The sequence below is a fragment of the Manis pentadactyla genome, chromosome 16 (genome assembly GCF_030020395.1).
Source record: "Manis pentadactyla isolate mManPen7 chromosome 16, mManPen7.hap1, whole genome shotgun sequence".
NCBI classification, from domain to species: Eukaryota; Metazoa; Chordata; class Mammalia; order Pholidota; family Manidae; genus Manis; species Manis pentadactyla.
Window position 1 is genome coordinate 4,019,616 of NC_080034.1, and position 72,089 is coordinate 4,091,704.

General features: G+C 39.1%; 1 protein-coding gene across 3 annotated transcripts; it reads left to right on the forward strand.

The window, feature by feature from the left end:
- Positions 1–16,021: 16,021 nt before the first annotated feature.
- LCA5 (lebercilin LCA5) lies at positions 16,022–55,082 on the forward strand. 3 transcript variants are annotated; one of them, XM_036886485.2, is made up of 8 exons: positions 16,022–16,341; positions 24,427–24,816; positions 28,948–29,477; positions 46,154–46,291; positions 47,237–47,333; positions 48,060–48,202; positions 50,280–50,412; positions 52,290–55,082. In XM_036886485.2, the coding sequence occupies exons 2-8, from the start codon at positions 24,618–24,620 to the stop codon at positions 53,153–53,155; spliced, it is 2,106 nt and encodes a 701-aa protein (XP_036742380.2). In that variant the 5' UTR covers positions 16,022–16,341; positions 24,427–24,617; the 3' UTR covers positions 53,156–55,082. The 3 variants fall into 3 exon arrangements, with proteins under 3 accessions (XP_036742380.2, XP_036742371.2, XP_057349647.1); XM_036886476.2 differs by lacking the exon at positions 16,022–16,341 and having other exon boundaries at positions 21,825–24,816; XM_057493664.1 differs by lacking the exons at positions 16,022–16,341; positions 47,237–47,333; positions 48,060–48,202 and having other exon boundaries at positions 21,826–24,816.
- The last annotated feature ends 17,007 nt before the right edge of the window (positions 55,083–72,089 follow it).

Consider the following 72,089-nt stretch of genomic DNA (forward strand, 5'->3'; position numbering starts at 1 on the left):
GACAGCTGCAGAAAACTATAATTCATGTAGTTGACCCAACGTGCCCATCAAACTTCAGATTATCACCACTTTCTAAATATGATGAAATTTCAAGAGTTACTAACGAGCAACAAATAATAAAATGAATCATTATTTTTTCACTCAAAGACAATTCAAATAGGGTGTGACAGTGGGCAGTTCATGAAAACAAGCGCATCGGTGGAATTCCTTGAGAAAACAGACTGGCTAAGTCAGATTTTATAGCCAAAGCCAGAAGGAAGGGGAACCAGTCGCTAAGGGAAGTTTGCTGGTGACAGTGAGCTCTGTGCAGAAAGTGGTTCAGCTAGTGGTCCCATACCTGCTCCGTGCTTAAGGGATATCACAACCCTCCGTATTCTACTGTTCCCACTTGACAGAAACATCTGCATTTAGACACATTTCATATTTAGATACAAGGGCCAGACAATTGTGCTGCCAGATCTGTTCTGTGCTAATGGCAAGGTGTCTGTCAGCATTTTACCTCTGTGGTCTAGATGCTGAAAATTATTATGCACAGCAGTTGTAACCCAACTTCATGCCTGGCTCCCTCATGACCTATGTGGCACAATAAGTTTTCAGAAGAAGAATGCCATACACTTCAAAATCAGTGAATTACTAAGCTGTTACATCTGGAGTCTTGCAAAATTATAATTAATTTTTCAGCAAAGGTGTGTGAAGATTAACCTTAGAGTATTAGAGTTGAATTGGAAATTGAACATATGGTTATATCTTTCGTTTTAGCTCTACCCAGAGAGCTGAAAGAAGTCATCATGGCCACAAAGCTGCAGAGTGGGGGCCCCACCCCAGAGCACCCGTCAGGCTGGTGTTCTTTTTCCCACACCATCCTGCCTCTGATCCAAATAAACTTTGTGGTACACATCAATGTTGCATAAATATTTCAATACGTTACTTAAATAGTGATATGAGCCCAAGCTCTGGGTGCATAAGATGGAACAATGAACAATATAGTGCCTGCCTTCATTAAGCTATAGCCTAGTTGGAATAATCACACAGCTGATGATTTTGATATTTTGTAACTGTTTGTCCCTGAATTCATTCATTCAACAAATATTTCATAACACCTGATGTATATCATCACTTTTCTAGGCATTGAGTAAATGTCAATGAATCTGAAAATAATTTCTGCTCTCATGGAGCTTTTAATATTCATTTAAAAATATTTTTTCTTTATAAATATAATTTAAATACAAAACATTAAATTAATTAAACATAAAACATAAAATATTAAAATAAATATTATATAAATATATACACACGCATATAAATATATGGCCTAGTGCAAAAGCAATTTTCTAGTAATCAGAAGATGTGACTTTTAATTTTGATTTTTGCCTGTAAATAACTCTATGACTTAAGAAAAGTTGTGTAGCTTTCCTGGGTCTCATTTTATACTAGTCTAAAAAACAAGGGAAATAGACTAACCCCACAGCATCCGATATGGCAGCCACCCTATGGCCCTGACACCCACAGTCCTCCAGGAGCCCCAGATCCTTCCTGCAAGGAACGACCTAGGTGCCAGGATCTGGGCCTTCCAATGCTGTTTCCTCCCCTTCTGCGGGGAGCTCGTCTCTCTCCTCAGCAGCACCTGTCTTCTCCCAATCTTCCCAGTCACGCCTGCTGCTTCTATTCTTCCACCTGGTTTACCTGCTCCCGGCATCTGCGATCCACCGTTATTCCACCAGGCAGCCCTCATCCGCCTCGCCCTTTTTTTCCAGAGCCAAATAGACACATGTTAATCTTATTCTTTTCTTTTCTCCTTCTGGGCCCTGAAAAAGGGTCCTCTACTTTGTATGTGTGTGGTGAGCGGGGGTAGGGGTAAGACGGGAGTGATTTATTTCATTTCACACTTTTATGTTACCAGTTCTGACATCAAATCAGTCTACCAGCTGGAGTGCGATATTCTTCCAAAGGCTCCCTTAGCCCCTTTTTCTTGTCACTAGTTTCTGGACTAAATCTTTTTATTTCCCTTTAACTTGAAGTGTATTCATCAAATCATCCGTGGGCGTCGTGCCTGCTTGACCCCGATGATAAGGGGGCGGTCAGGAATCAGCATGCAGGAGCCCCGATCGGAGGTGCCACCAGAGCAGTGTGCCTGCTTTCGCTCAGTGACAGACGCAGGGACACTCAGGACAACGGCTTCTCTTTTTCCACTTATGTTTGGACATTTTCATGATAAAAAGTTAAACCGAAAAACACCCAAAATGCCAAGAAGCCATTTCATAGGTTCACCTCAGTTTGTTATCAGCATCTTTTGCTGAGCAACACTGGTCTCACCATTAGTCAGAAGGTCAATTAAATATGTTTCTTACTTCACAGAGAACATCTATAGGATTCTGTGTCTTAAATACCCACAAATAAATTGTTTCCTCCTTTCAAAAGGGATTTTAAATATCACCTTTATATATTATGTAGCCATGGAAGGCTGGTCTTGACTGCAGGATGTACTGCTCCCCTATGTGTGAAACACCCCAAATCATGGCCTACCCTACAGGGCCTATCGCCCCTTCTTTGTATAGTGCCATGTGCCCAAGCCGCCCTGATCCCACAGCCTGTCCATCCCCAGAGCCACGCTGTCCAAGGAGTCACAGCACTAGCCTCTGCACAGACCCCCCACTGACTGCGGCTCATTCCCACCTTCCTCATTGCATGTGTCCCTCCTTCAAGCGAAACTGATTTGACCCTCATAGCAAAACAATGTCCTGATGTATGTAAATTTGTTTCTCCCTTAGGAAATTCTCATTAATGATATTAATTTGCATTGTAAACATTTTCTTCCTTGATGATTCCAAGGAAAATAAGAGCATAGTAAGACTTGAATGCTTGTAAGTCTCAAATCAGCCAGGTTCAAAATAATAAACGGAAATGTGCATAACAGTCTGTCCATTCCAGCCTGATTAATTCCAAATTCCCTGCAATCAGAGTAACTTTTCTCTTGGAAGAACTCTGGAAAAGAGTTGTGCATACCAAGTGAGACATATAAATGAATAATTGTCTCATGAAGCATTGAAATTTACTTAGAAGACATTCTCTGGACAGCTCATGTTTGCTGGCTTAAGCCAGGTTGTTCCAGTAGGTTCTACTAATTACAGTGCTTCCCCCCGATGCAGGGCACATTTAGTCCAAACGTGAATATTCTAAACATAATTATCCTTGGAAGGCTATTGCATAGTAATGGTTGAAACAACCTGGGAACATTCCCAGTGGAATAGCTCCAGGTTTCTCATTTACCTGCTCAGAGTTCCATACTTTGCTTTTCCTTTTACAGATGTTCTTTGAAAACCCATGCTGGAATGCTTTTTGTTGCTCAATAAGAATTTAAATATTTTATATTTTAATATGAATTTGTCATGAAAATAAATTACAGATAGGTCTTAATTTTAATAAAAGTTTAAACATGACCCATAATTATAATTCTGTTTCTTTTCCCAATCATCTTATTTATCATGTTAGTTTTGAAATGATCTAAAATATTACTTTAAAAACATATAAATTCCAGATATTCTTTATATCTACTGATTGAAATTAAAAATGTTTCATTTTTTAAAATCTAAGTTTGTTGAAAGGTATATAATGGGGAGGTTCTTCAGGTTGTGAAGTATAGTCCAGTTTTAAAACTCCAGTCTTATTCCTAATTTAGAAATAAGAAATTTCCTCTACCCTTTGAGCTTCTTCTAGCTAGTCTAATTATCAAATTGACATGAGACAGATTAGTGGAGAAAAAACCCAAAGTTTAATCACATAGGTACATACTAGGAAGCCATAGACATGGGTCCCAAAGACGGCTGAGGAGAGTGAGGTGTGTGTCATTTGGAACCCAGCAGAAAGGGCACGGTTCCCAGACTTCAAATGAGAAGAGAAGCAATTCACAGAAGTTTCATGAAAGAGTAAATGCTTTGTAAATGAAATACTTGATGGGCCACCAAGGCAAAATGGGGCCCAGAGGGGAATTTTAACAGACTTAGCCACATTCCTCCCACTGTACCAGCCCTAGTTTACACTATAGCATAGCTGCTGTGGTCAGAGCTCTCTTCCTGGAGCACATCCTCCATCTAAATTCTTTCTGTTCAGTTGCTTGTGGGGGACTTGAGGGTGGGCTGGGGGTGAGGGTTGTCGGGGGAGAGGTCCAAATTTCTTTCTAACTCTTTTGGGCCTTGACTGTTCTCAGCATGTCACAAGGGCACATGTTGGGGCAGCCTACCGTAGGTCCCTGCGATATCTTCATCTGGATCTGACTTCTGTAGATGCTGCCTCTGGACATGGAATTTCCCAGGGCCTCCTTCAGAACGGAGTCCTTCTGCCTGTGACGGTTTGGGCTGCAGTGTTTCCCTCCTCTGTTTGCTTCTTCAGTTTGGTCTGATTTAGTTTCTGTCTTCCAGAATTTTTTCAAACCTTTGGTCAACTGCTATCTCCATTCCATGCCCCCTTCCCTTAATAGTATGTTTTTAAGTCTAAAAGTTTTTACAATTTATTTAATGGCTTTTCTGTTATTTCACTGGGACTGAGGGAGGCAGGGAGTTAGACATGTGAGTTCAGTCCACCACTCACCACAACTAGGATAATTTCTCCTATTTGGCCATTGCTTGATTTCAGTCAAGCAATTTATTATGAGCCTGATGTTTTACTAACTGGATTAGTTAGTTTAGATGTTAATAAAAAGAAAGATGCAGGATCATGTCAATATTTGTTCAGATGCTAGGACCTGAGCCTCATTCTTACTCTTTGTCTCTGTCCTGTACTATACACCTGCCTCCTCATCATTTCTTCTGTTACATCCACTCTTGCCCTAATCACCTATTATGGGCTTCCAGAAACCCACTCTGCAAAAATTGAAGAGAAATTGAGGAGTCATTATGTCCTGCTCTTACTTAAATTACATTTGTGAAGTATTTTTCAGTGCGTACCTGTGATGGCCTGTCCAGGTGCTAGGCAGACAGCAGAAGATGAAACAGATGTACCCCTACCGTGGTGGTGTTTCTACCCCAGAAGGCGGGGTCCTGCGGTAGCTGTGGGATCACAGCCATTGGCTCAGCACAGATGGAAAACCCTAATGCTGCCAGCTTAGAAAACAGAGCATCAAATCTCCCGGCTGGCTTATTAACACACCAAACTTCTAACCACTTATTAGGGAGTCAGAATCTCTCTGTCGATAAATCAGGGGATATTTAATAATGACAATAATTACACTTAAAGGAACAAACAAATACTATAATTCAATTCTTAAAGTTTGAAACACCAAAGTCCTATAACAGAGCAAAAATGGTTTAAATAAACTATGACATACATGTAAAATGGAATTATGAGACTATCATAAATATTTCTGAAGATTTTTTGAGATGAGAAAACTATTACTTAGTGAAAAATCACAATATAAAATTACATATATAGTTGGCTCTATGTTAACTGAATTGTCTCAGCTCAGGGAGATGTTAATGAAAATAGCATTATATATTTTTTTCCCATCACTGATTCCAATGGAGCTCTGCTGAATTCCAGATTAACACCTTGGACACATTCCATAATATTCTCTTTATCTTCAGGTTGTGAAGTATAGTCCAGTTTTAAAACTCCAGTCTTATTTCTAATTCAGTCTCTTTCCTTCCCCCAAAAAAGCAGAATCTAGAACTCTGAGAATGACAGAAAGGGGCGGCCTCCCGGTCTCACCTGGACACCTGGAGGGAGGGGTGGCCTCCCACTTCTGAGATAACGGGTCTCTGGGTTGGTGGGGGCACTGTCGTCTGTGGTTCCCCCTGTTCTGTCTGTCACCCATGCCCCAGAGCAGGAGCTGGTGTCCAAGCAGGTGCGTCTGTTCCAGGTGGCAGTGTGCCTCTCCCAGGACCCCTTGTCACTGAGGAGAGCTGCTGACTACACTGTACTGCGTCCCCCGTGGCTCCCAGGCTCTCCTGTGAGCTGTATCCTCCATCCGCAGCCTGTGCACAACCCCCTGGTCTCTGCTGCTCCTCCAAATCCTCCTTCACCTGACCACAAAAGGTGGGTGTCCTTGCCGTGTCCTCCAAGGTCATGGCAATCCACACCGTGGCAGTACCCTCATCTTCTCAGATACCCTGTGTCTTTGAGCCCACTGGCAGCAGCTTCTCTATTCCCACTCAGAAATGCCTGCAGTAGAAATGGAGTTCACCCCCACAGATGCCCCAGGAAGGGAAAGCTCTCCTAAGATCTTTCTCAGATGCTTTTCCCACAGCAGCACAAAGTTACAAAGGAGCTGCGACTTAACAGCACTGGTCAGGGACAGCAGCCAGGCCCCTTTTCCCAGGCGCCTTGTATGTCTCCATCAATTATTCTCTGGGATGCCCCCTTTGGTGACATGAAGGTGAAGAGAGGAATTGCCTAGGTTGTTGATTGATGGTGGTGAGGTTGGTTCTGCATTTTTTAATAAGCCCTGGTGGAAGGTTTTGAGCCCTAATCATTGGTGGCTCTTTAGAGAATGACCTCAGCTTTAGGCAGTAGCTACAATTCTGGGACATCAAAAGAAATCCCATGCAATATTCCACTTAGCAGGAAGTGGGAAGGGGAAGACTAGAGACACTATCAAATTTAACATTTTTTCACTCCACTATTTGTACCATTTAATGAGTATTGTCTGAAAAAATGAGTCTTCTTAATTCATCCAACTATCCCACTTTTCCTAAATATCTTGGGTTATGCCACAGTGTAGGAGTCAACCTGGCCCCTGATCCCATTTATTAACTTTGGTGTTAGAAACTGGACCCAGGGATGTGAAATTGCCACTCTGTTCTTCCGTCCTTCTACCCAGTCCATATGCCACGACCTCAGCCCCACTCTGGTCCTGCAGCCGTGCCCTGGAGAAGCAGAGCTCGGTGGCTCCAAACGGGATAAAGGCTCATGCTTCTTGCTGTCTTATTCCTTGCTGGAGCCTGCACAAGGTAGCCCTGTTCTTGTCTCAGCATCCATACACTGAATTGCAAGGCTGATACCCACCCACAGCTCCGACTTATGGCAGGTCCTGCTTTGCCTCACCTGTTAGGAGGGCAGCCTAGGCGTGTCAGCTTCACTACACTCTACTGTCACCCATCACTAGCTTCCAACTCTGTCAATTGCTAAACTTATTTCACCAAAGATAATAGCAGCCATAAACTGCAATATTTTTAAAATTGTGGTAAATTAGGTATATATAAAATTTACTGTTTTAACTGTTTTTAGATGCACAATTCAGTGGCATTAAGTACATTCAAAATAATTGTATAACCATCACCACTGTCCACCTCCAGAATGTTTTTGTCATCCCAAACAAAAATTCTGTATCCATTGGGCAATAACTTGTATCCCACTCTCCCCCCTCCCTGTTGCCTGTGTTTTATTTCCTATGAGTCTGCCTATTCTGGATGTTTCATGTAATATGAACTTATTTTCCCAAGGTTTATTTGCCTCTGGATACATTGATCATTAAGTAACCAGAATTTGAAGCAGGACAATGAGAGGTATTAGTTAACTCAAAGTTTGCAAATACATGTTTCCCCTCTCAGCCAGATAAAGGACAGGACGTGGCTGTTGGCCACAGCATCACTTAGAGTACTGAGTTTCCCACGACTACTATTTTCACGGTTTTGCTGTTTGTATTATTATAATATTGACCATATCACCTTTTTAATATAAGGAAGCTTTGCATCATTGGAAAGTCAGGATCACTTATAAATGAAACTATGAAGACAGAAAGAATTTAAAGAAAGTTATTTTAGCTAGAAACTATTGCAATCTAAGTTTTTTGCATGCAAAAAGCCTGCTTGGTTGTTTTGTTAAAAAATGATTTGCAAGTATTGTCAAGGTGCTAAACATTATCACCAGGCTGAGATGCTTTCTTTCCTTAATTCAGAAAGATTTGAAGACAGTTGTTGATATCTATAGGCCACTAAAGGGACTTTAAGTACCAGAGGGTTAGGTGGTCAAACTTTGGGCAGCACCACTGTGTAAATGTTTGACAGTCTCTGTCGTGTTTTCCCTTGTGGTGTATGGGTCCCTCACTCACTGCTTGGCCTGATACAAGTTACTGCTATGCATGTAGTGAGAAGGAACTCTAATTTCATTATTTGTTTTCCTTTGGAATAATATTTCTGAAACTTTCCTATTGATTTAATTACCAAGAGAAGTTTTCAAGTGCTGAGATCCAAGAAGATTGTTTGAATTTACAAAGGTGTAAGAGGACAATAAATAAGAAAGAAAAAAAAAGCATATTAATTCCTCTTTAGTAATTCAAGATTATTGAATCTGAAAGTATAGGTGAGGGAGTCACCTGAGTAGTAAAGCATGCATCGTTCGAGAGGATTAAAGTTTAAGTCTCTGCAAAGCAGCTTATTTTGTCCATCACTGTGGACACAAAAGGACAGCTGAAGTGCAGGCACATGACATCACAAACAGGAGGGACACAGTGAGAGGGAAAACAGGGGTGAGGATGGGGGGAGGCAGGGCCTTAAAGAGGAGGAATCAGAAGTGCAGTTGGGAGGGTTGAATAGAGGTACAAGGCCGACTGGGAAGCGTTGAGACTGCAGTGGTTCACAGCGACCTTCTAATACCTCCTTAGCCAGAGACAGAACCTGAGGAGGATGAGAAGGTCCCTCAGGTCAGGCTGCTCAGATGGCAGTTTGGATATTTCTGTATGTTCTCCTTTGTCTATGGTTAGGCTTTCATTGTAATTAATGTTCTAAAGCTTTGACCTGCCTGGTTCACCTAATATCAATACCACTCACCAGAGTAACTGGTTGCCAGATAACAGCTTCAAAGACTCAATGGGACTAGTGCCCACAGGACAATGGAAAGTGATAAACATTGATAAAAACTGCTGTTAGATACTAAGTTCTTCAGGAACAGACACAATTTTACTTTAGTTTATTTAAATTGTTTTTATCAATGTAAGGTTTTGTTTCTCAAAAGGCAGTACATCCATTCTCAGTGTATGAAGACCTGGACAGGGGACCTGGCAACTGTGTAAAGCTGGCTCTCTGGGGAAAGTCCTGATTTGCAGCATTTGCTGATTTCTGTCTTGCACATGCTTTCATCATGGCTGATTTCCAGGCACCAAGGTGAAATTGGTGCTGACTGGCTTGCAAATTTCTGAAAATGTGGCAACTGGCCCTTGTGAGGCAGTGCGACTGAGCTGTAGCAGATCAGTGCCGGCTGTGGCACCACCTCGCTGTGGGACTCAGTGCCTCACCAGCCTCGGTTTCCACTTCAGATGAAGTGGTTGGAGACCTGCTGAAATGTGGCTGTGGAAGTGCTGTATGGGTTGCCCTGGTGGTTTGAGAGCAGATTCTTGGGGGCTTCTGGACGGGGTACTGGAGATGCTGAACCACTGAGGTTCTGCCTCCTCGCATGTCCTGCACCTCTGCAGGGCCAGCGGTTTAGATTTCTGTGTCAGGTACTGTTTGAAGAGAAGCTTCTGCTACCAAGGGAAAAAGTCAGAAAGCCTCCTGAATAAATGATCTAAAGACCCCTATCATTTACAAAAAGTGATGAACCTAGGAAACTAAAAATGTGAGTCAGACACCAATATGCTGATGTCTGGGGATAGCAGTGGATGCACAATAGTGCTTTTTGTTTCTTGGTTAAATTTTAAATGCTGGCTGAAAGAGTCAATCACACCTGAGTGGATTTGTGTCCATGGAATCACAGACTCCTTAAAATTCTAAGAGTCTTTGAGATGATTACCTCCAAAGGTTTTCAGATATACTCAAAGGGTTCATTAGAATCCCATCAGATGATGCCTGTGTGTGTGCACATGTGTGCTTGAACACATGTGCACATGAGACAGGTTGTGACCCACTTTGCCCCTCCTGTCTGCTGCCATGCCCCTTTCAACAGAGAAGTATCCCCTATGTTTTAAATGTCCTTCCTGTGTTTTAATGTTGGGCTTCCATACAAGATTTCTTTTGAGGAAAGGGCTCACTGAGGGAGAGGAGGGAAAGACGTAAAGATAACTAATCAATGCAGTTTGCTTTGTTTAACAAACTAGAAACCAAGCTTTAAGGAAGAGAGTGCCCTGTCCACATCTCCACAACCAGTAAGAGGCAGAGCCATGTCCACAATTCAGGCCTCTAGCTTTCCCTTCTCAGAAGCTGGCTATTCCTGTAATATGCCTATAGGGTGGGTAAATGATCTAACCCTATATTGTCCAATATGGTAGCCACAACCCACATGGCTATTGGGTACTTGAAATGTGGCAGGTCTGAACTGAGATGTGTTGTAACTGTAAAGTATACACTAAGTGTCAAATTCTTGGTACAAAAAAAGTGAAATATCTCATTGATAATTTTAAAATGCTGATTACATATTAAAGTGATAATATTTTTGATATATTACATGAAATGAAATATAATTTCACTTTTTAAAACTTACTTTTATGTGACTACTAGACAACTGAACATAAAATATGTGGTTCGTGTTACGTTGCTATTGGACAGATGTGATTTACCTGACCTCATCTAGCATAGGTGGGAAGTACCTGTCCTTCCCATTCTCAGGGGTGTTGCAAGTCAGTGAGGTGATCTGAGAAAGTGCTGCACAAAATGCTGTGCAAGATCGGATCATACCCAGGCAGTTAGTGCTTCTTTGGTTGCCTACTGTGTCAGCTCAGCAGCAGCTTTGGGGGAATGGTCGTTCCTTATGGGGCAGTTGGGGAAAGATGTAGGGTGGCTGTGCAGGCTGCACACAGAGCAAGGAGCACAGCACACAGCTTCTCCCTCTGCGTGCACTGACGCAGCAGCTCCCTGGCCTCAGCACCAACAGGTTGCAGAGCTACATGCAGTGGGGATCGCAGTTTGAGCTGTGGACTTCAAAACCCTCCTGTGAAAGAACTTTTCCAAGAGGGAGAGTCAAATGCAGCTATCTCTTACCTAGAGCTGTCAGAGGAGGTGGGGTCTGACTACCGCTGTGACCATGTTTGTGTCTCGAGGCAAGAGGAGTGGAAGCAGTTTCACCAAATCATTTAACACATCTGGGCATGACAGGCACCCTGTCAGTTCTTGCTGCCATCCACTGGCGCTTAAACAACGGACATTTATTTTTGCAGTTCTGGAGGGTGGAGTCCAAGGTCAAGGTGCCAGCAGATCTGGTATCTGGTGAAGACCCATTCCTGTGTGCAAATGCCCCTGCAGAGCAGAGAGCTGAGAGCTGAGAGCAAGCTTTCAGGCCTCTTATAGGGGCACTAATGCCGCTCATGAAGCCTCCACCCTCATGACCTAATTACCTCCCCAAGGCTCCCCTTCCTAATGCCGTCAAGCTGGGGATCGATTTAAAAATTAAATTCTGGGGGAACCCAGACAGTGAGTCTATCACAGAAGTAACACTTACTAGGGGCCATCTAACAGTAACACGGAGGGAAGGGATGTCATTTGTGCACCAAAACTTGGCTCTTGAGCACTAGATGGGACAGAGTTCTGTCAGAAGAACAGAAACCACATTCAGCTGAACAGAGGGTGTTTAATAGGTATGGAAAGGTCTAGATCACAAAGGGAACACTGAGATAACCCAGACACGTGTGTGTAACTGCAGAGGCAGTTAATCTGGGTGTTCAAGTGGACAAAAGAATGGTGGTAGAGTGACTGGAACCGAACTCAAAGACCCAAAGAGCTGGTATCTACACCCTTAGGGAAGCCCCAGTGTCAGTCTACAAACAGCAAAAGACATGTTAGGCTAGAGCCAAATGCTGCGAGAGTCACACTGGCAGAAACAGGGACATTAAGAAGGGACTTTTCTCCCTAATGCCCCCCTGTCAACTCTTTTCTATTGCTCCTATTGGCAGATGATACCCAGCATCCCATGACAGAACAGCAGCTGAACTGATCAGGAAATGCAGTTTGCTTAGTTCCAGACCCAGCATCATGGAGCAGAATTCAGGAAGGTGGGCTGAGGTCTGAGAAACAGCAGCAGGAAACAGGCACTATTCCAGTCCGACTTTGGCATCGACATAAGTGGTGGAACTCTGCAGATCAGAGGCACCCATGTGGAAAATGATGGGATCTGGAGAGAGGGGGGCAGGCTGTTGTACAGCAGAGCAGTGAGCCTGTGTTCTTTCACAGCAAGGATCACCATGAAGGTAGCATGACTGTCAGTATGAGACCCTCTCATGGATCCCTGACACCAGGGACTATTGATGGGGAGTACAGGTACCATAAAACAGAAGGGGCCAAAAGACAACAAAATTTGGTTGATTTCATGTGTATTTAGAGACTGGGAAACTTAGAATTACATGTGTTTTTAAAAAATGAATCTAAAAAATAAGTGCACCAGACTGTTCTACGAGCCTGTCTGAATAAAACCATCACCATCACTTCTGGGGACATCTATTGGCTTGTCCAGAATTCCTTCTTCTAGAACCAGCATCCATCTTCCTTTGGAGAACCACTCAGCTCTTCTGGGAGAAGATGAAAGTTCAGGTCACCTATCAAACCTTTTCCATCACCCACACCTCAAACTGCTCAGTCACAGCACTCAGTTCATGTTCAGGTACAAGCATCAAAGTCAATGCCAGGACCTCTGTGGGACCGGCCAGAAAGGAGGCACAGTTGCTCCAGGGGGACTGCCAGTTGGGGCGTGCAAGTTTGGAGCCTCTGTGCTCAAGTCAGCCTGGCATAAAACCAACACAGGAAAGTACATGTAAGAGGGAGACAACATTTTAATGACATTGAACCATGGATTCAGCCATATCTGGAGCCAGGTCTGCTTCTAGATTTTTCTACTTTGTATGTCAATATATATTTTTTCAACTAAGCCATTTTTTTAAATTGAGGCAAAGTTCACATATATGTGGGAAATTTACAAATATATGACTCATCTGCTAAGGGGTTAATACCCAAATTATATAAAGAGCTCACAAACCTCAACACCCAAAAATAACCTGATTAAAAAATGAGTGGAGGACCTGAACAGACATTTCTCCCAAGAAGAAATACAAATGGCCAATAGGCACATGAAAAGATACTCCACATCACTAATCATCAGGGAAATGCAAATTAAAACCACAATGAGGTATCACCTCAAACCAGTTAGGCCACTATCCAAAAGACAAGAAACAACAAATGCTGGTGAGGATGTAGAGAAATAGGAACTCTCCTACACTGTTGGTGGGAAGGTAAATTGGTACAACCACTGTGGAAATCAGTATGGAGGTTCCTCAAAAAAACTAAAAATAGAAATACCATACAACCTAGTAATTCCACTTCTAGGAATTTACCCAAAGGAAACAAAGTCCCTGATTTGAAAAGATATATACACCCCTATGTTTATCACCACACGATTTGCAATAGTCAAGATATGGAAGCAACCTAAGTGTCCATCAGTAGATGAATGGATAAAGAGGATGTGGTACATACACACAATGGAATATTATTCAGCCACAAGAAGAAAACAAATCCTACCATTTGCAACAATATGGATGGAGCTAGATGGTATTATACTCAGTGAAATAAGCCAGGCAGAGAAAGACAAGTACCAACTAATCTCCCTCATTTATGGAGTATAACAACAAAGCAAAATTGAAGGAACAAAACAGCAGCAGACTCCCAGACTCCCAGAAGGGACTAGTGGTTACCAAAGGGAAGGGAGTGGAAAGGGTGGGTAGGGAGGGAGGGAGGGAGAAGGGGATTAAGGGGCATTATGATCAACATATAATGTAGGGGGGGTCATGGGGAAGGCAGCATAGCACAGCAAAGACTAGTGACTCTATAGCATCTTACTACTCCAATGGACAGTGACTGCAATGGGGTGTTGGGGGGGACTTAATAATATCACAGTGTTGCTCATGTGAAACCTTCATAAAATTGTATACCAATGATACTTTAATAATAACCTATTATGCAGTTCCTGCAATTAGAGAAACTTTCTTGCTCATTAGACAGTGAGCAGCTAGAAGACAAGGACTTCCTTTTTCATCTCTGTATTCCCCAAAGATACCTGATAAGCACTCAATATGTATTTAATGATTGATGAAGGTTTCTAAGTTAGAAATTTTTACTGTAAGTCTCCTATGCCATTTTCCTGTTTTCACTGGAGAAATAGCTGATTTTACTCTGCTAGAACTACAAAGTAGTAAACATACTTCTTTCTTTACCAAGTATATTTATTGTCAATTAAAAATATGGTCATTAATCTCAATAGACTCTCCCATAGATTATTTTCAGTTGTGAACAGGTAATTGTCTACTAAGAAAATTGTATTGAATTCTCCCTTCCAAATCTACCACTGAATACAGATAGAATTATGGGTTCCTTCAAAGCTACTCCTCCTACTGTGGAGATAGCATTTGATCTGTAGATCAATTTACTTATCATTGTAAGTGTGGAGTGACAAAATCTGAAAATGTATTAAAAACTAGCTTTACCCAAGTTCTGGGTTAGTTCTTTTTATGCAAAACAAACTAAAAAACCCTCCAAATTCAAATAAACTCCACAAAACTGAGAAAATATTGATTTATTTGCCAATTATGACAAGAGAAAAATACTAGTAAATATCTCATGGTTTTCTTTCTCCACTAACAAATAATAACAATCAATGAGACTTTGTTTTTATAAAAGCAGATCACTTTCTGTGTACCCAATTTTACTGTTCTTTACACCCAACTCGTTTTCCTTCAATTTGTTTGAAACACCTAGCATATTACTTTTAAAAAGTTAGTATTATATGTGGACAACCTACTATTTACATGGGATTTAGTAAAAAAATTTATCTAGCAATATAGATACCACAAAGTTAGATTTAAAGTTTTTGAGTTTTGTGTTACTTACCACACATATCTAGGTAAGATACATAGAATCATGATAGTACTTTTTTTTTAGATTAGCATTAAATAGACAACTGAACTTCAGCTAAAGATAATTATACTCATGTGTTTTTCAGGATATGATTCCTTACAGTATGCTCCTTTTAAATTATAGTCATTGTGCTTTCTGGATTGCCTACACTTGGAGAGTCTACCCCTTAATTTTATGAAACTTTTAACGAATTGTTCAAACTCTAGTTTTCACATATGAAAAATGGGAATAATTCTACTGGGAAGCATTTCTAGGAAGATTTTAATTACTATTATCTGTATCATCACCACATAGCATTAAACAAAGCAGTCAAAGTCCTAAGAAAATGAACATTCAGCTAGCAACAAAACAAATCTGGAGATACTGCAGAAACAATGTAAGCCCAGGAACATCAAAAATACAACTCCAAAATGCTTAATGATCACTAATATAATTTCTTTCATAAATATGATCTTTAAAAATAAGCCCGATTCCTGTTGAATATGCTTTCAAGTGGCAGAAATATAAAAATGTAGTTTAGCTGTTCCCTTTTATCTGAAGAGCAGAATCCTCAGTAGTATATAGTGGCATGAAATGGTAAATGGTGTAATCTTAGAAAATTCTAATCCTATCAAACTGATCATATCAAAACCATGCAAAATCATACGAAAACTTTTGAAATTATACTTTGGACTAATATTTTAAAAAATTAGTTCAATAAGCTGGCTTTTACTTCTGGAGGCTTACCAATTCTTTTGGTATTTTTTAAGGTCAGATTGGTAGTCATTATTATTTCAAATGTGATAGAGTGAATAAAGCTGCACTGAAAATATGTTACATACAGTTAGACAATTTCTTGGAGCCTCCCGACTGTTCACATTCTTGCTTTCCAGCGCCCCCATTAACCTGTAGGGGAAATGCCGACAGGGCAAATCCAAACCCGAAAATTGGCAGACCCAGGCTGGGAGCAGCCCTGCCACGCACGACTTCAGTTTCCTGGTGGACCCTCCCCTTCTCATCTCCTCCCAGAGGCGTGGGGTGGACGCCCACCAGGCATAGGTCCTGTCGCGACTGTCCCCTGGCAGTCCCCAGCCGTCGCCCTGGCTGTCCCTCCGCTGTCTCCTGCTGTCCTGGCTGTCCCCCCTGCTGTCCCCCCGGTTGTCCTGAGCGCCGGTGACCTTCGTGTGGCTCTGGGAAGCGACGTTCATTTCTTCACCTCAACCCAGAGAGGTTCTCGAGGCTCTACTGACCCACCGCTGTGGGTATTGAGCGACGCATCACTAACACTCCGCGTCAAGGAGGCCAGCCAGCTGCTCTGAGGCGTCCGCAGGTTTGAGCCTCCAGTCGCTGGGTGCCGCTCGAGCGGCTAGCCAATGGCTGCTTTCCCCCGCACTCATCGTCCCGCCTTCCGGTTTTACTGAAGCCAATAGAAAGGGCCATCTGGCGACAGAGACCAATGAGAGGCCGGGGCTGGGATCCTCGGTCGCGTCGTGAAGCTGCGCAGGCAGGGCCTCCGGCTCCGTTACCCGGTTACCTTGGAGCCGAGGTCGCCGCCCGCCCGTCACCGCCCTACCCCCGCCCCGCGCCCAACTTCCGCACCTCGCGCCTCCGCGCGCCCCGCAGCCCCTGCTCCTCTGGCGGCCGGACGCCGAGCCCTGGGGTCGTTTGGTCCGCGGAGGGAAGGCAAGGAGGCGGCCGCCGTGCGGGTCCTGAGAGGCGTCGGGACGGCTTAGCGCTGGGCTCCGGGGCGGGCGTGGGGTCAGCGAGGCGCTTGGGGGGCCGAGGGGCGCACGGGATGCGGGGATTAGCGAAGGGGCTCGGGGACGTGAGAAGACGACAATCCTGGGAAAATAAACCCAGGGCCGAGTAGCTGCTGGTACCGGGGCAGGGGAGGTGGGCCGACAGGTGGGCGACGGGACCTGAGGGCTCGGGGTGCGGCCGGTCTCGTTGGGGTTGGGGAGACAAGGCAGCGCCCCCAGGAGCCTAAGGGAGGGGAAGGCCGGAGCGGTCCGGAGCCCGCGGGGCCGTGAGACTGAAGGCGAGGAAGCAGAGCAGGGCCGCCGCGGGGGCTGGGCCTCGAGGCCGATGTAGTAAGTAGGAATGTCGGGAAGCTTTACCTGTCCAGGCTGTGAACTTTTCACACAACCTTCAGGAGCAGGATGAACGGAGGAAAGAGGGCGGGCGAAAATCGTGTCGGTGGCAGAGAAGGGTGGCGCGGGCGCCGGGGCTTGCGTGGGCGGACGGCCGGGAGGGTGAGCAGGGGCTCAGGTGGTGCGCCGGGGTTTGAACCCCAACTGCGCGTGGTGATGCCGACGGGGCAAAGTACTTACATCAATGCGTGACAGACGACTACTGTCGTTTTTTTTCCGTTTGGGAATGGGAATACTGGATGTTATTGTGAGGATTCATTTTATTGAGATGTTTGTACCTATGCTTAGGTAAATGGAAAAAATTGTATAGTTTTGTTAAAGTGCATTTGTTACTGGAATTTGGATGGGCTGCACTGATGGGAGATTTTCTTAATCTTCTGTCTGGACTCCCCCTTCTGAAAGTCCGAAGAGAGCTTTGGCTCTTCTCCCTAGGAAAGTATACTTGGACACACATGTTTATGCTGGTCCTTTACCTTTAGGTTAAGAACTTGCATTTGATATTTCTTCTGTCATCATTTAATAAAAGGCATCATTTAATTTTTGTGTGTGTGGTGAGGCTACATACAGTTTGGAAAACAGCAAAACTGAAGAAAGGGTGTAGTTCTGGATATTCTTTCTCTCTTTCCTCATTTGTATGGTTATTTTAATCAGTATTTTTTTCAGGTGTAGTTTCACATTTGAATTTCATATTACTCTTCTGAATAGTTCACTTTAGGATTTTGTCTCATATTGATTTGTATGTTTATTCAAACACATAATAGGGAACAATCGTTTGTTTAGATTGTCTAAGCTGACAGTGTCATTTCAAATATCAAAAAGTGATTGGTGACTTTGGACAAGGAATTTTTCTTCGTCAGTCATCTCTCTTCCCTTAAACAATCATGGGACTATAATTCTATATAGGACATGGTATAAGTCCATTAGGATAAAATGCTGCACTCCACCTGGTTCTTCTCCTGGCTGTAAGTCTTCATCTTCTTTGTGGGACCCTCCTCTGCCCACCATTTAATTACTGTGTTTCTTCAGAATTCAGTCTCAGCTTGCTCTTCACTCTGTGTTCTTGGCTAAGTTCATCCTCCAGCTTTTGCTAGTCTTGGCTTCCACCATGACTATAATGTACTCTCAATGTTTTTATCTCTATTTTGGAACTCTTGAATTAGCTAAATTTATATAGCTAATTTTTTATATTTCCACAAAGATATCCCACAGACATACTAAACTCAGTATGCCTGATAGGAACCCCCATCACTTTTCCCCAACACAGCCTGTGCTATTGAATGGTACCACATTAACCCAGTTTTACAAGTCAAAAATGTTGGAATTCATTTAGGTTCCTCCCATATTCCACATACCACTTGCAAAGTCCAGCCTATTTTACTTGATAAACATTTCTCAATGAATTCTACCCTCTGTATCTCTAGTTAGCCTACCTTAGTTCAAGCCACTATCATTTGCCACATGATTTCAGGACCAGCTTTTTTCCCCTTCAGCCTTGGGTTTCCCTCCAATTCCTAGGTTAGAGATGGATCTTTGTTATATCTGATTATTTTAATCCTGCTGAAGGTCATCTGTTTGTTTCCAGCCAACTTGTCAATCTGACATAAAGATCCCCATGTAATGGTCTCTCCTTATCCTGCTTCACTTACTGCCTTATCACTGCCCCTCAGCCAGTGCAGTCATTCCAAACCAGCGCTGTCCAATAGAAGTATAACGTGAAGCATACACAAAATTTGTTTTTTGCAGTGGCCACACAAAAAATACAAACAGGTGAAACTAATTTTAATAGTATATTTTATTTAATGCAATAGATCCAAAATACTATTCAACATATAATGAATATTAAAAAGGTTATTAAAGATGTATTTTATGTTCTTTTTAATGCAGTAAGTTTTCAAAATCCTGTCTGTATTTTACACTTTCAGCCTTTCTCGGTTCTTATGAGCTGCATTTCAAGTACTCAGAAGCCACTGTATTGGATAGATAGCTGTAAGCAGTTCGCAGTCTGATGACAAGCCACAGCGATCTCCTGCCTTTTATGTTCTCCTGCTTTATATGCCGCTTCCTCACGGTGAAATACTGTCTTCCCTCACCAACTGCCTTCTTTTACTAACCTCATCTACAATCATTACCCCCAACACAAATACACATACTTTGCTTAACCTCTGTTACTACCTAAAGATTCACTTTAGGCATCTCCTCTGGGAACCTTGCCAAACTGCCTTCTGTCTTCTACTCTTAGGTTTTTTATGGTATTTTTATGTACAATTACATGAGCAACATTATGGTTACTACACTCCCCCTATTATCAAGTCCCCACCACATGCCCCATTACAGTCACTGTCCATCAGCTCTTCTACTCTTAGTTTTCAGTTTACTTTGCCTCCTTCATCATATTACTTCTACTCTTGCATTATCCTTCTCTTCTTGGATTCTGCTCCAAAGTGAAGTTTCTTAATGGTAGCGGATCAGTTGTGTCTTACTTATTTTCATATCTAGCTGCGTCCATAGTTTGGTCCTGACACTTAGTAGATTTCAGCAAATGCCTTACAAATGGATGAATGGATGAATGGATGGATGGATGGATGGATGGATGGATGGATGGATGGATGGAAAGAAATTCTATGATATTTTCATTTGACAGACTAAACTTTGGAAATACATAACATAGTTAAGATGCTTTAATTTGACCTATTGTTTCAAAATGCTGTTTAAAAGAAGCTGATAATGCCTTAAATTTTAAATTCAGCATTTATGCATTTACTGTAATCTAGAATTTAGGAAACTAAAGGCAATTTGATTTTTAAGCAAGAGTAGGTGTTGTGCAAATAAATGTAGGATAAGGAAATGCTTGTGAATATCCTAGGACATACAAGTAGAGGAGTAGAAAAGCTACTTGGTTTTGTTTCTAATCATTTTTTCTGCCAGAAAGAGAGGCAGTTGCAGCAATATTGTTTTTACCTTTATCTCATCTTCAGTTATTTTCTTTCTTAGAGAGAGAGATGTCTTTATTTATAACCTTTCTTTCTTAGTTTATTTTTATCTTACTCATTTAGTTCCCTGTTGTGTGAGCTCTGCTGGCCGCAGAGGTAACCAGGCAGCAATGTTTTATACATAAGTAGCTGAACTCTGAGAGGACAGGAAATTAGTAGTTCATTGGTTTTATATGTTTTTTTCTTAAAACTAAGAACCTCTTTAAAATTTTTTAGTTGAAATAAGTTGACATAGTATTATTACTAGTTTTAGATGAACAACATAGTGATTGAACAACAGTGTGTGTGCATTACAAAATGCTCTCTAAGAGAAGTGTGGTTGCCATCTGTCACCATGTGGAGTTGTTACAATATTATTGACTGTGTTCTGTGTAATACTTTAAGCTCTGATGTTTGGTAGAATTCACCTGTGAAGCTAGACTTTTGTTTGGAGTTTTTTGATTACCAATTCAATTTCGTTGCTAGTAATCAAAATCTGTGCAGATTTTCTAGTCAGCCTTGAAAGATTGTATGTTTCTAGGAATTTATTAATTTCTTCCAGGTTGTCTGATTTATTGGCATATCTTTTTTGTAGAATTCTAAAAACGTTCTTTGAATTTCTGTGGTGCCAGTTGTAACATCTCCTTTTTCATATGTAACTTTTGCTTTTCTCTTGCTGCTTTAAGATTCTTTTTATCTTTAATTATTTTTGATTTCTGTATTTCTTTTTTTTAAGGTATCATTGATATACACTTTATGAAGGTTTCACAAGAAAAACAATGTGGTTATTAGATTCACCCTTATTATCGAGTCCCCCCCATACCCCATTGCAGTCATTGTCCATCGGTGTAATAAGATGCTATAGAGTCCCTATTTGTCTTCTCCGAGATACACTGTCTTTCCTGTGACCCCACACACACCATGTGCAGAAATCATGATACCCCACAATCCCCTTCTTACTCCCTCACCACCCACCCTCCCCCACCCCTTCCCTTTGGTAACCACTAGTCCCTTCTTGGAGTCTGTGAGTCTGCTACTATTTTGTTCCTTCAGTTTTGCTTCGTTGTTATACTTCACAAATGAGGAAATAATTTGGCATTTGTCTTTCTCTGCCTTATTTCACTGAGCATAATACTCTCTAGCTCCATCCATGCTGTTGCAAATAGTAGGATTTGTTTGTTTCTTATGGCCAAATAGTATTCCATTGTGTATATGTACCACATCTTCTTTATTCATTCATCTACTGATGGACACTTAGGTTGCTTCTGTATCTTGGCTATTGTAAATTAGTGCTGCAATAAACATAGGGGTGCCTATGACTTTTTTTTTTTTGGTATCATTAATATAAAATCACATGAGCAACATTGTGGTTACTAGATTCCCCCCATTATCAAGTCCCCACCATCTACCCCATTCAGTCACTGTCCGTCAGCGTAGTAAGATGCTATAGAGTCACTACTTGTCTTCTCTGTGCTATAGTGCCTTCCCCATGCTCCCCCCTATGTTGTGTGTGCTAATCGTAATGCCCCATATTCCCCTTCTATCTCCCTTCCCACCCACCCTCCCCAGTCCCTTTCCCTTTGGTAACTGTTAGTCCATTCTTGGGTTCTGTGAATCTGCTGCTATTTTGTTCCTTCAGTTTTTGCTTTGTTTTTATACTCTACAGATGAGTGAAATCATTTGATACTTGTCTTTCTCCATCTGGCTTATTTCACTGAGCACAATACCCTCTAGCTCCATCATGTTGTTGCAAATGGTAGGATTTGTTTTCTTCTTATGGCTGAATAATATTCCATTGTGTATATGTACCACATCTTCTTTATCCATTCATCTACTGATGGATGCTTAGTTTGCTTCTATTTCTTGGCTATTGTAAATAGTGCTGCAATAGACATAGGGGTGCGTATGTCTTTTTGAATCTGAGAAATTGTTTTCTTTGGGTAAATCCTAGGAGTGGAATTCCCCGGTCAAATGGTTTTTCTACTTTTAGTTTTTTGAGGAACCGCTATATTGCTTTCCACAATGGTTGAACTAGTTTACATTCCCACCAGCAGTGTAGGAGGGTTCCCCTTTCTCCCCATCCTCTCCAGCATTTGTTGTTCCTAGTCTTTTCTATGTTGGCCATCCTAACTGGTGTGAGGTGATACCTCATTGTGGTTTTGATTTGCATTTCCCTGATAATTAGCAATGTGAAGCATCTGTTCATGTGCCTGTTGGCTATCTGAATTTCCTCTTTGGGGAAGTGTCTGTTCATATCTTCTTCCCATTTTTTAATAGGATTATTTGCTTTTTGGTTATTGAGGCATGTGAGGTCTTTATATATTTTGGATGTTAACCCCTTGTCGGATATGTCATTTATAAATATATTCTCCCATACTGTAGGATGCCTTTTCGTTCTGCTGATGGTGTTCTTTGCTGTACAGAAGCTTTTTAGCTTGATGTAGTCCCATTTGTTCATTTTTTATTTTGTTTCCCTTGCCCAAGGAGATGCATTCAGGAAAAAGTTGCTCATGTTTATATTCAAAAGAATTTTGTGTATGTTTTCTTCTAAGAGTTTTATGGTTCCTTGACTTACATTCAGGTCTTTGATCCATTTTGAGTTTACTTTTGGGTATGGGGTTAGACAATAATCCAGTTCATTCTCTTTCATGTGCCGTCCAGTTTTACCAACACCAGTTGTTAAAGAGACTGGCATTTCCCCATTGTATATCTATGGCTTCTTTATATATATTAATTGATCATATATGCTTGGGTTTATATCTGGGCTCTCTATTCTGTTCCATTGGTCTATGGGTCTGTTCTTGTGCCAGTACCAAATTGTCTTGATTACTGTGGCTTTGTAGTAGAGCTTAAAGTCAGGGAGCATAATCATCCCCCCTGCTTTATTTTTCCTTCTCATGATTGCTTTGGCTATTCGGGGTCTTTTGTGGTTTCATATGAATTTTAGAACTATTTGCTCTAGTTTGTTGACAAATGCTGTTGGTAGGATGTTCTTATTCTTGCTGAAAGTTCTGCAGGACCACTGTTCACTGGAGAGCCTTTTTTCCCCATTATTTGCTATTTTTGATGTATATAAATTTATAATCCTTTTTAAATGGTATCACACTGTACATGCTTTCCTCTATCCTCATGTTTGTGTAGCCTGTAGGTCCATTGGACTGCAGGGGGTGAGCGGCAGTCCCAGCCCCCTTGTGCCTCGCAGCTCCACTTGGTGGTGGCGACCAAGGCTGGACGCGGGGCCCTGGCTGTGGAGTCGGGTGTGACTTCCCTCATGTTGCAACCGCTGGGTTTCAATTCAGATTTCATCAGTGGGACTTTGGTTTCTTCGAAATATTAATACCATTACTCTAATAAAGTATCCAATTTCATTTTAATAGAAAATAAACATATATTGTGAGATAAAATCATCTAAAAATTCATGTTGCCCAGACTGATGGTATTTGTGTAATATCCCATACTTCATTAACTTCTTTCAGTTCCTGAGTTGGGATAAGAACACTAAGCATTTTCAGTGTTTTTCAATGACTGTGTAATTGAGATCATATTGTATACACCAGTTTGAATTTTTTCTTTACCATAATAGAAGCATTTTCCTTGTTAAAGTTTCTGTAAGCATTTCTACCAGCTACATAGTATGCTGTACTGATTTTTATACTTAATTATTCCACAGTAGTTAGATATTGCTTGCTGCTTTTTTTAGTTCCTCATTGAACATTTATGCCTACATTTTCTCCCTATTTTAGGGTGATTTTCTTGGCATCCAGAAATGGGATTATTGGATCAAAGATTAAAAGCGTAATTAAAGATTTAATACATCTTGCCAACTTTTTTCCAAAAATTGTATGGATATCTTCTTAATAGCCATTTTGGCAGCCTTAAGTGTTGTTTTGAAGAACCTTTTGATAATCTGATGGGTTTAAAAATGGTACCTGAGGTTGAATATTGTTATGTGCTGACCATCTGTATCACCCACTGTGGATCTGAACACATTTGCCCATCTAACCGGTAGCCTCTTGTTCTCCTCGGGGTGGGAGGAAGGCACTTGACATGGTAAGGGTGGTGGCCGTTTTGCTGTCGTTGCGAGTACTCTCGCCTTTCTGCATCTTGTTTACTTTAGTCGCATTTTGATGCAGCCAATCTTCGACATATCCTCGTTTATATTAACAGGCTCCTTCTTTGCCACTCCGTCCTTACAACAAAAGAAAGAACTGGCAGTTTGATCTTATTTACCTGCCAAAAAACAGCATTTGTGTTTGTTACAGATCTTAAGATTTAAGAAAGTCAAATCAGTGAGCATTTATTAGGAAGAAATTGTGTCATGCTCTCTCTCGCAGCCATGACTGTCTTTCCTCCAAATACTGTTAAGTAACCATGTGTGAAAATTAGGTGAATTAAATTGCAGCCTCTTTAAAATTGTAAGCCATATATTTCTTTATTTTTATTTTTCAGTGCAATTAACTGTAGAGACCTATTTCATGACATATGATGAGTTTCCATCCTCCTTAATTGTAGGGGGAAAAAGTGTACCTTCGGGTTGCTAATGTGAATTGTGGACTACAGATACATAGAGAAACAGATTGCACAGACATGAGTATTATCACCAGCATCTGAAGACTCTAAAAATTGTTCTTCAGTCTTGTCATGGATTTTTCTGGGATAAAAGAATCTATGAAATTATGTGAATAGAGACAATTTTCAAAGCCATGGGGGAAAGAGAAAGAAGTCCAGATACTGATCAAGGAAGTAAGGCAGGCAAACACCATTATTCTTATACATCATCTGATTTTGGAACTACACCACAGTCTTCTGGCCGGTCATCGCTGGTCAATCCCTCTTCACCTACAAGTATTATGCAAAAAAATCCTAAAAGACAAATTTCAGATAGCCAAGTATATCACCAAGGTAAGCATTCTTTAAAAGAGTCCAGTAGACCTAGAATGTGATTTTGAGTGTTTAAGGAAAGCTTGTATGAATGAAGCTCCTGTTATATATAAGTTTGTATATTGATATGTGTATGGAAATGGGCCCAATGACATTTTAGATATGATATATTTTTGTCAGTTTACATCATAGTTGATGTGGTACTTTATTATATCCAAAGTCATACTCAAAAGAAGAAAAGAGCCATAACTAAGGCTTCTTTTATTTTCTCTTCCTAAATAAATGCTTGTCTTGGAGTTTGTGAGGTATTATAAAGGCATAAATAAACAAATATTTGTACCTTTCTTTATCTTCACTTTTTAAAAGTAGTGAAAGGCATTGATATAAGTGGTTAGGGTGCTTTATTATAGATTAAAATTACTTCCACAACATGACACAATGTTTACTGCAGAAGTTTGAATTAGACCTAGAATGGAATTTGGTACTTAGGACCACCAGTCTGTTTCTAGTAAACTGTTTTATAATGGAAACAAGATTAATAATGAGAAATAATTTTTCTTATTAAAATGTTCCTAGTCTGGAACGAGGTACAAATATATATTTGACTAGGTAATGTTCTAGAAATCTTCATCTTAATAAATTTCTGATCAAGAAAACCCTGATGTACTTATTAACAAATATGTAAGGACTGTAAGTACCCCATAGAAAACTAAGCTACTAAGTTAAAGGGGGTAATTATGGGATGCGTTAATAAATGCAGCAGTTAATAACAGCAGTAGCTTAGAATGGTGAGCGTTTAGATTGCAAGGCAGGAAATGGTGAAACTGGGAGCTGAAATGGAAAATGGGCGAGGTTGTGAAACACCTTGAATCCTAATAATATATTGTCTGTTTCTGTGGGGAACTAGTTAGCCATTGAACAGATGAAAAGGTATAATTAAATTTGCCATTATAACATTTTACTCTGAAGAGTAATACTTGCTTTTAAAATATTTACAAAGAATATATGTTCTTTTTGAAAGTTCCTTGCGCAGACCCCTGATCAAGTTTCCTGTGGATGCCTGCTCTTTTAACAATTGAGTGCTTTTTCTTTCTCTCTCTCTCTCTTTTTTTGCAAGGACAACACTGAAGGTTTTTTTTTTGGATTCTTCCTCCAAATCTGCCTCGGTGTGGGTCTCTTGTTTTGACTTAAGTGGTGGAGGGCATGATCTGATGTTAAAGTTTTGCTATATAATTAAGAACAAATAGACCTTAGGGTTTGAGAAAATGCTTATTTAGTCCCAAGAAATAATTTACATGCCTGGGAATTATTGGTAGGAATATTTAAATTTTTCACTCCTTCCCCAGAAGCATTTTAGGAGGCCGCCCAATTAAGGAGTCACAGCTTGATCCTTAATCTTATTTGAGAGGATTTTGAGAAAAAGATATGAAAAATGGTTCAACCATCACCCAGAAAAATTTCAGTTACTGTCTTCAGTCTGACTTGTACTATCTTATGCTTTGCATTGTCTTCTGAATTAAAATTTGTGACAGTTTGTCTACCTTCGATCAAACATGACCAAACCAATAGCTTTCCTTAAACACCAAGTTAATTTCTCTTTAAGTTGCAAGTATAGAATAAACTAAGGGAAGAATAAATGTGATTAAAACAGCATTTCGAACACTTGAATATATGGATTTGGTGTTTGATAGCATATGCTTCCTTTTTCCCTTTTAATTTTCAGTATATTTTATTTTCAAAAATTAAACTGGTACTTTATCAGAAGTTATATGTATAATAATACAATTTAGTAAGTTTGGGTTACACATGTTTGTATATTACATGTTCTATTTCTCGCTTTATCAGCAATATAAACATCTTGAGTTTTTGGCACACATGTAGTTCATCTTTACTACATGTTTTTTAAATGTTGTATTTATTTTTAACACCTGCAGGAGGAAAAAGTGATGTTCTACTACTCTTGTTGGTGACTTAACAAGGGGGAGATGAAGAATGATGCTCACAATAGTCAATCATCTTCTCATTCCTACTAGACCATATTTCATCTTAGTAGTTTTTTAAATGAAAATCTGCAAGTTGATGAAAGTGGGAAATTTTTTTGAGCTCACATTGAAAATACTTTTCATAATCAGTTTTGTGTCATGCTAATATGCTAAAAATAAATGTTTGGATTTTTAGGATGTGAAAAAGTTGATTGTGGAAGCTCTTTCTAAGTAGTTTAGTAAAATATAAGTGGAAAATTTTTATCCTGATTCTTACATAGGCTTTAACTTTTCAAATAAAACAAGTTTCTATTTGTATGAAATTTTGTTAAGCATTATAACTTTAACATAAAAATCAGATTTTGAATGATTCACATTCATCTTTATGTATAATCAATTTTGTGTCTAAGTTTCTGACATTCCAACAATTGAGTACATATTCCATAAAAGCATATAGATACCAAAACTCCGTTAATTCAGCATGTTGAGAAAGAAAATTGAAATGATGGATGCTCCAGTGTTAAATTGGAGTGCTGTCCAATGACAATATAATGCAACTCACAAATGCAAGCAACGTGTTTAAGTTTATGTTGTCTAACAACCACATTAAAAAACAGGTGAAGTTAATTTTAGTAATATATTTTGTTTAACCCACCATATCCAAGATATTATCATTCTAAATATAGTTAATAAAAACATTATATATGAAATATTCTGCATTCTTTTTTTTTTGAACTAAGTGTTTGAAGTCCAGTGTGTTATTTCACAGTTATGGCACATCCCCCTTTGGACTGCCCACATTTCAGATTTTTCAGTAGCAGGGTGTGGCTAGTGACAGTTGGATAGCATAGTTCCAAAGCTGCAAGTAGCTTTTCCCTCATTTTTTTTTTTAATTGCCGTTTCCTTCTATGTATTGAAGGATTTATAGAGATGGAATCCCAAATCAGGGCACATTCAAAACACCTTCTGTAAAATCTTTCAGTGAAACTTTATGATGTTAAACTGTAAACATTACTTGTTACTCTTTATCTGTTTACATAGTGAAACTGGGGTGTCCATGGCTGGCAAGATGGGTAGGAAAAGGTTGGATTTCCTAGTTCTCTGGGGTTTTTGTTTTCTCTGGAATGCATTTCCTTTTTGAAAAATGCAGTCACCTTACAAATTAAAGTTCATTATTTTCAATGGTGGCAGACCTCTTTTAAGAGCAGGTGCTCAGTGTATTGAGGCCTAAATGTTTAACGAATTTTTAGTAAAAATAATAGCACTCTAAGTTTTTTGTGAAATACTGTGTTTTAATATTGTATACTTTAGATTTCATAGGGGCATATATTTTTTAGGATGTAGTTTTTTAAATCTTTTTTCTTGGATTATGTTAGATGTCTTCAATTTGAAGATCACACAAAAGAAAGTCCCTGAGAAAGCATTCAGAATTGCATCTCTGCTGCCAACGTGTTTCCATTTTCAATCACTGATATCTGGGATTAAGCTTGTATTACTGACAGGGAATATTTGTGGAAAACTTATTACATGCATACTTCATTTAATCTGCACAACAATCTGGTTACGCAGGTAGTGCCCTCATTCTGTGGGTGGAGAAATAGACCTGGAAAGGATTGGTTGATTTGCCCAAGGATGTAGGTGCTAAATCTGAGTCCCAAACCCAAGTCTTCCTGTTGGACAACATGCTATCAGCCTGTTTCCCTAAATAAAAGGAGTTCTAGTTAATTTAGAGAAAACATCCCTCTCCACATTTTAAATAATGATGCCAGACATCTTGACACAAAGACTTGAATGCCACAGAGGGGCAGATTTATTAGGTACCATGCTAATACTGACAATGCCCCAGCTTGACATCTTACCTATAAAGTTTAAGATGGTAAAGCCTAATTCTGCCATATTTTAAAGTAATTCCCTGTAACTATCAGAATATCATTTTGAAGGATCAGAAGGATTTTGAAGGATCAGACCTTTCTTAAAAGACCTCAGGCCTTTCTTAATAAAAACTTTATATTAAGAGTGCCAAATAAAACCTGGTAAGACTAAATATTGTAAAATCACTTTTAAAGGAACAGAATGACTAAAGAATGTTACAGATTCATTTGTGTTAGAATAAACAGTGATACTACATTGGTACAATTTTCAGTTTTCATTACTACCGTTTCTTTTTTAGCCCCTAGGAAACCAAGCTCTAAGGGTCCACCAAACAGAAAGGGAGCCCGAGTGGGATTTCGCTCCCAGAGTCTCAATAGGGAACCACTTCGGAAAGAGACCGATCTTGTTACAAAACGAGTTCTTTCTACAAGACTTCTAAAAATCAGTGAATTGCAGAATGAAGTAACTGAACTCCAGGTCAAGTTAGCTGAGCTGCTAAAAGAAAATAAGGCTTTAAAAAGGCTTCAGTACAGACAGGAAAAGGCCCTGAATAAGTTTGAAGATACAGAAAATGAAATCTCACGTCTCATTGCTCATCATAACAGTGAGATCACAGCCCTCAAGGAACGCTTAAGAAAATCTCAAGAGAAAGAACGGGCAACTGAGAAGAGGGTGAAAGATACAGAAGGTGAACTACTTCGGACAAAATTTTCTTTACAAAAACTGAAAAAAATCTCCGAAGCTAGACACCTACCTGAACGAGACGATTTGGCAAAGAAACTAGTTTCAGCAGAGTTAAAATTAGATGACACCGAGAGAAGAATTAAGGTAAAATTCCTGTAGCTTCTATTTGTGCTGCTTCGTGTTTTTCATTGGGTGTTTTGTGTGCTGTGTTAAGAATGCTTCTAGTTGAACATTTGCTTGGAAATGAAAACTTTTTAAATATTTGTGACTAAGAGATCAGGAAAAAATTAAGATTATATATTTAAGGGCAAGGTGCAAAATTAGTGGGCCACATGTTAACGGATGAATGTTTTAATTCCATGGATCTTAGTCTTTTGGAGGAAATTGTTATCTGATTGTTTCTCTAAAATGAAAAATTACACTATAATAGCTGTAGTGTATAAAACTGACATTTGCAGTCATCATGTAAGAAATACCACGTGAACAATACTTTCTGCTTTATTTCTTTGAACATTTGTGCAAGACCTCTTTTGGGACAGTGTATGCCCCTACTACCCCAAATAAAAACCAGTATGAGAAGTGGGTAGAAGAATGTTGAGTTACTAGTCTGAGAATACAGCGTATCTTTTAAAGTATTTATTTCTTGAAATGAGAGAGGAAAGAGTACTACCTCATGACTGTTACACATTGATTTGATATTAGACACTGTCTGCCATATATGTGTGTGTGCACATGTATCTCAAAACAGAAGTCCTGAGTCAGAGCCTAGAACTGACAAGTGGTTTGGGAAGCAAAGGTAGGGGAAAAGTACCTTAGAAATATGCTGTGGGAGCTCTCTGAGCAAGGAAGTCAGAAAGATAAGTAAATCAGCTTTATGCAATGTATTAATTAGGTTTGATAGTCTGTATAATGCACCAGTGACTTATTAAGTAGTGGCCAGAAAAGGTGCCTCGCTTATTCTCCAAAAAAGCAATCATTATCTTATGTTTCAGCACATAGGAGACACCTACTGTGTAGGCTCCATCAGTGATCAACTCAAGCTGCAGAGCAAACATATGGCAGCCTTTTTTAAGGGCCACTTACTTATGAGGTGGGCTGGGAATAGGGGAAGCAATTGTCATAAACAACAAATAGCTGACATTTTCATTATTTTTAAAGGAAAGTATAAAGTGGGCCACACTTAATGGATTTCAAAAAAACTAGGAACCAAGAGCACAGAATGATAATTCATAAGTATGGTTAAAAAATACTGTTTGCAGTTCCCAGGAATGTGTTGTTTTAATTTGTCTGATTTTTCTCAAACTATTCAAATTCAGTTAGACAATATCCATCATATTATTGATAAGTTTTCACAAATGCCTAGGGTACCTAACTAGTTTTCTTGGTTTCACTGGATATGGCTGGTAATTGTAGGTCTGCTTTTGTTATGTATCTGTATTCCTATTCTGTTAATGTATGTATGCAATTTAATTAGTAGTTTGTTAAAACCTATACATGCTTATGTTACTCTACAAGAAGTTATGTCAAATAAAGAATCAATCTTCCCATGTTTTCTTCCATCTGCCACTTCTATAGCTTTTCTTCTTCCTTCCTAATTACAACCCTTTAGTAGAATTCGTGCCTCATTTCGAAAATTACTGAGTATCATAATTCTTCCAAATGGTAAAGATACCTCAAGACAAATGCTGGGCATAGAAGCCACAGGGCATAAATCTGCAAAGAAGTAAAAAGCTAACCTTTTCAAACAATAAGGCTTCTCTCTCACTTACCAACTTTACATATCCCTGTATGGCCCCGGAAGACGGTTAGCTAGAGACGGGTAAGATTCCTCAAGGGAGGAACAACCTAAGACAGGCACTGTCGCAGGGGGGCCATCAGGTGAGAAATTGGGGATCAACAGAGGCCAGGCTTAGAACCTCACCCCCACTGTTTTGAGAGAAATCTTCTGCATCCGTGGATGTTTTGTTGCCCTTGTCTAGCTTGGGTTAATACTTAGTCTATAGGCACAGACCTGATCATCTACATTTGCCCTCTTACAGCACTAAATTATGTTTTCTATCTTTATCTTGCATCTACCTACCACTTCAGCATTTTATTTAAAAAAAATAAGGGAGAAATGTGGGATTCACATATAAATCAAGTATAAAAACCAAATGAATAATCAAAAAAACTTCTGTTTGCATAAAACTAGAGAGAACTTGGAATTGCAGTGCATACACACACATATACTGTGGTTCTTTATTGTAACCAGTTATGAAGAGGGTTGAGGAGTGCTGGTGGGGGGAGAAGAAAGAAGGACAAGAGAAAAAATGGACTAAGTCCTTTTGAGTTGCAGATGGAGACAGATCATGTGGCTGCCCACTGGGAGCATGAAGATCAGTCATCTATGAAGCCTGGAATAGTTGTTAGCTGGATAGTGTCCTCATTTCTTACTTTTCTTTTCTTACTGGATTTTTAAAAGTTTTAAAACGTTTTATTTTGAATTAATTGTAGATTCACATGCAGAAAATTATAGAGAGAGATCCCATGTACTCTTTATCCAGTTTCCGCAGTGGTAACATACTGCATAACTAGAATATAACAGTACAACCAGGAAACTCGTGATAAGGTGATACAATCCAGCTACAATCCAGCAACCTTATTCAGATTTCACCAATTTTATATGCACTCTTTTGTGTTTGTTTAGTTATGTGCAGTTTTATCATGTGTAGACTCATGCATCCATCACTATAGTCAAGATGCAGAACTGTTACATCACAAAGATCTCCTATTACCCACTTTCATAAACACAGATACCTTCTTGCCTTCCCTGCCAACCTGTGGTACCCACTAATCTGCTCATCATTTCTGTCATTTGTCCTTTTAAGAATGTTACATAGATAGAATCATACAGTTTCTAACCTTTTGATATTAGCAGATTTCATTTCTTCCTGAGCTCCATCCAAGTTGTTGCATATATAAAGAGTCTGTTCTTTTTTTATTCCCGAGTAGTATTCCATGGTATGGACATCCCAGAGTGTTAGAGCACATCCCATTGAATGACATTCAGGTTTCTAGTTTTCAGCTAATAACTAATAAAGCTGCTATGACTATTCATGAACAGGGTTTTGTGTGAACAAAGATTTTCATTTCTCTTGAATTTATGCCTGAAAGTGCACTTGTTGAATTGTAAGTGCATGTTTGGTTTTGTAAGAAAGTGCCCTTCCCTCTGATAGAGTAGCAGTATATTTTCCATTTCTACCAGCAATGCCAAATGATTCAGTTTCCCCATGTCCTTGCCAGTATTGGATGTTAGCACTCTTGTCTTTTAGCCATTCTGACAGGTGTGTATCACTGTCTGGTTTTAACTTGCATTATTTCTAATGGCCAATGAAGCTGTTTATCTTTCCATGTGCATATTTACCATCTGTAGATATATTCATTTTGTTCATGTTTTTTTTGCCTGTTTTCTAACTGGACTGTTTGTGCTTTTACTGTTGATTTTTGAGAGTTCTTTATATATTCCAGATATGAATCCTTTGTTGGATATGTGGCTTGCGAATATTCTCTCTCCATCTGTAGCTGTTCTTCACAGAGTTTTTCAAAGGGAACAGTTTAAATTTGGTGTGGCATAGTTTATCAGGTTTTTCTTCTATGAATTCTACTTTGGTGTCAAGTCTCAGAATTCTTCACCTATTTCTATCTCCCTTTGCAAGCAACCTTAAAGATTTTCTACTGTGTTTTTATTCACAAGTTGTATGGTTTTATGTTTTACTGTGAGGATCAAGGACAATCCATTTTGAGGTAACTTTTGTATAAGGGCAAAGTTTAGGTCCATTCTTCCAGCTGTTCCAGTACCATTTGTTGAAGGGGTGTCCTTCCTCCACTGAACTTGGCAGCTTTGTTTTGTTGGAAGATATAAACTGCTTCCTTTCTCTTGTGATTGAAATTATATTGGAATCAACATTTCTTATTATGAGCACTTTTCTTAAATCAATCTCACTTCAGCTATCACATTGTACTAGCCCTTTTCTGAAAGGGCTCTTTCAGAGAGCCTGTACATCCCTTCTGAGGGTAATTACCCTCTACATTGTAGCCTGTTCATGCCTCCTAAATGTATAATTTATTTTTCATAATCTCCATAATCAATCTAGGATCTGAAATACTTACTGTTGAATTCCTTAATGTAGCTTTTGTAATTTGACTCCTTTAGTTTTTAAAATTTTATTTCACCCAACCCTAAGTCAGTCTTTTTTCTTCAAAGTCAGTAAGTTATAATCAGTACACTAATTGGGCAAGAGAGAAATCTAGGAGCACGATTGTGGTGTTTCTTCTTGCAAACTAACTAAAACCCAGGAAACTCCTGAGTGTCCGTCGCAATTGCAGTAAAGTCTAGTGTTGCTCTCTATGTTCTGTGCTGTCCTAAGGATGGCTGTCAGTAGGTGTTTTCTTGTTTTTCTGGTATAGCTTTTTTGTTTTAAAAGTCTATTCTTAAGCTGGAACTTGTGACAGGCAACTTTGCTTATTTGTTTATAGATTATCTCATTGCAGGAAGGATTTCAGGCCACAATTCTTATTCCCCTTGTGAGTAAAACCTTTCTTCAAGTTTACCTGTAAATAAATTGAGCTGTGAAAAAGTTCCTGCTGAGTATCATCTTATAAGTTGGGTGCAGGCTTGTTTTGTTAGTTGATGGAAGTGACAGAATACCAAGTCTCATGTCTCAGTAATTTAAGAGCACAGAAGTTGAGAAGTAGTTATACGGCTAGAGAGACAAACAGTTGAAGCTCTGAGCAGAGACGACCCCCTTCTGGAGTTTGTTTCTCCCCTACTTAGTGTGATGAGGTCTGCCTGATACCACATACCAGGGATTGAACTTGTTGAGTTCTCTACAGTGGGGCAGGCAGTAAATCAGACTACATATTTATTTATGTATTTAGGATTGGCTTTATACCTTTATTTTGGCTTGTACTTCAGTATATTTATTGAATAGGGTCCTGTCAAAATTAAAGCACCATTTTAATGTATTTCTTTTAATATTAATAGTAATATACATTATTAATTTAACATTTAAATAATACAGTAACAAACTTCTAAAAAACTGCAAAAAAAAAAAACCCTGGAAAAAGTTCTGCTAACTTTTATAGTAGAAAAACATTTTTAGTTATATAATACAGTGTTTCTCAAAGCTTTTGTTCTCAAGACCTATGTTCTTTTTTTAATATATTTTTATTGAAGTACAATTGATATATTTTATTGGTTTCAGGTGTACAATGTAGAAAATCAGTAGTTACCTAAATTATTAAATGCTCACCCCGATAAGCATATCTGTCAACACAGAAAGATACTACAATATTACTGACTATATTCCATATGCTGTACTTTCATCCCTGTGACTAATTTATGTTATAATTGAGATTTTATGCCTCTTTATCCCCTTCACCTATTTCACTCCCCTTCCCCATGGAGACCACCGGTCTGTTCTCTAAATCTATGAGTCTATTTCTGTTTTGTTCATTTGTTTTTTTTAGATTCCACAAATAAGTGAAATCATATGGTATTTGTCTTTCTCTGCCTGGCTTATTTCACTGAGCATAATACCCTCTAGCTCCATCCATGTTGTTTCAAATGGCAAGATTTCTTTCCTTTTTATGGCTGAATAATATTCCATTGTATATATGTACATTATTTTATTGATATACAGTCTTATATTAAATTCAAGTATACAACACTGTGGTTCAACAGTTTCTGTATTATTAAATCCTCACCCCTACTAGTGCAGTTACTGTCTGTCAATATAGGAAAACATTACAGAACCACTGGCTATATTCTCAATGCTGTACTACTAACCCCATAATCAACCTACATTATGATTGAGTTTTTGTGCCCCTTTATTCCCCTCACCTTCCCTACCTACCATGCCAACCCCCTTCCCCATGGTAACCACCAGTCACTTCTCAGTGTGTATGAGTTTACTGCTCTTCTGTTCCTTCTGTTTTACTTTGCATACCACATCTTCTTTATCCATTCATCTGCTGATGGACACTTACATTGCTTTCATATTGTAGCTATTGTAAATAATATGGCAGTAAACAAAGGGGTGCATATATCTTTTTGAATCTTTGATTTTGTTTCCTTTGGGTAAATACCTAGAAGTAGAATTGCTGGGTCATGTGATATTTCTATTATTAGTTTTCTGAGGGACCTCCATACTGCTTTCCATAGTGGTTGCATCAATTTACATTCCCACCAACCATGTGGAAGGGTCCTCATTTCTCAATATCCATGACACCATTTGTTATTTCTTGTCTTTTGGATGGTGGCCATTCTAAAAGGTGTGAGGTGATATCTCACTGCGGTTTTGATTTGCATTTCCCTGATGATAAGCAATGTGGAGCATCTTTTCATGTGCCTATTGGCCATCTGTATTTCTTCTTTGAAAAAAGTCTGTTCAGGTCCTCTACCCACTTTTTATTTAATCAGATTACTTGTTTTTTTTGGTGGAGGCATATGAGTTCTTGGCTATTAATAAAAGGATTCTAAAGAATGTTACTGGATAATTGTTTTCCTCAGAGTAATAAAATTAAAATTTTTTAGAATTATGTTGGTCTTCCTTGTGATTAATATTTTAATTATTTTAATCACTTTAAAATTAATATTTTAAATATTTTAATCACTTTTCATTAAGATTTTAAAATATATGCATGGAAATGTTGATGTATGTTGCCAACCTACTTGTCAGAAATTTCAAGGCCAACAAAAGTGATTTAGTTTATGTTTTAATTATGTTCTTAACTAATACCTACCACTTAAGGTATTAAGTTCCTAATGAAACTTTGAGTTTTTACACACGTATTATAGAAACAAACAAGGTTCAAATTCTGGCTCTACACTGGGCTAGCTGTGATGTGCTGTAGATTATCTGAACCTCAGTTTCCAGTCTGTGACACCTTGCAAATTCCTAACAGTTCATAATGAGTCTGGCTTAGGGTCTGGCACTTATCAAGTATCTAATGTATGAATGAAAGAAAAGTGTGCACTTAAAGAAAAATACATTGTGTAGAAGTAAATGCATCGCACAGTATGTTAGTGTTCTAGAGCTTGAAAGGACCATAGAAATGGTTTAGCACATTGGTTCTCAAGTTGAGTTCAGTGGACTTCAAGTTTTCTGTTGTTTTGTTGTGATTTTCATTTTTAAACTAATTTAGTCCACTGGTTTTTCAGATTTTAGCAGTTCTTCACAGTTAACCACATAAAGGCCGAACTGTTCTGTGACTAGTGAGTTAGGCTATGAAGAGGGCTTCAGAAATTCCCTGCCTAGCCAGCTGAGGCTGCCCCATGACATTGTAAGCGGGAGCGCCGTTAGTCTAGTCCAGCCCAAGGCATTTAGCAGTTGAGACTGACAGAGAGATGTATTTTCCTTATTCTAGGTCACTAGAACAACAGGTCTGGGGTTACAACTGCAGTTTCCTATCTCCCATTCTGTTGCTCTTTCTATGATTCTATTATCATTTTAGTAAAATCCTTGGAATTTTATCACATATTTAAAAGTTGAATAATGTGTTCCTCTTTTTAATGGAAAAATATGGACTGGTTGAAAATAATGTTAGAAAGCTTTACGGTTGGATCAGCAACTGAGTCCACAGAGTACAGGTGAATAAGCAGCCGTCAGTGTGGAGAGACCATACTAGTTGGGTGCCATCTTCGGCCCTGTCCTTTTGAGTACATTTATCAGTGAACTTGACTAGGCTCCTTAAGGGCAAACGAGTCTCATTTGATTTTTTATTTTCAACATTTGACAGACTATCTGTCTAGAATTAATGTTTCTTAAAGGAATGAATAGATGTATGGATCAGTGAAATAATATATTCATGACAGGTTCAGAAACAGGAGGGGCAGCTAATTTGATGGATGACAAGATTAAGACTGAACTGATCTCACGAGGTTCAAAATCTGTCCCATAATAGGAGAGATAAAATTTAATCTAGTTAATTGTTAAATCCTCAATTTTTCCCATCTATTTTATAGGTACATATTGGGGAGACCTGGCCTAAAAGTAATTCACATTTTTAAAAAGCATAGGATTTTAGTTGATGAACCTATAATCATACAGCTGCTTAAAAAATTAATAGAGGGAAAATGTAACCACATAGGTGGTGCCAGGTCCTGAGAGGTAGTAACAACTAATTTCACTGGCCAGGCCACCTCTGATTACACATGCCATCTTTAGGTAACAAGCTGACATGTAGAGAGGAAGGGTCAAAAACTGGAATATAAGAAACAGTGGGAGAACCCTGGAACCATGATTACGACTCAAATTAAGGGACAACTTGCTTCAGTATATAAAGAGCTGTCATGCAGCAGAAGAGAAATAGTATCTTTCGAACATTCCTAAAGGCAAGACAAACCGAGTGAATATTTGGGTGGAGCAGATCATTGATAGTGAAATCAGTACCCTTTGAGTTATGGAGCTTTCCACCACCAGAAGTATTTGTGCAAAGGCTGAATGACCACCTCCAGAAATACTGTAAAAACTATTCCTATAAGGTGGGCTATCGTCCTTGCTTACATTGGCTCTAAGTCCTCAGAACTGTTAAACTAGCACTGAGCAGAGATTAAAAACAACCGACACATAGAGCTGCTTTAACAAAGGCAATACTGTTACATAAATGTTATTATATATAAAAATGTATATATTGTTTTATAATTAATAAAAAGTAAGGGTAAGGTCAGTAATCCTTTGGGTTTGCTTGTAAAAAATTGTTATATAAATGTTTATTTCTGTCTTTTAAAAAGTTAGAATTCTGTAATATTTTGGGAAAAAGTAAGTATTAAAAAAATTTTTTGGAGTATTAAAATGCTTAAAGACATTTTTAAATTTACAGTAAAGTAGGGGAGAACTACCCATAATCCTTCCAGCCCAAAATAACCACTTGTGCATTTTTTTTCCATTCAATATCACAATTCATGTACCTACTTGATGTTCTGCTACTTGCTTTAGATCATATTTTTAAAAATAAGATGTTGCGTTAAAGTCCCCCTCTGTGTTCTCCAAAACATCTTTTACTCTCCCTCCACAGAAATAACTACTTTTCTGAAATTAATAGATATAATTCCTATTTTATTTTTACATAATACATGTGCACTGTTAAAAAAAACACTTGAGAAAAATAAACACTAAAATAAAAACAACATTTTTACACCCCGATATCACCAGTGTTAATGTATATACTTCTGGATATTGTCTGTGCATATTATGTGTGTGTGATATATGGAGAAATTTCCTTCTATTAACTTGCTAAGATTTTTCTTTTAAGTCATGGATAGTGTCAAATTTCATCAAATGTTCAAATGCCTTTTTTTGCCCTATTGAAATGATCTCATTTAATTACCATGGAAAATTACATTAACATATTTTTTATGTCTACTCTTATCCTTTGCTTTCTTGGGACAAAAGAAAATGTCTTGGGAGAAATAAAATGGTATATATTTTAAGCAGCCCTTAGCCCGTTTTGGCACTAACATAGTAATAATTCTCATGAACAGTGACTTAGGGAAGTTTCCTTCTTTCTGTTTTTTTTTTTTTTTACAGATTGTAAAAAATAGAGAATATCTATTTCTTAAAATTGGTAGCTATCACTGCTGAAACCTGGATCTAGCGTTGTGAGTTTTTGTCTGGTTATTTTTTTCCTACTTACTCACTTTATGTAATGAAGATTAATTCAGCTTTTATATTTTTCAGTTTCTTTTAGTAATTTATATTTTTCTGGAAAATTGTTCCTTTTACACTACATTTTCATTTGTTGGCATTAAGTTCTTCATAGTATTTATGACTTAAAATATGTCATTTCAGAGTTAGCATGTCCCATGTTTATTCCTAATATAGCTAATACATACCTCTTGTTTTTCTTGTTAAAGCTTGCCCCAAAATTTAGCATGTTTAGAAGGTGTTATTTTTAAGTTCAGAATTGAACTTGAAACATGTTCAAAGTTGTTTGACCTTTTGGTGAATCTTTTTATCATTAAATAATTCCTTATCTTTCCCTAATAAAAAAATGCTTTTTGTCTTAAAGCCTATTTGGCCTATGCTAGTTTTCTTTTGGTTAATATTCTTACCTAATATTTTTTTTTTGCATTTCTTCTTTTTTGTGTTAATGTTTTATCTTTGTGCTTATACAATATTAAACTAAATTTTTTAAAAGAATTTATTGCCTAAGAATAGAAAAATGTCCTTGTATAACCATTGCATGATTATAGTATACATTTACATTTGCACAATAATTTTCTCTAATCTACTGTCCACAGTACACTTTTTTCAATTGACTTAATGTCTTTATAGCACTGTCTTTCTAGTAATAGTTCCAATATTTATCTTAAGTTGTCAAGATGTCTTTAGCCCACATTAATCTGGAACATTTCCACATACTTTTGTTGTCTTTTTGTGAAATTCACATTTCCCTTTTCTTTCAATAGACTATTCCTAATTTGCATTTCTCTGATGTTTAATTGTTTAGACAGATTTTTGCATTCTTGGCCAGAATACTAAATAGGTGATGTTTTTTCCTTCTTAAGATATCATATCTGGAGGCACATGATGTTCGCCTGTCCTTCATTCATGATGTTAGTAGTGATCACCTGGTCCAAGTGTTGCCCAGTTTGTCCACCATATATGCAATTACTGTTTTTCCACTCTCAGTGACACTTTAATAAGTGGTCTGTGGGGAGCCCCTTTAAGAATATGTAAATATCTTATTCCTCATCAAAATTAACATAGATTGATTCTTTCCTGATCCCATTTTTATCATGATGGCTTTTCCAACTCTCTCTTTTTGTATCTTCAATTCTGGAAAATTCTTAGCCTTTTTGTTTTTTCTCTTCTTCAGTATTGCTTTTTCCACATTTTGTCATTATCTTTTAACTTCCTATTGTCTGACATAAAAGCAGCTCATAATATTAAAAAGATATAAAAGAATTTTGGTGGCCAACAAACATGAAAATTGACTTCAATAGTAATCAACGAAGTATAAATCAAAATAATGATGTCTTTTTGCCAACCCAATAGATTGAAAAATTATAACATCCAGCTATTGTAATAATCTAGTAGAATAAAGGCTACTAGACTTTTGAAAAGAATATAAATTGTTACAGTCTCTCCAGAGGGCATTTTGGTAATGCTTTTCAGAGGCCTTTTTAAAATTGTGCAAATGTCTCTCAACCCAGAAACTTCATTTCTTAACATCCTGAAAAAAATAATGAAAGATGTGCTTAAAGTTATATATACTAGGATGTTCATCCTAGGAAAAGTTCAAGCACCCAAATGTTGAATAGCAGAATATAATTAAGTTATGATGACATGACATAAAATACTACTATATTAAAATATTCTGCTGTGTTAGCATATATAATGTCATAGAAAGGCACTTAATGATATTATTTAGTGAGAAAAACATACAAAGGCCTCAAGGTATATACACTAAAATGTTGGCATTTATTATCACAGGATGGGGTAATAACTGTTTTTTTCCTATTCTTCTATGTGATTTTATAGTACTTTAAATACATTATATTTGTAATAAAATGTTTATATATAAAAGGCATTTTTTCATCAAGAATTTTGGAATGATATTTGACAAGTTACTTTAAAAGAAAAATATATAAAAGGCATTTTTTCATCAAGAATTTTGAAATGGTATTTGACAAGTTACTTTAAAAGAAAAATTTTTTATTGTATAAATTTGACATGTAAATTTAAGATGTATACCATGATCAAGTGGGATTCATCCCAGGAATGCAAGGATGGTACAACATTTGAAAATCCATCAACATTATCCACCACATCAAAAAAAGGAAGGACAAAAACTACACGATCATCTCCGTAGATGCTGAAAAAGCATTTGACAAAATTCAACATCCATTCATGATAAAAACTCTCAACAAAATGGGTATAGAGGGCAAGTACTTCAACATAATAAAGGCCATCTATGATAAACCCACAGCCAACATCATACTGAACAGCGAGAAGCTGAAAGCTTTTCCTCTAAGATTGGGAACAGGACAAGGATGCCCACTCTCCCTGCTTTTATTCAACATAGTACTGGAGGTCCTAGCCATGGCAATCAGACAACACAAAGAAATAAAAGGCATCCAGATTGGTAAAGAAGAAGTCAAACTGTCGCTGTTTGCAGACGACATGATATTGTACATAAAAAACCCAAAAGAATCCACTCCAAAACTACTAGAACTAATATTTGAATTAAACAAAGTTACAGGATACAAAATTAATACACAGATATCTGTTGCATTCCTATACACTAATGAAGAACTAGCAGAAAGAGAAGTCAGGAAAACAATTCCATTCATAATTACATCAAAAAGAATAAAATACCTAGGAATAAAAAACCTAACCAAGGAAGTGAAAGACCTATACCCCAACAACCACAAGACACTCTTAAGAGAAATTAAAGAGGACACTAATAAATGGAAATTCATCCCATGCTCTTGTCTAGGAAGAATTAATATCGTCAAAATGGCCATCCTGCCTAAAGCAATCTACAGATTCAATGCAGTGCCTATCAAAATACTGACAGCATTCTTCAACAAACTAGAGCAAATATTTCTAAAATTCATACGGAACGACAAAAAACCCAGAATAGCCAAAGCAATCCTGAGAGGGCAAAATAAAGCAGGGGGATTATGCTTCCCAACTTCAAGCTCTACTTCAAAGCCACAGTGATCAAGACAATTTGGTACTGTCACAAGAACAGAGCCACAGACCAATGGAACAGAATAGAGAGCCCAGATATAAACCCAAGCATATATGGTCAATTAATATACAATTAAGGAGCCATGGACATACAATGGATAAATGACAGCCTCTTCAACAGCTGGTGTTGGCAAAACTGGACAGCTACATGCAAGAGAACGAAACTGGATTATTGTCTAACCCCTACACGCAACATTATAGTTACTAGACTCCCCCTATTATCAAGTCCCTCCCACATACCCCATTACAGTCACTGTTCATCAGCATAGTAAGATGCTATAGAATCACTACTTGTCTTCTCTGTGTTATACTGCCCTCCCCATATCCCCCCCCCTACAAATACCCCTTTTTCCCTCTTATCCTCCCTTCCCACCCATCCACCACAGTTCCTTTCCCTTTGGTAACTGTTAGTCCATTCTTGGGTTCTGTGAGTCTGCCGCTGTTTCATTGCTTCAGTTTTTTCTTTGTTCTTATACTCCACAGATGAGTGAAATCATTTGATTGTCTTTCTCTGCCTGGCTTATTTCACTGAGCATTATATCCTCTAGCTCCATCCATGTTGTTGCAAATGGTAGGATTTGTTTTCTTCTTATGGTTGAATAATATTCCATTGTGTATATGTACCACATCTTTATCCGTTCATCTACTGATGGACACTTAGGTTACTTCCATTTCTTGGCTATTGTAAATAGTGCTGTGATAAATATAGGGGTGCATATGTCTTTTTGAAACTGGGATCCTGCATTCTTTGGGTAAATTCCTAGGAGTGGAATTCCTGGGTCAAATGGTATTTCTGTTTTGAGTTTTTTGAGGAACCTCCATACTGCTTTCCACAATGGTTGAACGAATTCACATTCCCACTAGCAGTGTAGGAGGGTTCCCCTTTCTCCACATCCTCGCCAACATTTGTTGTTGTTTGTCTTTTGGATGGTGGCCATCCTTACTGGTGTGAGGTGATACCTCATTGTGGTTTTAATTTGCATTTCTCTGATGACTAGCGATGTGGAGCATCTTTTCATGTGTCTGTTGGCCATCTGAATTTCTTCTTTGGAGAACTGTCTGTTCAGCTCCTCTGCCCCATTTTTTAATTGGCTTATTTCCTTTTTGTTTGTTGAGGTGTGTGAGTTCTTTATATAATTTGGATGTCAACCCTTTATTGGATCTGTCATTTATGAATATATTCTCCCATTATGTAGGATGTCTTTTTGTTCTACTGATGGTGTCCTTTTGCTGTAAAGAAGCTTTTTAGTTTGATATAGTCCCACTTATTCATTTTTGCTTTTGTTTCCCTTGCCTGGGGAGATATGTTCATGAAGTTGCTCATGATTGTTACAGCATCTTGATGTGCTGACCCCTTTATCATGATGTAATGTCCTGCTTTGTCTTCTGTTACCATTTTTGCTTGCAGTCTATCTTGTCTGATAGACGTATGGCTATGCCACCTTCCTTTGGCTTCCATTTGCTTGAAATGCTGTCTTCCTTCCATACTTGTTCTTTGAGCCTCTATGTGTCTTCATGGCTGAAATACATCTCGTTGAACAGCATTTAGTTGGGTCTTGCTTTTATCCATCCAGCCATCCTGTGCCTTTTGACTAGTGAGTTCAATCCACATTTAGGGTGATGGTTGATCTGCAAGGATTTACTGTTGCCTTCTAGTTGTTTTGTCCCTCCATTTCTCTACCATCCTGTTTTTGTCTACCTTTGTAAGCTGGTGGCTTTCCTTGGTGATTTGCCCAGTTTCCCTTATTTTTTCTTTTTTTAATATTTCCTGTCTCTGTTCTAGATTTTTACTTTGTCATTACCGTGAGATTTACATAAGATGTATAATAGATAAATTAGTCCTTTTTCTGCTGATAGCAATTTATCTTCACTTACCTACAAAGGTTTTATCTTTTATTCTTCCCCTTTTATATTTTTGATGTCACAGGTTAGCAATTTTGTGCTGTGATTTCGTTACCAAGTTGTAGTAGCTGCATTATTTTTAATGTTCTTTTCCTTTAGCCTTTATGTTTGTTTAATATACTATCCTAAAAGAGTTAATTATTTTCTAATTCCGTCTTTCACCTTAGAGTTTTATGTACTTTTATCTTTTCATTTCAGCTTTAAGAGTTCCTTTTAACATTTCTTATGAGGCTCGTCTGATTCCCTCAACTTCTGTCTGGGAAGGCTTTTATTTCTCTTTCATATCTGAAGGATTACAGTGAAATAGCATATTTTTGACTGGCAGTTTTTATCTTTCAGTACTTTGAATATGTCATTTCATCCACTCCTGGCCTATAGTTTCTGCAGAGAGATCTGACAGCCTAATGGGGATACTGTGTAGGTTACAGTCTTCTTTCCCCTGGTGCCTTTAACATTCCTTATTATTGACTTTTGACAGTGGTAATATGTGTGTTAGACGGGGCCTTTTCGCTTTGAGATAATAAGGTGGCTTCGGGACTCACACGTCCGGTTCCTTCCCCACGTCTGGGAAGTTCTCAGTTGTTATTTTTTCAGGTAAGTCATCTGCTCCCTTCTCCATCTCTTTGCCTTCAGGGATGCCCACTGATTCTGTGACGGCTCTTCTGATGGAGTCTGGCAGCGCTATAGTGTTTCTTCACTTCTTAGAGATCTTAGCTCTCTCTCTTCTACCTGAGTCAATTCTAAATTCCTCTCCTCAAGCTTGCCTACTTTCTCTTCCATCTCATCTGCCCAATTTCCAGTGCTCTTTAATGCGTTCATCTCATTTACTAAGCATTTCAACCCCACAGTTATTTTGTGGCTTTTTAGAATGTCAGTCTCTTTGTTACTCTCCCTGTTTCTTAGTTTTATTTCCAGTATCATTGCATTGCCTGAGTTTTCTTGCCACTTGGTGAATGTCTTCCTAACAGCTATCCCGAATTCTTACCAGTTAGAGTGTAGTAGGCCATGTTTTTGGCTCCATTGCGGGAAGCTGTCGTTCTCCTCTTGTGACACCATATTTCTGTAGCTTTTCACAGCGTTTGGTGCCTCTGCTGTCACCTTACGTAGGTGAGGCTTTCTTTACTTTGACCTGTTAGTAATTAGGAGCCTTCCTTTTGTTCCCAGAAGGTGGTGCCATAGCACAGGTTTTGGTTTCTCGTAGAGCGGATTCCCCACTAAGTGGGCGGTTGGGGGCACGTGCAAAAAAACATGCAGGCGGAGGAGACGAGGGTGTGGCAGAGTAGCGTGTGGGCCTAGCATGGGGGCCTCTGGCTGTGTCCACTGTCTGGGAGGGAGGTCCTTGTATCGGGCCTCCCAGTCTGCGGGCACTGTTCTTGCAGCAGCCCTGGGGCAGAGGGCAGGAGCTGCCTTCCTCCAGTTCTTCAGTTCTGGGCTCCCCTCCTCCCTCCTTCCCTGCCCCAGTCCCTGTGGTCCACCCTCGGAGCAGCTGGGGGCTGGGCATGCACTGCCTGCACCCTCCGACCCTCCGGGAGGCCGCACCACGTGGCCACCGAGCACACAGGTGGAAGAGTGTCCCAGGGGAGCTTGCCAGAGGTGCTTTTGTCAGAGACGGCTGGTTATGGATGTCTAATTAGTCGCAAATTGAAGGGGAGAGAAAAAATGGGTTGATCATGCTGCCATGAATTGGACGTCACATCACCTGAAAATGTTCTAACAAAGTTTTCATAAGATTCATGGAATATGTTTGAAAACCTTGGAAATGGCTATTGTTTTTATCTAGAAGTGTTTTACCAGGTAATCTATGCACACCTGGGTAGTGCTGTGTGTCTCCGTGTCTCTACCCAAACGACGGCTCCCAAAGCCAGTGCCTCTCATCATATCCTTTGGCTAAACTTAAATGACTTTCCTGGTATCTTCAGGCCAATGCATAAGAATTATTTACAAATAACTGTGAGAAGCAAACAAGGGAGTAGTAGGCTAAGTACCAGACTGAATTGGTAAATCTGTTTCCTGGTTAATATAGTTGCTGTAACATGTATTTTATGGTCATGAACACTAAGCCCACCCTGTTTTGTACATCTTTTACAGTGACACTAAAACGTCATTTTGATGCTATCTGCAGTGCTTTACTGTTGAATTTTTCTCAAATGGCCTTTTTATGTGTTTGTGCATGTACAGGAACTATCAAAGAACCTTGAGCTGAGTACTAACAGTTTTCAACGACAGTTGCTTGCTGAAAGGAAAAGGGCATATGAGGCTCATGATGAAAATAAAGTTCTTCAAAAGGAGCTGCAGCAACTCTATCACAAATTAAAGGTAAACATGTTATTTTAAATTGCATTATTTCTTCCTATAACATATATTAGATGAAAACCTAACATTTTTAAACACTGTTACCATTCATATTTGTAGTTGGTACAATATTATTTATAGAGTATTGCTGTTCTTTGGCACTTAGAAAGGAGTGTTAACATAGTCGCTGTAACATGCCAAAAATGAAAGTTTGACCACACTAATAGGAGTGATACAACTGAAATAAGTATTAAAATCCTGAAGACAATTATGGAAACTGCAGTTTCTCTGTGTTGCACATTTGAATTAGCCAGTGTTCTTCCTCAGATAACCCCTTTACTTATTATTTCTAATGTTGTTTCAGATATTGCCCTTCATTTTCACAGTGCTTAACAGAACCATTAACATTATTTAATTTTGTTAAAACAGGTGTTCTTAATTCTCTCCAGAGGTCATTGATGGGTTGAATTTCGTACAAAATTGAGTGTTTATGCATTATGTTGTATAGAATTTTTATTTTGCTAATCAAATTTTCAGAGAAAACCATAACCCCAAAATGATCAAGAACACTTGTGTTTTAAAAAATGACACATTTTTTACTTGTCATTGATTCAGAACCCCCATTTGAGAGATGCTAACTGAGTTCTCTATCTCCCAGGCTAAGCCTGGAAGACAGTATAAGATTCTACCTGCTCTGTCAGGTAGGTTTGGGTAGAAAATGGAATTTGCCTCATTTGCTTTCATTCTCTTCACTGCCAACGCAGATTGAACTTTTTAGGGAGTGTCATTGCGGGGCCCACCCTGAATGTCCTCGACATTCCTCCCCGTAGTCTGCCGGTCATGAAGGGCGGCTGAACTGTGGCGCGCTGTTCCCCGGTTTGCTGGGGGAAGAAGCGCCACTGACAGGGTGAGGGCTTTGCCTTGTTTTGAACTGAGACTCTGCATCCTTAATTGTGGGTTTATTTTCAGGAAAAGGAGAGAGAACTGGATATAAAAAACATATATTCTAATCGTCTGCCAAAGTCCTCTCCAAAGAAAGAAAAAGAACTTGTATCAAGAAAAAATGGTATAACAGCTATTATTGTTTAAAAATTTATTGTAGCTATTACTTATTAATAATAAGTCTAAAGTATTTGGTAAATATAAAGGGGAAAGAACTTCATTGAAATAAATAATAAATGAACAAATACTTCCTTATAGTTAATTTTTAGAAATCCTTTCAACTATCTCAGTTTTTTCCCCTGAGGTCATTAAAATTACATCTTACATAATTAAATTTTTTTCTTATAATTTATTTTTGAATTTTTAATGAAAAAAATTAAAGCATACCCCAAACTAGAAATTACAGTATAATGAACTTTCATTTATACATCACCTAGCTTTAACAATTACACACTTTACTAATTTTTTCCATCTATTTTTGTATACTTCTTTTCCTAGAGTATGTAAGGTAAATACCAGCTGTCATTTCATTTCACACATACTTCAGTATTGTTATGCATATCTTTACTTTTTTAAGAAACAAAAGCATATATTTCCCTCTTCTGTGAATTTCAAAAAGCTAAATACATAAACTTTGTAAAAGCTTAATAGAATTTACTAGTCAGAATTGTCCTCAAATTACATAATCACCAGTAAATCCTAGAAACAAAAATAGTAATAGACAGTAGTCATGGAGCTAATCAGAATATGCATCATTCCACTCAGATGGTGAACATATACCAGTTAAATTCCATGTATCTTAGCAGTGTTCAGTGTGACTAGAAAAATTCTTTTATAATTTTCATGGTAGCTGCATGCCAGAGTGATTTTACAGACCAGTGTACAAAAGGAGTACAAACCAGTGAAGACTTGGAGCTGGAAGAATTTCCTTTAACACCACAAACAGTTGTGTGTTATGAAAACAGATGGGAAGGACCTGAGCACCTTACTTTGGTGAGTTTAGGAGTATGACTAGGTAGTAAAGTAGGTTTGTCATTCCTAAAATCACAATGTCAAGCATTTTTACATTTCTACAATGAAGCTAGTGCCGTATCTGTGTAAATGTGCATCTAGCCTTTTCAGAAGAAAGAGGTCACACTTGTGTGTTCTGTTAAACTCTTTTGGCTTGACTTGGTGTTCATTGCATCTTTCCAGTGGTTGGGAAGGCTGATGATACTGTCCGGTTTGGAGGTAGATGCTTCCTGCTTGTTATGTCCCCACATAGTCTCTAAAATCCTTCTTGTTTATGTTTAATAGCAAATTATAGTATTTTTTTAATGATTTGTTAGAATTTGACCACATTTAATTTTTTTTTTTGGCCTCCTGCGTAAGGGAATTTTACAGGTTAGCTGAATGCTGAGCAAAGTAATTGCTGTGGAATCTGACTTTATACTGTTGAAGTTAGAGTAGAATTCAGGGGGTCTGTGTTGGACCTTCATTTAAAGGACTTACCTACTGAATACCAGAAGGCCCTTTTCTCTGAGGTGGTTTTGTCTTCAGTGTTTACAACTGAAACTTCAAAGAAAACAGTATACCTGGGAGCCAGCATATTTGATGTGATCCTCCGTTTTTGTGCCTTCTAAGTTTCCCCATGACCCTGAGAGCTCTTCTTGTATAAAACAGAAAAGATGGACTGATCTGGTTCCTGGACGCTCTCTTGGTTTCTTTATTTATTTCATTTTGTTCTGCAGTTTAGACAAGTTAGCTGTACTGCAAAGTGTTTCTTCCTATATTTGCACTATTGATGAGACTAGATCATGTTAATTTGGCTTTTTTAAAAGGGTAAAGTGTAAACCGTGGCCTTTATAAGTAAGATTCAGCAGGAGGAGCGACAGCCTGATACAGTGAAAAGAGGATACTTTGGAGTTATCTCTGTTTTTTAATTAAATTTTGGTCCTAACATTTTATTTGTGTGACTTCTCAGAGTGTCTGTTTCCTAATCTATAAAACAAGGTTGGGTTACTCTTCAGGTTGTAGTGATAACTCACCAAGTTTATAAAGCTCTTGGACCAGTCCCGCCTCCTCAAGGGGCTCGGCAGATGGGAGCTGTGTTAGCTGAAACAGGCTAAGCTGACTTAGGAAGAGACCCAGAATACAGTGCTCAGGCCAGGTGCACGTTCCTGTCTCCTGAGGGAGACGAGGTGAGTGGGTGGTCCAGGGAGGTGGACAGCATTTCCTGAGTTAGTCATCCTCTCCTCCTGCTCTTCTATCTTAAGGGGTGCAGTCCTCCGCTTGTAGCTGGCACTGGCTCAGCACCTCTGTAGAGGAACGAGGAAGAGGAGGCCCCGCAGCTTTGGTCTTTATAGATGTCATCAGAAGTGCATGCACACTTTCACTCACATACATCCCTCTGCTCCTGTTCAGCTGCAGGGGAGACCAGCAAAGGGGAACTGCAGTTGAGCTACTCTGCGCCTTCCAGAACTCAGGCTCTGTTTCCAAAGCTACAAGGAAGGAGGAGAAAGCAGGCAGTAGGGACAGCTCTGTGCCCCACGTGTCCGTGAATGATTGGTGTCTTACTGGGTTACACACACATGAAGGGGTTGTAGGAAACAGGAATTCTAAGTTTACATTTGTATTTAAATTTTCTAAAATTGATTAATTGGAGGCTTTGGCCATAATGTAAACTTGAAAGATTCTGCTCTGTCATCACTGCTTGTGATACAGTCTAGCATCGTCTTGCTTGGACTCCAGAGTCGGTCAGCTGAATTACTCATGTTCTGGGCAGTGGACAAAACAAGGGCTTCTGGAACTTGTCTCCTCAGGATTGTGTGTAAGGTGTCGGCTCTACTTCTGTTACACTGGCTCTTGTAAATGTGTCTTTAAATCTTTAAGGAAATGATCCTGTATGCTTTCGGATCATCTTTTAGGGGATGGAAACTTGTGACTTACTGCTTTATTAATTGAAAATTGCTTTAATTTCTAGCTTAGTTAGTATTGAGCTTAATGGAAGATAAAAAATCTATGATATTTAAATAACTGTATTCTCCTTTTTGATATGTGAACTTGCATTTTTTTTAAAAATATGTAATAGGACCTGGAATCTCAAAGGAGAGAAGAGCATGAAGAAGCAGGGATTCTAAACCCAGTTGTGAAAAGGGAAGAAAAATTAGTTGAAGATGAAGGACTCCATGTTGTAAAACTGGAGGTTGAGAACCTGGAGAATGGTAAGAAAGAGTTTAAGCAAATGATAAGTCAGCATCCCTTGGGCAGGAAAAGGTTAATATCCACTGCTATCTTCATCTGAACAGTGATTGAGTTATACAGATAAGAAAAGGTTGATGCAATGGCAGGAGCGATGGTCTACTGGGAGTCTCAAACATTGGAATGACATTGGTGACAAAAGAAAAAAAAGGAAGCCTGTAAGTCAGCTGCTATTCGGGGTTAGGGAAATAGAACAAATTACCTCCAGAAAATTCAGATGAAGAGAAAAAATTCTGTGCATTAACTAAAGCTCAATGAGGAAATAACGGAAAGACCCCTCTTGAGACTCAGTCCTTCGACCAGCCAACCATTGTAATCAATGAGTTGTGAGGTCCTGAATATAGTCCTGTAGTTTTTCTTTGGTTTTAATATGCAAAGTAAATCTTTAATGTGCTCAACCATTAGTGTGGAAGTTTATTGAATCAACTCACAGTTTCAGATACACAAGGGAAGTTCAGGAATAAATTCATTTCCATCTGGATATGTCTTAAAGGTACAGGTGATCAAGATCTCAGACTTAAAGATTAACCCCTAAATCTTATTAGTTACAGAGCTGCTTACAGAGGAATCCTTTTTTTTCTGCCTTAAGGTTAGTGGAACAGAAAATCATGACCTAATTGTTGCTAAAGTTAGTGTATATATTTCAGTGCCTATATGTGTGTATGTGTATTGAAAACAATGTAACAGTTGAAATAGAAGCTGTATTTACATCACTGGTGCCTGATGTTCAAAGAGAGATGCTGTCACATGTTGAGCTATGGAATAGAAAGTGAGGTTCTGTGACCAGTTCTGTTTAGGCACCAGGCAAAGGAATAGAGCAACAGAAGACTGTCACATCTCCATGTCCTTTTTGATTTTTTCACCTGGAGTCTGTATGTAACGAACTATTGACACAAGCGAGAACATGCACCAGAGTTAGTAAATGCATAGTTCTTACATATTTTGACATTTTCAATTTTTTTATTTGGAAATAATTTCACAATTATAGCAAAATGTCAATACTTGCCAAGAACCACTCAAAAGTAAGTTGCATACTTCATACCCATACCGTAAAATAATTGCATGTGCATTTTTCCAAACCAAGGGCTTTCTCTTTTATCATTCCAGTATATTTTTCAACTTCAGGAAATTTAACTTTGATACAACACATTTTTCTAATCTGCTCTCTGTATTAGAGTTTTGTCAGTTGACAGAGTACTGTCCTTTGTAGCATTTTATTCTCTCCAGGATATGGTTGTTAATTACATTTGGTTGTCTTATCTCTTAAGTGTCCTTTAATCTGGAACAGCTTCACAGCCTTCTTAAAATATTTTGTGAGATTAACATTTTTGATGAATACAGCCTTTTTAAAAAAAAATAAATGTTCCTCATTTGGGGTTTATCGGAAAATTTCTCTTGATTATATTCAGGTTAATGCATCTTCTGCCACGATACTATATAAGTGATGTTGTATCCTTCTCAGGGTATAACATCCAGAGATTTAGCTAATTTTAAGTTTAAAATAAAAGTCTTTGCACCATTCATCTACCACCCTTTATTCAGTGTACAATGCCACACTAGGTATAAAAAATAAACAGAGGACCTTTTTCCTCCATCTCTAAACTGGAGAACAAAATTTTTCTATCAATGTGAATCTTAAATGCAGTATATATTAAGTATATTCTGTTTGAATCCCAGAATGTCAAGTATAGAAATGAAGTTTATGTATCCATCCTCATTTGGGTACTGGTAATACTGAAATTATTTAGGCTGCTGTTTTATAAAAGATGAAAGTTGAGTTTTCCTACTTAAAAATATTGACTGCCATACAATCCCATTTTTAAAATTTGATTTCATACAGAGTGGGAAAGAGAAATACTTGCTAAAAAGCAAAAAGACAAGACATCTTTGCTGGAGAGAGACAAAAAGGCAGCATTGGAGGAGACCAAAGGAAGATACCAAATGGAAATGTGCCAAATTCAGAGTATTGGTAAGTTCGAAGAGGAAGAAGAAAACAGACTGAAGAGAGAGATGCTGCTTGCTAAACTGCATGAAGTCGACAGAGAACTCCAAGGTTCTCAGAACCTGCAGTGTCCTCCTCTGCCATCGTTACCTGATTTGGAATCAAAACTGTGCTCCCCAGAGAGAAGCCCCAAAACATACGTGTCCTCTGAATCCTCAGAGAGATTACCTAATGGGCATCATTTGCAGGACATCCGTCTTTTAACTGCAAACATTGGTGATCAGAAACCAGTAAATATTAGAAGCCCAGCCTCTCCAAATGAGCTTACTTTTGGCAGTTATGTGCCTTCATTTGCAAGAACATCAGGGAAATTAAATCCATTTAGCCAAAAAAGTGGCTTTTTTGATTTCCAGAGAAACAGTATAGAGAAATGTGGTAGAGATAGCTTAGACTTAATCACAAGAAAAGAGAGGAAGGCTCATCTGATGGAGCAGCTCTTTGGCACCACAAGCAACAGTATTTCCTCCAGAGTCAATGACCCAGATTCTTCGGCTGCCAGCAGAGGCGACTTTGACCCTCTGAATTTTCTCCCTAGGGACAAAAGCGGCAGGTCTAGACAACATGACGAAGATGAGGGCCTTTTCCTCAGTGAAGGAGGAAGCTTTAACCCAAATAGTCACCGACTGAAACATGCAAACACTAGGTCAGCAGTAAAGGCATTCGGTTCTGGAGAAGATGAAATCGAGGAAGTAGCGCTGAGGTGACTGATACCGGTCGCATCCCCCAGTTGCAGATGTTGAAGTATTTTAATATGCATTTATAAATACTTAGACTTTCAATATTAAAGGTCCTAAAGAGTGGTTTGTAATAGACAGAGATTCAGTACAAATAAGTGGATCATAATGCATCATATAGCTAGTTTGCCAACAATGAAGGAGCCTTCTTTGAATGGAAATGAAAATAGAGATATATCTTACTTGGTTTTGACTTTTTATTTACAAATAGGTTTTGCCTCTTAGATCAGCCATATGGGAAGTTTTACCCCATGGAGCACATACTCATTTCCTATTTTTATCCCTATTTATTTACTTATTTTTGGTCAGATCCTGAGTTAAATACAATCTTCCCGAAGATTGTTGAACAGAAATTAAGAGCGAGAGGCTCTGTGTGGAAGTACAGCTCCCAAGTGGTGAACCAGGGCTCTGGTGCTGCTGAGAACCCTGCCCTCTATGGATGGGGCGGGAGTCCCGTGCATACATGGCATGGCGTAGCTGGAAGCAATGACAACATTGGAATTTCCTTTTTCTCTGGAAGTAGCCACAGTTAAATGCTAACCATTTCCCATTACAAGTCCCACTAAGTCACTTTCGTAAAACTGTGCCAGCACATTAGGTGGATTCAGAGGACATTTGTCTGTTTGCATGGACAGGTGCCTGCGTGGCTCCCAGAGGCTCACACAGTGTCATCACTAGTCCCTCTCCTTGTTCCCTACACTGTGTGTATCAGTGATGGTGTGAGATTTCCTGCCCTACCACAGGGAACAAGAAATTTCATCTGATACAGAAGGATTTTCAGCTCAGTATTTTTCTAGAGTAATGTAACTTGGAAGTTTTAATACTTCTTAGATTTGCGCTACAGACAAGTCAGTGGACTGTGGTGGTATAATGCTTGTGGACAGCCTTGGGCAGCAGTGTTTAGAGATGTGTCTGCTACCTTGCTGCTGGGTGGGTGGTCTCCTGTTGAAATGCTTTGGTCCTTGCTGTTTGTAGCTCACTTCAGCTGCAAAGGATTGATGACCTTGGATTATGCTGGGGATGATTGGCCTTTAAGAAGCAGTAACACACCACCAACCGAGCAGAGAACACTGTTCAGAGGAAGAGTGGTGGAATAGTGTGTCAGGAAGAATAAAAAAGTGTAGAATGACACTTAGCTCTAAAACAAGCTTTTTTTCCCCAAGAATTTACAGTGTATTTGCTTGTAATATGATTTCTGATGCCAAGCATACAGAGTGATGAAGGGACTAGAGTTACTGTTTTCCCTTGAATTCTTATCAGTGCTTATTTCTGGATATAATTTCATAACTATTTGATAAGACTTACCTGATTAAAATATATACCACCTATCATCATCTAAATTGTGTTCCTATTATTAATTGGGAAGTGTACCTCCCAAAAGTGGTAAACTATATTTAAAAATTTTGTTAATAAAGATTTTTGTGTCTAATATAAATAAGCATTTAGTATGTTGCACATCATTCTAATATGTGTAACCACAATATTACTGTAATGCAGTTTTTGATAAAATATGATATATTGCTAATTTTGTTCACAGCTGCTAATTTTTTACCAAAACTATTCTAGTTTTTAGGTTGTTTGGTTTTAAAGCCTTTTTAAAAAGCCTTTCAGTGAAGTTTTATATTGAGGTCATTTTTATTAGTCAATTGTTTTTTTCTACCTGGTGTTTTTTCTAGCCTCTTTCACTATATGCAACATGACAGAATTATTAAAATTAAACCTAAACTTAAAATCAAGTTTTAGACATAGTAGCATTACTGTTTTAAGCATTAAGATTGGAGATTAAAATGTTCAGAATAGATTTTTCTTCATGAACAAACAGTGAAACATATTTTTTCTAAATGTCAAGTTAAATTTGTGCTCAGGACTCTTAATAAAAAAATTTTTTTAAATGCTATGACTCTTTGTTTGAATGATACGTTAGGTCACATAGGAAATACAAAGCAGGAACAGAGCCTGCAGAGTTCATTTTTATTTCATTACTCACCTTCTTTTTTCCTGCCCAGTATTTTTAGTTGAAGTAGATGAATTTGCCCTAAATCAGGTTAGATCGTGTGCTAGTCTTTGCAGATAATTATCATTTTAATTAAACCTTTCACCCTTAATAGCTATCATAATGTCATATATTGCTCATAATATTAAATAGGTGTGGGTAAGGATTAAATTGAATCATAAAATAAGCTTATTTCATGGCTGACTCGCTGTTTTCCAGCCCTCCTCTCCCTCCCCTGCTGGGACTTGCCCAGCCTGGAATGCCTAGTTGGGCGTTAGCTGGGTAGAGCACACAGGCTGCCTGATGAAAAGGGGAACGGGAAGGGAAATCGAGTGCCGAGCCACTGCAGATTTATTAGGATTCAAGAAGTTACCATAAATTGGCAAGAAAGGATCTGCCTTTAAAGCTTTTCCTTTCCACACCACAAATGCCCTGTCACTCTCAGTCCCCATTCGTGTCAGCTGGAGGTGTTCTCCTTTTCATATGGAGCACGCTCACCCATTGAGTGCCTCCCTGGTGCCCTGCACTATGTTCGGTGGGCACAGAAAGTAGGCGCCAGGGCAGGCCTCCCACCCAGCACCCTCCTGCTTCCCGGTGTCCTTGGGTCCCTCAGCCGTCACTGGCCATAATGCTGCTTAGGTGGTGATGTGAGGCCAGGTGCTGGCCTCTTACACGCACTCAGTAAACATCAGCTGTCACCATAGCTAATGACAAGTCTCTTTTAGGGAATGACTTGAAAAATACAGGTCTGATCTGTAGTACACTGACAGTATACTTTCCACAAAATACAAGAACAAAAAGCTGAACCTCGTAACTGTCATAAAACATCTACACTAAATATGTTGCCTCTCAGGTCTGCACTTAGAATGTTTCTTCCTTTACTCAAATTGTGCAGTAAGATCAATGAGCTTGTTTCCTTAACCACAGAAGCACAGAAAATCTAAGCTTTGGACAAGTTCATTGTCATAAGGACAGGCAAGAGTCAGCCTCACAGCAGAGAGGAAATGAAACCAGAAAGTACAGGACTTTGTGACAGACTATGCATCCCTGCACAAGTTACAGACCTTTGCACCTCCTTCCCCAGTAAGATGGGCTATTGACAGTACCTACCTCATACCCATTAAATGAGCTGATATGTGAACAGGCTAAGGACAGTTGAATGTTCAAACTGTTGTTGCTTAGAAAGGTAATGGGAAGGGCAGATGTATTTGTTGAATTTCAAGCGTGGTAATTGATGTTTTTATGTATGCTCATTTAATCCACAGTTTCCTCTAACGGAGATACTACTCCCATTTCACAGTTGGGGCTAATAGATTGTACTATGTAACTGGCAGAGTACAAGGGTAGCAGACTGCATTCAATAGTCAATTTAAGAAATCCAAATAAATAAAATATTTTAGAAAGAGTTTTGCGTTAGAACTTGAAGTGGTAAGTGACAAAAACCCAAATCAAACTAGCTTAAGCAAAACAAGTAAAATTGTTTTTTGGCTTGAATTTGGAAAACTAAAAAAAGTGGTTTGGTATGGAAGTTCTAATAATAGCACTTATTCTGTGCACCTCTTAGGCCTGCTGAGTATCCTTTCCAGATAAATTCTACATTTAGTAACAGTACTGCAATTGGCAGCCTCAAATCCACATCATCCCTTCAGCTGGTGCCCGTCTCGCTGGAGAAGACTTCCTGATAGCCCTGGTAGAAGTTTGGCTAGTTGGCAGGGTCCTACTAGGGCCTGGTGGCCTTGTGCGGGAGGAAGATGGGATCTCCACTCCTACACCTCTTCATGGAATGAGCAGGGTTTCTGTGGAATGGGGAGGCATTTTTTCATTGAAGAAATTTTAGACATACAAAAAACCATTTACTATACAGACATGCCACTGCAATCAAGTGAGTATCACAATAAAGTGAGTCACGTGAACTTTTTGGTTTCCCAGTGCATATAAAAGTTATGTCTTCAAGAGGGATTAAAGATGGCGGCGTGAGAGGAGAGACAGAGGCTTCCTCCTAAAACTGGATACAATTAGAAAATACAATTGGCGCAACTAATGCTGAGAGAGCAACAGGAAAGAGGACGGCATCAGACTGCACACACCGGGAGAAAAGAGCAGACCTCACCAAATGGGGTAACGTACCAGAGCTGTGGTTCCGCGGGACCCGAGCCCCTCCCCCACCCCAGCTCACCGGCAGGAGGAAGAGAAACAGAGCAGGGAGGGAGTGGAAGGCCTGGGACTGCTGAATACCTGGCTCCGGAGATCTGCTCTGGGAGCACAAACCTACATTTCATGGTGCTTTCATGAGACTCGCATGACTACTGGGTTGGAAAGTTAATACAGGCAGAGTTCCTGGGGAGACTGGGATTCTGGCTGCTTGTGGAAAGCAGGGATCCATATCTGGCTGCTCTGGGACAAAAACTTCTACCTGTGTGCCCAGCCCACTGGCTCAGGCAGTGGAGACAGGCACAGGAGCCAGGAGGCGGGGAACAGCTCTTTCCTACCCCCAGTACCGCTCCCCTGCGACCCCTGACATTGCTTCAGGGGCTCAGCAGCTCCACATTAGAGCTTCTGGACACTAGAGGGCGCCATATACAAACATGAAACGCCAAAGGAACCAGGTCCAGAGTAAAATTGTTAATACAACTCCCGAGAAAGATTTACATGATACGGACATCGTGACCCTTCCTGAAAGGGAGTTCAAAATAAAAATCATCAACATCCTAACGGAGGTACGGAAAGACATCCAAGAACTCAGAAATGAATTCAGGTCAGAGATCCAATCATTGAAGAGCACGATGGAGGGTATTAAAAGCAGGTTGGATACAGTGGAGGAGACGATAAATGAAACAGAAACTAGAGAAGAGGAATACAAAGAAGCTGAGGCACAGAGAGAAAAAAGGATCTCTAAAAATGAAAGAATATCGAGAGAACTGTGTGACCAATCCAAGTGGAACAATATTTGCATTATAGGGATACCAGAAGTAGAGAGAGAGAAATGGTTAGAAAGCGTCTTTGAGGAGGTAGTTGCTGAAAACGTCCCCAATCTGGGGAAGGAGATAGTCTCCGAGGCCGTGGACATCCACAGATCCCCCTACACAAGGGACCCAAGGAAGACAACAGCAAGACACACAGTAATTAACACGGGAAAGATCAAGGATAAGGACAGATTGTTAAAAGCAGCCAGAGGCAGAAATAAGATCACATACAAAGGAAAGCCCATCAGGCTAACATCAGACTTCTCAGCAGAAACCTTACAGGCCAGAAGGGAGTGGCATGATGTACTTAATGCCATGAAGCAGAAGTGCCTGGAACCAAGATTAGTTTATCCAGTGAGATTATCATTTAAATTTGAAGGAGGGATTAAACAATTTCCAGATAAGCAAAAGCTGACAGAGTTTACCTCCCACAAACCATCTCTGCAGTCTATTTTGGCGGAACTGCTATAGATGGAAGTGTTCCTAGGGGTGGATAGCTGTCACCAGAGGTAGTAAAGTCACGGTAGGGAGGGTGGAGCAGCTGATTGCGAGGCAAATGCAAAATTAAATTGACTATCCCCAAAGTCAATCAAGGGATAGACAGAAAGTACAGAATTTGATACCTAATATATAAAGAATGAAGGAGGAAGAAAAAGGAGGAGAAATAGAAAAGAACCTTTAGATTGTGTTTGTAACAGCAGACTAAGTGAGTTAAGTTAGACTCTTAGAGAGTAAGGAAAGTAACCTGGAACCTTTGGTAACCACGAATCTAAAGCCTGAAATGGCAATAAGTACACACCTATCGATAATCACCCTAAATGTAAATGGACTGAATGCACCAATCAAAAACATAGAGTCACTGAATGGATAAAAAAACAAGATCCATCTATATGCTGCTTACAAGAGACTCACCTCAAACCCAAAGACATGTACAGACTAAAAGTCAAGGGATGGAAAAAGATATTTCATGCAAACAATAGGGAGAAAAAAGCAGGTGTTGCAGTAGTAGTATCAGACAAAACAGACTTCAAAACAAAGGAAATAACGAGATAAAGAAGGACATTATATAATGATAAAGGGCTCAGTCCCACAAGAGGATATAACCGTTATAAATATATATGCACCCAACACAGGAGCACCAGCATATGTGAAACAAATACTAACAGAACTAAAGGAGGAAATAGACTGCAATGCATTCATTTTAGGAGACCTCAACACACCATTCACTCCAAAGGACAGATCCACCAGACAGAAAATAAGTAAGGACACAGAGGCACTGAACAACACACTAGAACAGAGGGAACTAATAGACATCTACAGAACTCTACATCCAAAAGCAACAGGATACACATTCTTCTCAAGTACACATGGAACATTCTCCAGAATAGACCACATACTAGGCCACAAAAACAGCCTCAGTAAATTCAAAAAGATTGAAATCCTACCAACCAACTTTTCAGACCACAAAGGTATAAAACTAGAAATAAATTGTACCAAGAAAGCAAAAAGGCTCACAAACACATGGAGGCTTAACAACACGCTTCTAAATAGTCAATGGATCAACGACCAAATTAAAATGGAGATCCAGCAATATATGGAAATAAATGACAACAACAACACAAAGCCCCAACTTCTGTGGGACGCAGCGAAAGCAGTCTTAAGAGGAAAGTATATAGCAATCCAGGTATATTGAAAGAAGGAAGAACAAACCCAAATGAATAGTCTAATGTCACATTTATCAAAATTGGAAAAAGAAGAACAAATGGGGCCTAAAGTCAGCAGAAGGAGGGACATAATAAAGATCAGAGAAGAAATTTTAAAAATTGAGAAGAATAAAACAATAGAAAAAATCAATGAAACCAAGAGCTGGTTCTTTGAGAAAATAAACAAAATAGATAAGCCTCTAGCCAGACTTATTAAGAGAAAAAGAGAATCAACACACATCAACAGAATCAGAAATGAGAAAGGAAACATTACGACGGACCCCACAGAAATACAAAGAATTATTAGAGAATACTATGAAAACCTATATGCTAACAAGCTGGGAAACCTAGGAGAAATGGACAACTTCCTAGAAAAATACAACCTTCCAAGACTGACCCAGAAAGAAACACAAAATCTAAACAAACCAATTACCAGCAAAGAAATTGAAGCAGTAATCAAAAAACTACCCAAGAAAAAAACACCCAGGCCAGATGGATTTACCTCGGAATTTTGTCAGACATACAGGGGATACATAGTACCCATTCTCCTTAAAGTTTTCCAAAAAATAGAAGAGGAGGGAATACTCCCAAACTCATTCTATGAAGCCAACATCACCCTAATACCAAAACCAGGCAAAGACCCCACCAAAAAAGAAAATTACAGACCAATATCCCTGAAGAATGTAGATGCAAAAGTACACAATAAAATATTAGCAAACCAAATTCAAAAATATATCAAAAGGATCATACACCATGACCAAGTGGGATTCATCCCAGGGATGCAAGGATGGTACAACATTTGAAAATCCATCAACATCATCCACCACATAAACAGAAAGAAAGACAAAAATCACATGATCATCTCCATAGATGCTGAAAAAGCATTTGACAAAGTTCAACATCCATTCATGATAAAAACTCTCAGCAAAATGGGTATAGAGGGCAAGTACCTCAACATAATAAAGGCCATCTATGATAAACCCACAGCCAACATCATACTGAACAGCGAGAAGCTGAAAGCTTTTCCTCTGAGATCGGGAACTAGACAGGGATGCCCACTCTCCCCACTGTTATTTAACATAGTACTGGAGGTCCTAGCCACGGCAATCAGACAAAACAAAGAAATACAAGGAATCCAGATTGGTAAAAAAGAAGTTAAACTCTCACTATTTGCAGATGACATGATATTGTACATAAAAAACCCTAAAGACTCCACTCCAAAAATACTAGAACTGATATCAGAATACAGTAAAGTTGCAGGATACAAAATCAACACACAGAAATCTGTGGCTTTCCTATGCACTAACAATGAGCCAATAGAAAGAGAAATCAGGAAGACAATTCCATTCACAATCGCATCAAAAAGAATAAAATACCTAGGAATAAACCTAACCAAAGAAGTGAAAGACCTATACCCTGAAAACTATAAGACACTCTTAAGAGAAATAAAAGAGGACACTAATAAATGGAAACTCATCCCATGTCTTGGCTAGGAAGAATTAATATCATCAAAATGGCCATCCTGCCCAAAGCAATATACAGATTTGATGCAATCCCTATCAAATTACCAACAACATTCTTCAACGAACTGGGACAAATAGTTCTAAAATTCATATGGAAACACCAAAGACCCCGAATAGCCAAAGCAATCCTGAGAAAGAAGAATAAAGTGGCAGGGATCTCACTCCCCAACTTCAAGCTCTACTACAAAGCCATAGTAATCAAGACAATTTGGTACTGGCACAAGAGCAGAGCCACAGACCAATGGAACAGACTAGACAATCCAGACATTAACCCAGACATATATGGTCAATTAATATTTGATAAAGGAGCCATGGACATACAATGGGGAAATGAGGGTCTCTTCAACAGATGGTGCTGGCAAAACTGGACAGCTACATGTAAGAGAATGAAACTGGATCACTGTCTAACCCCATACACAAAAGTAAATTCAAAATGGATCAAAGACCTGAATGTAAGTCATGAAACCATAAAACTCTTAGGAAAAAGCATAGGCAAAAATCTCTTGGACATAAACATGAATGACTTCTTCATGAATATATCTCCCCAAGCAAGGAAAACAAAAGCAAAAATGAACAAGTGGGACTATATCAAGCTGAAAAGCTTCTGTACAGCAAAAGACACCATCAACAGAACAAAAAGGTACCCTACAGTATGGGAGAATATATTCATAAATGACAGATCCATTAAAGGCTTGACATCCAAAATATATAAAGAGCTCACGCACCTCAACAAACAAAAAGCAAATAATCCAATTAAAAAATGGGCAGAGGAGCTGAACACACAGTTCTCCAAAGAAGAAATTCAGATGGCCAACAGACACATGAAAAGATGCTCCACATCGCTAGTTATCAGAGAAATGCAAATTAAAACCACAATGAGATATCACCTCACACCAGTAAGGATGGCTACCATCCAAAAGACAAACAACAACAAATGTTGGCGAGGATGTGGTGAAAGGGGAACCCTCCTACACTGCTGGTGGGAATGTAAACTAGTTCAACCATTGTGGAAAGCAATATGGAGGTTCCTCAAAATGCTCAAAATAGACTTACCATTTGACCCAGGAATTCCACTTCTAGGAATTTACCCTAAGAATGCAGCACTCCAGTTTGAAAAAGACAGATGCACCCCTATGTTTATCGCAGCACTATTTACAATAGCCAAGAAATGGAAGCAACCTAAGTGTCCATCAGTAGACGAATGGATAAAGAAGATGTGGTACATATACACAATGGAATATTATTCAGCCATAAGAAGAAAACAAATCCTACCATTTGCAACAACATGGATGGAGCTAGAGGGTATTATGCTCAGTGAAACAAGCCAAGCAGAGCAAGACAAATACCAAATGATTTCACTCATCTGTGGAGTATAAGAACAAAAGAAAAACTGAAGGAACAAAACAGCAACAGAATCACAGAACCCAAGAATGGACTAACAGGTACCAAAGGGAAAGGGACTGGGGAGGATGGGAGGGTAGGGATGGATAAGGGCAGGGAAGAAGAAAGGGGGTATTATGATTAGCATGTATAATGTGGGGGGTGGGGGAAAGGGGAGGGCTTTGCTACACAGAGAAGACAAGTAGTGATTCTACAACATCTTTCTATGCTGATGGACAATGACTGTAATGGGGTTTGTGGAGGGGATTTGGGGTAGGGGAGAGCCTAGTAAACATAAATTCTTAATGTAATTGTAGATTAATGATAACAAAATTAAAAAGCAGAAAACAAAAAAAAAGTTATGTCTTTACTGTACTGTAGTCTCTCATGTGCAATAGCATTATGTCTAAAAAACAATGAACATATCTTAATTAAAAATACTTTATTATTACTAAAAAATGTTAACCATCTGAACTTACAGGTCATAATGTTTTTGCTGGGGGAGGGTCTCCCCTCAGTGTGGACAGCTGCTGACTGATCAGGGTGGGGGCTACTAAGGGTGGGATGACTGACAATTTCTACAAACAAGACAACAATGAAGTCTGCTGCCTCGAATGGCTCTTCCTCTCACAGGTGATTTCTCTGTACCAGGTGATGCTACTTGACAGCATTTTAGCCACAGTAGAACTTTGAAAATTGGAGTCAATCCTCTCAAACCTGCTGCTGCTTTGTCAGCTGAGTTTATGTAATAATCTAAATCCTTTTGCATTTCAGCACTTCCCAGCACCTTCACCAGGAGCAGATTCCATCTCGAGAAGCCACTGTCTTTGCTCGTCCATAAGGAGCAGCTCCTCATCTGTTAATTTGATGATGAGATGCAGCGATTCGGTCCCATCCTCAGGCTCCACTTCTAACTCTAGTTCTCTTGCTCTTTCCACCACATCTGCAGGGACTTCCCCCACTGAAGTCTGGAACCCCTCAAAGCCATACAGGAGGGCTGGAATCAACCTCTTCCAAACTCCTGTTAATGTTGGTATCCCACGAATCATGACTGTTCTTAACGGCATCTAGAATGGTGAATCCTTCCCAGGCTTTCAATTAACTTTACCCAGATCCATCAGAGGATCACTGTCTGTGGCAGCTGTAGCCTTTACAAAATGTATTTCTTAAAGAATGAGACTTGAAAGTTGACATGACTCCCTGGTCCTTGGGCTGCAGAATGGATTGTGTCAGCAGGCATGAAAATGACATTCATCTTGCTGTCCATCCCCATCAGAGCTCTTCATGACCAGGTCATTGTCAGTGAGCAGTCATTCTGAAAGGAATCTTTCTTTCTGAGCATTAGGACTCAACAGTGGGCTTAAGATATTCAGTAAACCCTGTTGTAAACAGATGTGCCATCATCCAGGCTGTGTTTTTCCACTGACAGAGCACAGGCAGAGTAGATTTAGGACAATTGTTAAGGGCCCTGGGATTTGGGGGATGGTCAAGAGGCATTGGCTTCAACTTAAAGTCCCCAGCTGCATGAGCCCCTAACAGGAGGGTCAGCCTGTCCTGTGAAGCTCTGAAACCAGGCAGACTTCTTCTCTCCAGCTATGAAAGCCCTAGATGGCACCTCCCAATAGAAGGCTGTTTGGTCTACACTGAAAATCTATTGTTCAGTGCAGCCACCTTCCGGAATTATCTCAGCTGGGTCTTCTGGGTAACTTGCTACAGCCTCCCCATCAGCACCTGCTGCCTCACCTGCACTTTTCTGTCGTGCAGATGCTTCTTTCCTTGGCTTTCATGAACCAACCCCTGCCAGCGTCCAACTTTTCTCCTGCAGCTTCCACATCCCTCAGCCGTCACGGAATTGAAGAGAGTCAGGGCCTGTCTCTGGACTAGCATTTAGCTTACAGGATGTGGCTGGTTTGAACTTCCATCCAGACCACTGAAACTTTCTCCAGATCAGTAACAAGGCTACATTGCTTTCTTATCATTGGTGTGTTCACTAGAGAAGCACTTTTGGTTTCCTTCAAGAACCTTCCCTTTGCATTCACAGCCTGGCCACCTGGTGCAAGAAGCCCAGCTCTCACCTGTCTCAGCTTTTGCCAGGCCTTCCTCACTGAGCTTAATTGTTTCGAAGAAGCTTGTGATTTAGAGTGACAGCCATGCGACTCTTCCTTCTCTTGAACACTTCGAGTCCATTCTATGTTACTAATTAGCTTACTATCAATACTGTTGTCTCAGGGAATAGGGAGGCCCAGGGAGGAGAGAGACGGGGGATGTTCAGCTGGTGGGACAGTCAGAGCACACACAACATTTACTGATTAAGTTCTCCACCTTAGATGGGCATAGTTCAAGGTGCCCTCAACCAGTTACAAAAGCAACATCAAAAACCACTGGTCACATATCACTGTAACATATATAATGATAATGAAAAAGCCTGAGGTATCAGAAGTACCAAAAATGTGACCCAGAGACATGGAGTGAGCACACACTGTTGGGAACATGGTGCCAACAGACTTGCCCACCGCAGGTTTGACACCAGCTTCTGTTTGTAAAAAATTTAGTATCTGCAAAGTGCAATAAAGTGAAGCACAATAAAACTAGGTATGCCTGTATTTTTCAGTTTTTTAAATGGCACTTACAGAAAAAAAAATTGGAAGGTTTTTAATAGAATAAGCATTAGTTACTTTAAACTCCTTGTTCCTAGAAGCAAGCTGTTTCTTTAATAAGATTATTCCACACTCTGCAAGGAGAAGCACTATGAAGTTCCTTTTGTTATTAAGGGTGGGCTATTGCATCATTATATGAGCATGCAAGACATTAAAAAACTTTGGAATTCATAGAAAAGGTGTAGAGATCCAGAAACATATTTTCCCGTACTAAATGCCACATATATCCATATAGAAATGAACAAACTCAGTCTAGAACAAAACAACAATTGGAAATAGGTAGCTAGCATAAGGGAGAACTAACACTGGCTGCTCAGTTGGAAGGTAGGGTGGAGTTTGCCACTTGTTCATCACAACTTTGGTCAAATAATTTAACACTTTAAGGGTCCTCAGATGTGAAGTGGTACTGATCATACTTATGAGGAATAAGTGACATGATATATTCTTGGAAGAACAGAAAAAGTAGGCACATGAGTAGAGGGAAATTATTACCTACTCAACATTGTCTTTTATTGCTGTATCAATATCCCACACTTTTTTTAACAACCGAAGTTTGACAATAGGAAACTTTAAAAGCTAGGCACGTTGTTTTGCCCTATAATCTGCCATCTTTGAGAGCTCTTGCCTTTACAGACCCGTGCACAGACTGCAGTCTTCCACAGAAGGCACTCTGATGCTGCTTCCATGAGCACGCAGCCTGAGGAGAAGCAGTTCTATACACACATAGTTTTGCTTCAACAGCTGTTTCCATGGAGGAGGCACTGATAGAAATCAAGAGTCTCCACCGTGGGTGAGGGCAGGGCACTAGAATTCAGGCTGAGGCTCCCTGCCAGCAGAGCTGGGGGATACCCTGAAAGGCATGGCTAAAAGTACCTCCCTTTTTTCTCTCTTTAACGGACCTGGATGCCAAATATCAAGTCCCCATCCCTGGTGATAATGACCCTAGTTAGACAACACTCTCCACACAGTCAATAGCAGGACATCCTAAACTTTAGAAATTTTTTACCCTGATATACAGATCCCAGAAGTTATGATACATAATCATGGAAACCAAATACTGGGTACACCTAGAAAAAATGGTTAGTGATATTTTTTCTTTTGTAAGAATGCCCAAATCTTAAATGTAGCTTCTGTATTTGCTTCTAATATCAGTATATCTGTAAAATTCACTCCCCTAAACACAGAGACACTCCTTCCAGCAATCACAGATCTCTCTGTTCTTGACCTAAAATATTTTTCGCTGGAGAAACATAACCAGTAGAACCGGAGAACACAGGCCAGGAAAATCTGTTGATGTCATCACCGCGAATGTTGTTCCCAGGGTCCAGGATCAGCAGGGCCTGTAACTCTGAAGTCTAGTTTTACAGTGAATGTGCACTCTGCCATCTTAGGTAGGAAATAATGGCATTTCCCTAGAAAATAGCTGCACTTTTCCTCCTGAAGAACAGATTCAGCATCATTTAAATAGACAAACTAGCTGTACATTTTGGACAGCTCTCCATGTGGGCCCCCCCAGAGCCAGAGCAGGTTGTTGGGAATGTGCTGGAAGTGCCGATCTGGGGGCTCCACCCCAGGTCTCCTGAGTCAGAAGCTCAGGGGCAGGCAGCCCTCAAAAGGGACCTGATGTAACTCAGGCCTGAGAACCACTGATCTAAGGTAACACAAGTAGGCATGGTCAGGGAGTGCTCTTTGTAGACTGGCTACCTGCAGGGCTCTACAAATTCAGATTGAGCACAGTGGGCAGGTATATACATTCACCTTTGCCTTCTCACAGGATACAATGTTTGCACTTAAAACAATTTGCTGTCTTTTTTATGGCCTGAAACTGTCAGTTCTCTCTGGTTAATATATCAGATTTGAAGTTATCAGGGAAGAGAAATGCTGTGGGAACAACTAGTGCCAAAAAGATTGGGTAGTTCATGTCATCCCGCTGTCATAGCCTATAACCCCTGGGCTTTGAAAAACCTCAAAGCATTGTCTCACAGCATTCCCTGAAGAAAAACCAATCTATGTGGTTTTACTGTGGCATTTCTTGTGAGCATACATTGTTACACAAATTTCTCAAATTTAAAAGTTCAGCTTTTCCAAAGCTTAAAGGGTGTGTGTGTGTGTGTGTATTTTAGGGTCCAGGCAAGGAGTTTCTGTACTTCAGGTTTAAGAAATATTAAAATTGTCCAAATGAAATTAGCCTATATACAGGGAATTTAAATAAAAGAAAAACTAGAAGATTCAAATTTCTCATGTGTCCACTTCTTAGCATCTGTGAAGACAGATGTACATAAACAAGAAATCATAGATGCATTCAGAGGAAGTGTTCATTTATAGACAAAGTAGGTCATGTTTTCATGAGTTTGGATTTTGTTTGCTATTTAAATTCTCCATCTGTCTTTCTCTGGCCCTTTTGATTTATGCTTCTATTACCAAAAAAACCCTACCTCATCTAGGAGAGACCTGTTTCTATGTAATCTGTTACAAACAGATTAAGATACAAACAGATAAAGATGGTGCCCAGTATTGGGACATGTAACATAGTGTTGGCGTCGATGGGGCAGTTAGGAGTGGTGGTTGAAGGAGGTGGTGGTAATTAAATTAGCTGTTTGAAAATGTGCTCTGAGGAGAAACATATTTTTCCAGAGCTTAGGTCCTGAAAAATGCATCACCATCAGAAACTGTACATTTGGAAGAGCCACTGAACTGTGGTGGGGTCTCCAGTTCTGAATACATCTGTAAAGCTGCAATTATCCCAGTATAATTTTGGCCCTAGCACTAGGAATCTCTCAGCATAATTAACATACTGGTTTTGATGTCCCCACTGCAGCCATGATGTTACCATATTCATTGCCATTCTCTCATTGATGAACCTCCACAGTAAAAAGTTATCTTTTAGTTATGAAATTCATCCCTTAATAATGGCCCTTTGCCAGTAGTTCTCAGTTTCAGGTATGGCTTAATCTGTGTTTGTTTTAAGTATCTTTTTGATTAACTGCCAAGCCTGATGGAGACCGGCAATGTGATTAAACTGGTGCCTATTGTCAGTTGGGTCTTTCCTGGGCTGCTGAGAGGTTGCTAGGATACAATCTTAGAGACACAATTTTCTTGATTAACTGCAAAATTCATATTGCCCAAGTAACATTTTCATTAGTTCATAAAAGTATAGGTCAGTATTGCATTTAAATTCACAGTAGCATGAGTGCGATATATCTCTGGATGGTTTTAGTTTCACAGAGTGTTTAGGTTCACTTACAAAGAGTGACAATTGAGTGAATGAGAATCAGTTAATCTTTTCTTAAGAAGAGCATTCTTTGTGCTACACAACATATATGGATTTGGAGCTCAAAGAATTCTAAATCTTAATACCACTAGGAAATTTATCTCCATGGTATCTGTTGTACTGCAGAAATCCTATTGTGCTTATTAAATTTATATCTTTTTTTTTTTTTTTTATTGAAGGGTAGTTGACACACAGTATTACATTACATTGGTTTCAGGTGTACAATACAGTGATTCAACATTTATATACATGATAATTCTAGGTACCAGCTATCACCATACCAAGTTGTTACAATATTTTGACTATATTCCTTATGCTATACATTACATCCCGGTTACTTATTTATTTTACAATTGGAAGTCTGTTTATATATATATATATATATATATATATATATATATATATATAAATAAATTTTTTTTTGTGAGGGCATCTCTCATATTTATTGATCAAATAGTTGTTAACAACAATAAATTTCTGTATAGGGGGGTCAATATTCAATACACAATCATTAATCCACCCCAAGCCTAATTTTCGTCAGTCTCCAATCTTCTGAAGCATAACGAACAAGTTCTTACATGGAGAACAAATTCTTACATAGTGAATAAGTTACATGGTGAACAGTGCAAGGGCAGTCATCACAGAAACTTTTGGTTTTGCTCATGCATTATGAACTATAAACAGTCAGTTCAAATATGAATACACATTTGATTTTTATACTTGATTTATATGTGGATACCACATTTCTCTATTATTATTATTATTTTTAATAAAATGCTGAAGTGGTAGGTAGATACGAGATAAAGGTAGAAAACAGAGTTTAGTGTTGTAAGAGAGCAAATGTAGATGATCAGGTGTGTGCCTGTAGACTATGTGTTAATCCGAGCTAGACCAGGGCAATAAAACATCCACGTATGCAGAAGATTTCTCTCAGAACATGAGGGGGGAGGTTCTAAGCCTCACCTCTGCTGCTCCCCATTTTCTCACCTGATGGCCCCCCTGCGACTGTGCCTGTCTTAGGTTGTTCCTCCCTTGAGGAATCTTACCCGTCTCTGGCTAACCAGTCATCTTCTGGGGCCATACAGGGAAATGTAAAGTTGGTAAGTGAGAGAGAAGCCTTATTGTTTGAAAAGCTTAGCTTTTTACTTCTTTGCATATTTATGCCCTGTGGCTTCTATGCCCAGCATTTGTCTTGAGGTGTCTTTACCACTTGGAAGAATTATGATACTCGGTAAATTCGACATGTGGCACGAGTTCTATTTAAAGGTTGTGATTAGGTAGGAAGAAGAAAAGCTATAGAAGTAGCAGGCGGAAGAAAACCTGGGAAGATTGATTATTTCTTTGACATATCTTCTTGTAGAGTAACTTCAGCATGGATAGGTTTTAAACTACTACTTAAATTGCGCACACACATTAACATAATAGGAGTATAGTTACATAACCAAAGCATATCTGTAATTACCAGCCATCTGCAGTGAAACCAAGAAAACCAGTTAGGAACCTTAGGCATTTGTGAAAACTTATCTATGATATGGTGGATATTGTCCAACTGAACTTGAACAGTCTGAGAGAATTCAGATAAATTAGAACAACCCATTCCTGGGGACTGTTCACATCCCATATGTTCTTTTAACAGTAAATAGTCTGTGGTTGTAAGATTTTGGAGTGCTACAATTTGCACTTCTCCTAATTCTTGGTTGAGTTACAACAGTATAGATCCAGTCCAATTTTTGTTTTACTGTATGCACAGGCCAGCTTAGATATCTCCTTCCTCATTCCCATGGCAAGTCCAGGAACTGGTGGGATGAGTGCATCTACAGCTGTGGCAGTGCGTGGATCTTTGTTGGGGTTGTTTTTTTTTTGCTGATCATCTTCTGTCATGAGTCTTCCAGAGAGTGCAGATGTTGGAAGTTCTTTTTCATATCGTATCTTAGTTCATTTTCGGAGTAGCCCAATTAGGCTTTGATCCTCTGTATAAACACAAACAGACCCTTTGCCTACACTTTTATATGCCCTTTATACCCTTGTGTAGAACTCGTTGGAAGTTACCACACAGGAACTGCCCTTTTTTTTTTTTTTTTGCTTTGTTTTTGGTATCACTAATCTTCACTTACATGACGAAGATTATGTTTACTAGGCTCTCCCCTATACCAGGTCTCCCCTATAAACCCCTTTACAGTCACTGTCCATCAGCATAGCAAAATGTTGTAGAATCACTACTTGCCTTCTCTGTGTTGTACAGCCCTCCCTTTTCTCCTACCCCCCCATGCCTGTTAATCTTAATACCCCCCCACATCTCCCCCCCTTATCCCTCCCTACCCACCCATCCTCCCCAGTCCCTTTCCCTTTGGTACCTGTTAGTCCATTCTTGAGTTCTGTGATTCTGCTGCTGTTTTGTTCCTTCAGTTTTTCCTTTGTTCTTATATTCCACAGATAAGTGAAATCATTTGGTATTTCTCTTTCTCCACTTGGCTTGTTTCACTGAGCATAATACCCTCCAGCTCCATCCATGTTGCTGCAAATGATTGGATTTGCCCTTTTCTTATGGCTGAGTAGTATTATATTGTGTATATGTACCACCTCTTCTTTATCCATTCATCTATTGATGGACATTTAGGTTGCTTCCAATTCTTGGCTATTGTAAATAGTGCTGCAATAAACATAGGGGTGCATCTGTCTTTCTCAAACTTGATTGCTTCATTCTTAGGGTAAATTCCTAGGAGTGGAATTCCTGGGTCAAATGGTAAGTCTGTTTTGAGCATTTTGATGTACCTCCATACTGCTTTCCACAATGGTTGAACTAACTTACATTCCCACCAGCAGTGTAGGAGGGTTCCCCTTTCTCCACAGCCTCGCCAACATTTGTTGTTGTTTGTCTTTTGGATGGCAGCCATCCTTACTGGTGTGAGGTGATACCTCATTGTAGTTTTAATTTGCATTTCTCTGATAATTAGCGATGTGGAGCATCTTTTCATGTGTCTGTTGGCCATCTGTATTTCTTTTTTGGAGAACTGTCTGTTCAGTTCCTCTGCCCATTTTTTAATTGGGTTATTTGTTTTTTGTTTGTTGAGGCATGTGAGCTCTTTATATATTCTGGACGTCAAGCCTTTATCGGATGTGTCATTTTCAAATATATTCTCCCATACTGTAGGGATCCTTTTTGTTCTATTGATGGTGTCTTTTGCTGTACAGAAGCTCTTCAGTTTAATATAGTCCCACTTGTTCATTTTTGCTGTTATTTTCCTTGCCCGGGGAGATATGTTCAAGAAGAGGTCACTCATATTTATGTCTAAGAGGTTTTTGCCTATGTTTTCTTCCAAGAGTTTAATGGTTTTGTGACTTACATTCAGGTCTTTGATCCATTTTGGGTTTACTTTTGTATATGGGGTTAGACAATGGTCCAGTTTCATTCTC

Bases quoted from the DNA above. Each gene is read 5' to 3' on its own strand.
- LCA5 (XM_036886485.2), top strand. From the start codon at position 24,618: ATGGGGGAAAGAGAAAGAAGTCCAGATACTGATCAAGGAAGTAAGGCA. The intron at 29,478-46,153 runs GTAAAATTCCTG...GTGCATGTACAG, and splicing joins ACACCGAGAGAAGAATTAAG to GAACTATCAAAGAACCTTGA. The intron at 46,292-47,236 runs GTAAACATGTTA...GTTTATTTTCAG, and splicing joins AACTCTATCACAAATTAAAG to GAAAAGGAGAGAGAACTGGA.